This window comes from Sceloporus occidentalis, unplaced genomic scaffold (assembly GCF_023333645.1).
Source record: "Sceloporus occidentalis isolate IW3139 unplaced genomic scaffold, rSceOcc1.0.p SCAF_154, whole genome shotgun sequence".
In the NCBI taxonomy this organism is placed as follows: domain Eukaryota; kingdom Metazoa; phylum Chordata; class Lepidosauria; order Squamata; family Phrynosomatidae; genus Sceloporus; species Sceloporus occidentalis.
The window spans coordinates 1,658,536-1,728,792 of record NW_028317134.1 but is presented as its reverse complement, the minus strand read 5'-3'; the positions used below and the strand labels follow the sequence as shown (position 1 = coordinate 1,728,792).

The 70,257-nt window shown below is 39.4% G+C and overlaps 1 protein-coding gene across 1 annotated transcript; it reads left to right on the top strand.

Annotated features, from left to right (window-relative positions):
* The first annotated feature begins 32,439 nt into the window (after positions 1 to 32,439).
* On the top strand, positions 32,440 to 60,879 carry LOC149280560 (ATP-dependent translocase ABCB1-like). The gene is made up of 28 exons (XM_089500410.1): positions 32,440 to 32,504; positions 35,310 to 35,399; positions 40,223 to 40,301; positions 42,044 to 42,188; positions 43,433 to 43,481; positions 44,726 to 44,917; positions 46,795 to 46,966; positions 47,150 to 47,274; positions 49,446 to 49,617; positions 49,975 to 50,088; positions 50,777 to 50,887; positions 52,354 to 52,479; positions 52,614 to 52,817; positions 53,247 to 53,417; positions 53,893 to 54,054; positions 54,267 to 54,437; positions 54,878 to 55,024; positions 55,414 to 55,515; positions 55,751 to 55,828; positions 55,974 to 56,057; positions 56,807 to 57,010; positions 57,313 to 57,413; positions 57,792 to 57,932; positions 58,450 to 58,606; positions 59,116 to 59,313; positions 59,536 to 59,742; positions 60,336 to 60,482; positions 60,679 to 60,879. The coding sequence occupies exons 1-28, from the start codon at positions 32,440 to 32,442 to the stop codon at positions 60,877 to 60,879; spliced, it is 3,915 nt and encodes a 1,304-aa protein (XP_089356536.1).
* Positions 60,880 to 70,257: the final 9,378 nt, after the last annotated feature.

The window sequence follows — 70,257 nt, the reverse complement described above, 5'->3', positions numbered from 1 at the left end:
ATTATCGGTGTACCATGAAGTGGCATACAGTCATCGTGTGAATTCACTGTGAGAATTGCTTTTCAGAAATCTACAGGTGTGTTTCACTGATTTAAGCAATCTTGTCAATGGGGACTACATTTGTTACTTATGCATTTCATGTATGCATAAAATTTGCACCGATTTCAATATGTTCTAAACTCAGAGGCACATTAGCACTCTTTCCCCACACAGTGAGCAGATCATACCGCAAGAGACCTGATAAACCTTAGCATATGGTTAATCTCAGCACATGCTCTCTGGGTACCCACACACGGTTCTCAACACCAGGATGGCTAAGTGGTAACATACGAGCAAGCAGAATCCTGGCCATCGGAATTACATGTGAAGTCTATTATCTTCTATATTCAGGTCTGTACAGCTACACTGATAATGGCACATGAAACAAGTTCAATGTGAATGTGTGTTAATGGGAATCATTTCGGGAGCCATCATTTCAGGATAATGCAGATTTACTGTCTACAATACAAAGGAGTTTGAATAATTCAGGTTGAACCATAATCATAGAACAATAAGGGAATTAAAATAAATAACTGCAGTTATATATCTACCCGGCTTTTAAAACACACAGCTATCAGTAGTAATTATTTTTTTAAAGAAAAAAGATGATTCATGTATCATCAAGCCCCCTCATCACTTGGAAAAGCTTTCTGAGCAATCCATTCCTACAGAACAAATACAAGCTATGATGCTGTGGAATTCTATACACATAAAAGCCACGATGCTGTTGAATTATATATATATAGATACAAGCTATGACGATGTTGAATTATATACAGATACAAGCTATGACGATGTTGAATTATATACAGATACAAGCTATGACGATGTTGAATTATATACAGATACCAGCTATGACGATGTTGAATTATATACAGATACCAGCAGGCCCGGACTGGGACAAAAAATAGGCCCGGGCATTTAAGCCTGAGCAGCCCATATTTATTTATTTATTTATTGTTAAAGCCCACCCTTCATGTACCATCTTTGCATTTAATCATTCACACAAATCATTAACACATTCATTAATGCAGTCTCACAAATCATTCAAGCAATTCATCCACACATGAATTCATTAATTGTCATACGCATCACACAATTCATCCACACATTTATTCATTCATTCTCATACGCATTCACACTACCCCCTCTCATCATCTTATCTGCCCCTTCTCACTATGTTCCCCCTTTTCACTATGTAACCCCCTTCCCCACTTCTCAATATTTACCGCCTCTATCTATCCCCTCTCCCCCTTTCTCACTACCTAACCCCCCTCTGCCCCTTCTCACTGCAGCCCCTTCCTTCACCCTATTTACCTTGTTGCCAGAGCAAGCAGCAACTGCGACCGTGCCTGTGGCAGGGCAGGATTGACTTAGGGGCTGATGGAGCTGCAGCTCCAGGCTCCTACCTTAAAATAGGCCCAGTCAGGACCGGACTGACTGGGCCTATATGGCCGCATTAAGGCAGAGCCCCTTAAGCCCGCCGCAACTGCAACCGGGTCCGCCACTCTAAGGCAGAGCCGGCCTTAGGTGTTCTGGCGCCCTGTGCGGACTACTCCTCTGGTGCCCCCCCATCCCCAAAAAAGAAAGGAATAAAAACTTGTAACAAAACTCCCCTTTCTCACTATCTATCCCCCTGTATCACTATCTACCACCTCTGCCTCTTCTCACTGTTATCATTATATACTGAGGCAGACATTGACGGTGGTACAGCATAATACTTATCACTATATACTGAGGCAGAAATTGACGGTGGTACAGCATAACACCTACCACTATATACTGAGGCAGACAATGACGGTGGTACAGCATAACACCTATCACTATATACTGAGGCACACATTGACAGTGGTACAGCGTAATCCCTATCACTATACATTGAGCCAGACATTGACAATAGTGCAGCATAACCCCAATCACTATATACTACGCCAAACATTGTTGTGGTGTAGGCCTACCACTTCATAGTCTGGCTTAGTAGTAGGGATGCACCGAAACGAATTCTGGACTGAAACCGAAAATGCAGCATTTACCTGTCCGAAACCGAATATGACCTCCCCACACCATAAAAAAAACCCTTTTATTTAAAGTAAGTAACACACCAAAATAGGACAAAACAATTAAAAAACAATATTATATGTATATATATATGATTGTTAACAGCAATCACATTCCTATCATGCCCAGGCATACCCAGATTCCAGGATGTACTCGCAGACTTGGCATGATAGGAGTATAATTGCCCTATCTACCCCTTCTCACTCCCTTCTGCCCCATCTACCCCTTCTCACTCCCTTCTCCCCTATCTACCCCCTTTCCCCCGTCTCACGCCCTTCTCCCTATCTACCCCCTCCTAACTATCTACCCTCTCCCTCTTTGAAGTTCACTTACCTTTCAGGAGTCCTGTGGTGAGGGTGCAAAGCCTCTGCCTCCCAGCTCTGCCACTGTATGGAACAGTATAGAGTGATGGGAGTTATGATGTACTTTTAGAGCATAATTAGATCATGAAAAAGACATTGGAAATGGTACAGCATAACACCCATCACTCTCACACACTTACCAATCCACACATATATACCAATCCACACATATATACCAATCCACACATATATACCAATCCACACATATATACTAATCCACTCTCACTGAATATTTTCCTACCTTTCCTCTTTTCTCCTTACAGCTCCTTTTCCTCCTCTTCGCTCCTCTTCTTCAGTTCTTCTGTCTTCTCTGTCTTCTTCCGGTTCAGAGGGCACGGACAGCGGTGGGCGCGGCTTCAGTGTTGTGCGCCGGGATCCAACAACAAACCCCGGCGCACAGCAGCTGTTGCCGCGCGGATCACAAGGGAGCGGTATCGGAGGTCTTTAGCAGACCTCCGGCTCCCTTGAGTGATTTTAAGCCGGGTTGAACCCGGCTTAAAATCACTCAAGGGAACCGGAGGTCTGTTAAAGACCTCCGATACCGCTCCCTTGCGAGCCTGCTCCTCCAGCGGCGGACATTACTGTCCGTCTCTGGAGGGGTGCCGGGTGCCGCAAGTTGACACCCCCTGATGAGCGGCACCCGGTGCGGACCCCCCCCTAGAGTGTGACGCCCTGTGCGGTCGCACACTCCAAAGGCCGGTCCTGCTCTAAGGGGCCGGGAAGCCCCCACCAGGGCAGGCCTTAGGGGTTTGCGGCCGCACAGGGTTTAAATTAAAACATCGGGGTTTTTTTCAACTTTATTTAACATCCTCCATGTTAAATAAAGTTAAAAAAACTTTATTTAACATGGAGGATGTTAAATAAAGTTAAAAAAACCCCGATGTTTTAATTTAAACCCTGTGCGGCCGCAGACCCGTAAGGCCGGCCTTGGTGGGGACTTCCCGGCCCCTTAGAGTGGTGGACCCGGTCGCAGTTGCGGCGGGCTTAAGGGGCAGGTGCCCCTTATGCCCTGCGTTAATGCGGCCGTAGGTAGGGTAGGGGCCTGGAGCTGCAGCTCCATCAGCCCCTAAGTCAATGCGGCCCTGCCGTGGCCCGGCCCACCGGGCAAACGCCCGGTGTGCCCGATGGCCAGTCCGGGCCTGGATACCAGCTATGACGATGTTGAATTATATACAGATACAAGCTATGACGATGTTGAATTATATACAGATACCAGCTATGACGATGTTGAATTATATACAGGTACAAGCTATGATGATGTTGAATTATATACAGATACCAGCTATGACGATGTTGAATTATATACAGGTACAAGCTATGATGATGTTGAATTATATACAGATACCAGCTATGACGATGTTGAATTATATACAGGTACAAGCTATGATGATGTTGAATTATATACAGATACCAGCTAAGATGCTGCTCAGGTGTTTTTAGAACAAATAGGAAATTAATAAGCAAAATTATTTTTACACGACCATTTACTTACAAATGCAGAACATCTTGAGGCAATGAGTCCTAGAGAATGGCCGAGCACAGAATAGTGCAAGTTAATGTCAAAGGTTTTTTTTATCTTGTAATATAAAATACTTTTTGAATTCCTCAGATCCTTGATATCCCGTTTCACTCTAACCTGTACAGTGTTGTCTGCTTTGTTAATCATTCATCATAACGGCTCTTTGTCTTTTCACTGGTGGGATATATATTCACGCTTTTTACACCCGTCTTCAATGGTACCCATTTGGGATATCCAAGAAGTCTGGCCTGTTTAAAGCCCTCGAGGACTGACATGCAAATCAACTACATTTCATATTCACAATGTAATGTAGAGTTGTGCAGACCCATAAAGGGTTAATACACACGTATGATTTGTAGACCTGATTTAAGAAATACAGTCCATCTTATTGCTGGTATATTCCCTTTATTGCTACCAAGTATGTAGTTGCTGGCCAGCTTGGTTGGTAGTACTGAATTTCCAGATAAGAACTACTACTCCAAAAAATGATTCATGAATATTCACCTGTTGCTTTTCCATCATGTTCATTTGATTTACTGTTACTAATAACTTCTCCAAACTCATCCGCTCTACTTAAATCCACAGTTGGCAGTAAATACGGGAAGGATTTATCTGGCTGCTCCGTATTATGCTGCTGTGAAAACTTGTACTCCGTTTTCTGGGAAAATAACTTAAGAGATCACATGTCTGAATTGGACCTGCCACTGACAGAAACTTCATGCCAATACACACGACAAACTATATTTATTGTGCTATTGTTTTAAATCATTTCAGCATATCTATGAATGGAACTTACGGGACATAGCTAGATTCATTTAGCTGAGATGGAAAAAAAAACATTCTGCCCATCTAGTCCGCCATTTTTTCCTTATGTAAAGACCGTAATCATTCCTTGGTCTTGTCTTGGATTTAGGACGGCTTTAAGGCTATCTCGCGCATGTTTAAATTCCATCGTTGTATTAATCTCTACCACTTCTGCTGGGAATTTTATCATGTTATAAAATGTAGCCTGGAAAGACAATGGGATTGTGCTCATTTCACCCAGAACATTAGATGTAGAACTGGATGAAATGGTGTTTACTTGGCCCAGCTCCTTGAATAAGCTGGACTTTCCCTGTGTATCCTTATGTTGTGGAAAAGTCCGGCTCAGCTCTCATGTGGCTTGTTTAGCATTAATAAGATGCCTTCTCATAAATCTCTGGAGTTGGCACTTAGATAGACGGTCCATTAAACTTGATTCAAGTTAACAAGGGTTAACTTGCTGACTTTAACCCCTTAATGACAAAGCCCATACATGTACAGGCTCAAAATGCATTGTTTTCAATGGGTTTAGGGACCGCCCATTGTCCTTAAGGGCTTAATAGACTAACTTTTCTTAGTGAGGCTAGGACCACTTTAACATGAGAGATGTTGTCTTTAAGTGAGATTTCTGTGGTTCTGGGGGCAACACATGTTTTATAACGGGTGCCATTATGTTATGTTTTTTACCGCTCTCTGTCAGTTAACAAGACATCTCATTATAATTTATTTTAAAACCTCCAAACAGTTTAATAAAAACTCTTAAAAAGAGCATAAAGGCTGTTTAAATACTGTATCAATCAATGTAGAATTCAAGGTGACAGTAACAAACCATGTAAAAATGATGTCAAAATGCAATAAAATATAGCCAATTAAAACCCTGATGTCATTGGCAAACATTGGAAGTCCCGAGTTCTGAATTCATAAATACAGTTAAGTGTTAAAATATCTTTAAAACTGGTTGTTTCTTTGAAATTCTAACAACAAACTATAAAATATATAAGTTGCTCCTGCTCTTAGTGAAAGGTCCAACTGATTTGTTCTATGTGTAACCCATGACATTTTGTTGCATGGAGGCGTGAATGAATGAATAAGATATTTGAGTGGGTGCCTATGAATACCGCACTGATGATGTGGCTTAGACCTGTTTAGGTTTAGCACATTAACCTCTTTGTACCGACTTTCATCCATTTCACAGTGAATTAGTTTATTATTATTGATCTATCATTAGATGTTTACATTACTATATATTAATTGCACAAATATCTTATTTAGATTAGATTTGAATTATGAAGGGGAAACCAGTGAGCAGATTTAAGTTTATTGTTATAATGTATATACAGTTGAGTACCAACAATTTACCTTGTGCTTTACACAGTTTGGAGTACGGCCAACTCATTTGTCCTTCAGTCAATTTTAAAAACAGTTCAACAGTTTACAAAAAATGATCGAAATTATATGATTAACTCTGCCTTTCCCATATGATTTTTATGCTTTTTGCGGCTGGAATTAAAAATAATAATAAAATCTTCCATGTGTTACTAGCTCTCGCTAGCCACTAATCACTTTCTCCTGCTCCTCCTTTAGCCGGAGCAATCAGAGAACACAACTGCTTGAGACAAACACTTTTAAGAGCCTCGTTCAAATCCAATAATAAAAAATGAGCAGAAGTTGCAAAGGGAATGGCTTCCTAAAATCGCCATTTTATTGGTTGATTATGGAACATAAAACGCGCTTTTGAATGATATTTTAGAAGGGAGGGGGTGATCTAGCTTTGCTCCGTCAACCGCATTGCAGCATCGGAGAGAGTTTGAAAGGAGGGAATTTTCCCCCTCGTCATGCAGTACAAAGGAGGTGAAACGTTAGAACAAAAGGTCATAGTCTAAAACTAGAGGGTCAGAGGTTTGGATGCAATGTGAGGAAGTTTCCCTTTACTGAGAGGGTGGGAGACAAATGGAAGATCTTTTGAATAAGCGCCAGATCAAGGTGCGAAATGCATAAAGCCTTTTATTGTTTGCCACCCACTTTTTTGTTTGGAATTACATGCTGTATCCACTGCTGAATGACAATGAAAATAATGAGCCTTGCAAGAGTGCCCATCTCATCTTTTTTCGATAAATGCCAGAAGTGGTTATAGGCTAAAACAATAAGGGAATTTAAACATACATGGGATAGACATAACGCTATCCTAAATCTAAACAAGGTCATGGACTGAAAATGGGCAGGCTACATGGGTCAAATGATTCTTATCTGCCGGCGAAGTTTGTGTTTCCATGTTTAGGGACATCGCTTTAGCACAACCAATTGGTGGCGCATGTGATATTATTAGTGGGTGTTTGCATATAACATAAATATGAAAAACATACACACTTTGACATAGATTAGAGTAAATCTGTGCTATTAGCGGGGAAGTAATTACTAAAGAGGAATGATGCGCATTAGCCATTTATCCGTTAATAAAGGCTCTCCCATCTATTGGCAATTATTGAATGATTTCAAGAGCCACCATGAGCATATACTGAAAGAAGACATCATATCATTGAGGGATTTAGGATATTTCCTGAACATATAATTTACTAAATTATTTATGTTTTTTGTTCACTTAAAAATAGGGTTCTTAAATCCACCATTTTTTTTGGGGGGGGGGGACATTTATGTAAAAGTGCTGCCCTGCAGTTTGTATGATATATAAACTCACAGAAGAGGATCAGTTACTCATAATACAAAGCATGTACATGTGTACACGTGGTGGTCAGCAACACGCAAAATGTTAATGTGTCCCTTAAGAACTGGCCAATATGGCAACTCAAGTGCTAATTTGCATTAGTTATCACTAGCCTGCTTGTTAACTGTTGGAGATGCTTGCCATATCTGAATTATTGAATGCCATATCTGCATTGAATAAACCTTTCCAGCGCTGTAAGAAAACACTGAGCCACTGGCAACCTGTGTTCAAGAAGATCTCCCCTTGGATTTAAATGGCTGTGTTTCTGAACTTGTGGTGGCGCTTGTTAAAAATCAGTATGTGCAGTAATATTATGGAGCACCAAGACACCATGTAAGAAACGTGCATGAATGGTAACATATGGTTAAAATATAAACAACTAATAGGACCTGTGTTATGCTTCAGAACCTTTATGTTACATGCTTTTCTATGTAATTACTATACAGTACAATATAACCACATGCTAATTATTATTAATTAACTCCCTGTTACCGGGAATACATTATGCCAGCAACAAACTCCTAATAACACGTATACAAAGAATAGTAAGTGTGCCTAAAGAGCCACTGGATTCCGAGCAGAGTTACTAATCCTTCCAGAGGCTCTTTTACCTGGGGCACATTTCTATATGCAATTGGAATTAATATACACAACTCACAGCGCTAACAGATGAACACACAATTCGCAGACATTAACAAAACACAACTCATGACATAAACAGGCACTGACAGAAGAATGCAACACAATGGAACTTGCATAACTCTCAGCACTCTCATAACTCATATTGCTCACATGCCAGCCTAAAGTCTTCTCCCAGCTGCTGGCGTCTCCTGAGGTGTGTGGCTGCGCTTCATCGTGGCACACAGTTAGCACAGGGGCTGCAGACAGCTGGCTTTGGAAGATGGTGGCGCTGCATCTAAGGAATCAATTACCTTCAGCGACCAAAGCGAGCTCTGTGCAGCCTTTACGCCGATTGTGTGTCATGATGAAGACACTTTCTTCTACTGTCAGGCATGGTTGTTGGGCAGCCACCCATCAGCTAAATGTCCTTGCATGGTTTAAAAGGCTGGAAGTGGTATATTTATCACCACTGCTTTAACTTCTCTAAGCTGTGATTCAAGCAGCAGACGAGAAGAATGTTTGCTGCAGAGTCAGTGGAGCTGTCCAGGTGCTGACCAGTATTGTCATTAGAAATTTAACTCCTTTCCGCTCTACATACAACCACTAGAACATAATATTACTATTTGCTATATTGCATCTGCAGAGAGCTCTCCCCGATGACAGCCTGTAGTGATCATGGGTAATGCTGCATTTTTGAACACATATATATTTGGAGTTTTGTTGTTTTTTTAATTTAAACTATGCCCACATGCACAAGTATTTTTATATGCTTCAGCGCCACCTAGTGGCGACTAAAATTGATGCAGGGACAATTAGAATGCAGAAGCTACATGCATTTATTCTCCATACATCTTTGACAACAACTGCTAATCTCCAGACACTTAGTAGACTACTAGTATTTAGAGTTAACAAGATAAAGCCACATTAGAGCTTTAAGGTGTGACATGTGTTAAATGTGCTTTTGATATGAAGCCAGATAAAGTAGTGAGAAAAAAAAGAGAAGAAAGAGAGGGAGAGAGAGAAGAAAAATAATTATACAGAGGAAACAAAAAGTGCACGTCAATCTAATTTTGGCACATACGCTAGTTTAAAAACATAGTTTCCTGATAAAGGAGAACTATTATTAAAGACATATATATCAGAGAACTTCATAGTTTTTTTTGTGCGTGGAAATCTGTGACCCTTCAGAGCGGAGGTAGATTTATATCGTCATCTTTCATTGCACATAGGAGTAATGAACCTATATAGGAACCTCCATAGGGTTTTACCTCTATCAAAGAACCTTAATGAAAATGGAGTATGCAGGGTAGAAATAATTTCAGTGCCTAGTAACATGCATTAACCATAGTTTTTAAAATATGGTTAGAATACTTTTTTAAATGGGGATATTCATATTCAGCATAAGTAAACCCATGTAATAAAACTGCCTAAAGCCTTCAATGTATTTTGGCCTAGGCCGTGGGAGGCAGGTCCACTATTTTGTCGGAAGTTGCCGGATTATGTCCGTGTAGCTGCGGACGAAGAAAGAAGATTAAGGATTGAAGATAGAAGCAAGAAGAGAAGGGAGAAGATAGAAGAAGAAGATGAAGGTGCAGAAGAAGATGATGAAAAAGATGCAGAAGCTGAAGTGGTTGGCAGAGAAGGTAGGGAAACATATAGAGAGCGTGAGAGAGAGTGAACGAGAATGAGAGTGCATGTGAGCACCAGGCAACAAATTTTGTTCCCGAATTTAAAAAAGCCCCCAAATGGGCCAAAAAGAAATAAAAAAAATTAGTCTGAATAGTTTTTGGCCCATTTGCACATGTCTATGAGCTCATGTAGCTCAAATTGCTGAAGAATATGATGCTGGTTCTGAAAGAAAGGTGTCAGAACACACAGTGCATCGCAGTTTGCTGTGTATGGGGCAGTGTAGAGCAGACCAGTCCAGGTGCCAATGCTGACCCCTGTCCACTGCCGAAAGCGCCTACAATGGGCACATGAGCATAAGATATGAACCACGGAGCAATGGAAGAAGGTGGCTGGTCTGATGTATCATGTTTTACTTTACATCACGTGGATGGCCGGGTGCGTCACTTTCCTGGAGAACACATGGCACCAAGATGGACAGGCCTCACAGGCCTTTACAGGGGAAATGGGCGGGGAGTGGGACCTGTCAAGACCCTGCTCCCGCGACCTGCAGGATTTGGGTGTTGACCCAGAGAACTGGTGCTTCACCCGGAGATCTCCGGATCAAACCCGGGGAATTCCCAGGTATGCTTACAGGACCTGCTGCTAACATCCTGGTGCCGGATACCACAGCACACCTTCAGAGAACTAGTGGAGTCCATGCCTCGAGGGGCCAGGCTGTTTTGTTGGCAAAAAGGGACCTACACAATATTAGGCAGGTGGTCATGAGGTTATGGCTGATCGGTGTATGTTGCTTATATCATTGTATCCACCATTACACAGGTTTATTTAGTGTACTAAACGGCCTGCAGGGGGCGCCCAATTAATAAAAAATATGTAGTGCATAGGATAAGTGTTGCCGTTTTATAATATTGTTTTCTTTATGGATTGACTTTATGTTTGAAATCATTATACAAACCATGTCAAGTAATGTGAGTAAATTTTCTGAATAAAACTCAGGATTGTATATTCATTTAAAAAATAGGATTTTCTTTTTTTTACTTAATTTTGTTTTATTAGCATTTTTCAAAGATAATACAATGAGGTAGGGTCACGGAAAGCAAAGGGAGGGAAGTCTGACACAGCAGAATGTCAATGTGTTAGACAATTCCATTTCAAGAAAAGGTACGCCATTGAAAACATCCTAATCGCAGAAAACACAATAAAATAAAATGGACATGTATGTGAGGGGAGAGAGAAGATCCCAGAGAAGATCATCCAGACATGGATTATTATTATTTCATGAGGCATTGCAACCAATAGAACCAGGTCCCGTGGAACAAGTAAGTTAGCAGAATCGCAGATTGGCCAGCAAATAGACCAGTCGCCCTCAGCAGGAAGTAAGCCGCATTCAGGCCACTGTAACCAAATGGCCACGGTAGAGCAGGAAATGATAGCTCGCGGGATTGGGCTGGAGTCCAGAAGTATAAAGAGAGTATTAGTGTGCAAAAACTAATAAAAAACACTTTTGGGAAATGAGAGGAATTGTATTCTGCTTGCCTTTGTGTGTGGGTATATGGTCGAGGACAGCATCTGGGAGGAGGGACTCACCGGGTCTTCTGAGCGCCAGAGCTCCGGCAGGCTCCAGTCTCGGATCTGGTCTGGCAGCCCAAGATCCGTGAGGAAAGCTGGCATCTCGTTATAGAATCTGAGTGTCTTTGGCGAGTATCCCACATGGGCTGCCAAAGCGAAAATATGTCCCCATCTATATGATATGCCCTGTCTCTGGAGTTCCAACATTAAGGGATGTAGTGCCCTTTGCGCTTCTAGGGTCAGATCAGAAAGGTCTTGGTAAAAGAAGACGGTCTGTCCTCTGTGTGTCCAACTTCCCTAGCTTTCTTCATGATTGCTTCTTTCAGCTGGAAGTCTACAATGCGGCAGATGATATCTCTTACGGGTCTATTGGGGGAACCACTTGCCCTATGACGCAGTGCCCTATGTACTCTTTCCATCTGCCTCCTGTTCCTGTCCCGCATCTGTGCCCCATCCTCTATCGCTGGCGTTCGAAAATACTCCTGTATGGAGGATGAACTCAACCTCACTTCACCCCCTGGAGTTGGGGGGTCAGTGGTGGTTCGCCTATTTCTTTCCATGGTGTGCAATGGAGATAGATTGCAACTTTCAATTTGGGGAAGGGGAGGGAGCACATGAACAAAAAATACCACGAAACTGTGAAAGTGTTATCTTATCTCTTTACAGGTCAAAGTATATCAAAGCACCGTTTGGTGGCTGTTAGTGGCAACTTCAACTTCTCTTAGCTTAGTTAACCAAGTGTTTTAGTGAGATGTGCCCTAGTTGTATATTGACCAACAGAGATATAGAGATAGATACAATTGCATGTGTTTTTTTATGGTGAGTCATCCAACAGTTTAACCCCTTCAATCCCAGGGGGTTTTGGTACCTCAAATCCCGGAGCAATTTTGCAATTTTTTGTATTTTTTTGTATTTTATATATATATATATATTTTAAAATGGTTATTGTTCCTCTTAGGGACCTCTTGAACATGTTAATAATGCCAGTGATGTCACAACGACATCTCTTAGCTCACTTTATTGTTTTTTTTTAATTATTATTAATTGTATTATTTTACAGATTTGTAAAAAAAAAAAATTTAAAATCACTAATCTTTTTTTTTTCCTCCTGTCCTCCGATGACCTTCTGGGTGACGTCAGCAGTGACGCGACCCGGAAGGGAATCGCGCGATCGGCGTTTAAAAGTGTAACAGTTTTCCGGCTTTCATGCTGGCTTCTGCTGTCAGGGGGGAGTCCAAGGATGTGTCCCTGCTGCTGCAAGAAGGGCAGGATGTACCAGTACGTCCATAGGGGATTCTTGGGATGTATTTTTTGGATGTACCGGTACGTCCATAGGGGACTGAAGGGGTCAAGGAAGATATTAAAGATGTTTTTCTCCATACTCCTTGGTGGGCTTGCTTCAAACATTATGTTTGTGAGTGGTATTGATCTCTATGATTTTGACACTTTAGCTGTACAATATTGCACTATTATTTTTTATTTTTCCCATGTATATGCGCCCCATGTTGTGTCGATTGTCGTTTAGGCCACACTGTCAGACATCCAGGCTCTGTCTTTCTCCAAGCTATCTGGCTATGTTTGGGCAGCAAGTATGAGAGTGAAGAAGCCTCCTCTTTGCTTCAGTCCTGACCCAGTCCTGGGTTTTCTGATTAGGACCAGGCATTTCACCTTTATCTCCAGAGAGAGAGAGAGAGAGAGAGAAAAAGAAAAAAAGGGGGGGGGAATAAGCGCTCCCAGACCCCCACGAAGCAGCACAGCGCCCCACCCAGCAAGCGACCACTCATGACTCCAAAAGAGCCCGAACATCGGGGCTGGCAATGTATTCCATCCAATAAAACCACGTCTTCCTGTACCTCTCATTCTGGTCATCAGAGGACATGGCTAGTTCCTCCAGAGACCTAATCTGCTCCACTTTCAAGATCCACTACCTAAAAGAAGGGGGCAAAGGGTCCCTCCAGTGGAGCGGTATCAAGGCTTTCGCGGCATTCAGAAGATGAGGCACTATCGATTTCTTATAACTAGTGACCGACTGGTCAGTATGATGTAAAAGGAACAAAGCAGGTGAGAATGGAATGTGACGGTCCGTGAACCGGGGCAGGAGTGAATGGATTTGACGCCAAAATGGGACTATCCCCGGGCACTCCCACCAGAGATGTAAAAGGGAACCGACCCCCGAGCCGCATCTCCAACACGTATCAGGCAAATCAGGGAAGGCAGCATGAAGTATATCAGGAGACCTATACCAACGGGTCAAAAGCTTTGGAAACATTTCTATATAATTTTGTTTTGTCATTTTAAACATCAATTGTCATTTTAAATATCAAGAGGAGTGTTTTGGGGCTGCTGCAATACTTTGGGAACTTAACCAAATTTTATTACCATTTTCACTTATTCACGTGGGATTGTTTTCTTGGGTTTTTTGTATTAGTGTGGCTGAAATGCCCTGATCATCCATGGTTAAGTACTCCCTATGTGAGAATTCTCTGGTGCTTGCGGAGAAAGGGCACGTGCCAGAAGACCTGCATGTTTATTATGACTTAATGTCTCTATATGCAAAATTATGTACATGTGCTGTAGCAGTTCACTTCTGATCATGGGGCACATTGAACAAATTTAAATCCCCTTTCTTGTTTCTTCAACCAGAAGTTCATACATCCATGTCCATTATGAATTGCCGGAGAGTTCCCTAACATCACTTTATATTATGAAAAGCAAACCCCAGTGAGCTTCAGCTCCAAAAATTGCTTATATGGCTCTGACATGCCGAGTTGATGAACTATGCATTATGCAGGGCCAGCTTAGAAATGATTCATAACAAATATAGCTTAATTGGCAAGACTTTCAAGAAATATCACGACTCGTATTTTATACATTATATATGGCTAACCTGGTCCTCTTTGCAAGAGAAACAGACCAGCATTCTAAAGAATGTCAAGGAAAAAAGGAGTAGGTGAAACTTTACCTTGACAAGGCTCATTTGGTGATTTGTACACAGGGTTACCCAGCATCACCATCAGCCACCTGAACATTGGCCTGGTATCCCTCTTTAGTATCTCCAGAACTTTTGTGAGCATCTGTTCCTCATACTAATTGCCTAATTGCCCTAATCGGCTTCTGGAGAAATTACAGATCAAACACAGTGTAATTTTATTCCTATTTTATTACTATACTTATCAACTACAATCTACTTCAAGAAAGAAAGGAGTAGTTGGAACTTCTCCTTTACATTAGGCTTATTTGGTGATTTCTACACCGGCTCCCTAAACATCACCAGCCACCTCAGACTCTGCAGCCTCCATAACCTCTATAGCCTCCATAGCCTCCATAGCCTTCAAAGCCTCCATAGCCTCCTCACCCTCCTCAGCCATCTCATCCTCTTCAGCGACCACAATCTCCTCGACCAACACATTCTCCTCAGCCTCTTCAGCCACCACAGTCTCCTCGACCAACACATTCTCCTCAGCCTTTTCAGCCACCACAGTCTCCTTCACCAAGTCAGCCTCCTCAGCCTCATGGACGTTGTCCTGATGCTTCGTTCCCTTTTAATTATCTCCAGCACCTGATGTTTTGTGAGCTTCTTGATACTTAGCCATGATGTTCTCAATTGCTCTTATCCGCTCCTGGAGATCTGCCACTTGGCTACTCAGAGCTGCTATTTTGTTTCTGAAATAATGAACAGTCATAATTACCATTAACAATGCCATACAATCCTATAGACATACAGTATATGGACAATCTTTCCACCCCACAGGGTCTTCCATCTATGAAAATATTTCCAAGGAAAACTATGTATTAAACAAACAATCACATATTTTATGTTTTTAAAGATGAAGCCCAAACCCTCTCTTTGTTATAAATAGTGTCCAGCTTGGCTAATAGGAGGGCAATCATTGTTTCCACCATGAACCCAACAGCAAGAGGGAAAAGAAGTGTCAATACAAGACCTGCTCACTTCCGGCGAGTGTGCATCGAGTTTGCATCCTGATCACTCATATAAATGGAAAAGGCCGTGCTATAAAGTGGAAGGCAGTTTTGTAGCTTCCCATTTGTGGTAGCCTCAAAAGTATTCAATGACACCTTATTTACTTAATTGTGAGTTTGATGTTAGCAGGATTTATAGATACTTAGAATTAATGTTTTACAAACCTTATTTCTGCGAGATCTTCCTCTAACTGCTGGCGTTCTGCCTGTAAAAATGGCAATTTACCTTACAGATTAATACAAAATATTGTATTCACTTCCCCAAATTTTATAGTGAAATATATTACCCAGATTTACAGTATATAACAGTGTTTAATTGGCATATGTTTATATGAATACACCCTATATGTAGGTCACTGAGAGCAGCCATTGTATCTACCTAACACAGGATTTGACCAATTATTCCTCCCCGTGAAGTTCCTCCTCCATTTTGGAAGAAGCCACAGAAGGAAGAACAGCCTTTCCATAACTAAATGCAGCATTAGGAACATCATTCCTCGTAAAACCCTTCCCAGAAATAATTTATTTGTGTAAAATGTTACCACATTCATAATTTCTGCAACGGAACAATTATAATGTGACAGAAAAGAAGGAGCTGATGTGTTCATGTTTAAAAGGGACAACGACTCTCTTTGGGCTCTTCTTTGGACCCCAAAGCCTGTCCTTTGTTTTTTTAATCCTGACGGCCATCTAGAGGCCGAGTGTTTGGGTGTATCACAGTGATGAGCAGCCCGAAAGTCACAATAATGTTACCCAACATGTACTTCTGTAAACAAAATGCATTCTTTTTATTCTTACTCAGTTATGTAAAAATCTCTCAATAGTTCACCATCACTTACCCCATATCTGTGACCACAAATGGTTTATTTGCAGATGGGCAGACTGGATGCTGTCATTTTCTCAGTTTCTTTTTGTCTATTTTTCAAATACTCTACAGAGCATAGGGAGTCCTGGGGGATCGATGCTAAAGGTAAATTTCAGCATTTGTGCATTCTCCAGTCATTCTTATATATACATTGAAATATTTAATTTGGATACAGATTTATCTTCTCAATCTAACGTAAAGCGGGTCTCTGCTGACCACTTATTTGCATCTTTAGAAGAACATCTAATAACTGATCTATTAACTCAAGTACATGTGTCATCGATGCCACCAGCATTACCCATGTAATGTTCATGCACCATTTAACATTTTCTCTGGGATCTTCAGATAAACTCTGCAAGATTCAGTCTCTACTTCTTCATTCTTATTCATAAATTCTATATTTCATAGTGTAGCTGAAATTCAATTTACATTTGTATTACGACCAGGGCAAAACATAATTTTGCCGCCCCCTGGCTCCACCCTCCCAAGCCCCTCCCATTTTGCCACACACACTTATACCCCACCTCTTTTAACCCCTTAAGGACCGGGCTCATTTTTCGTTTTGTACCCTGTGGGACCGAGGCTGTTTTAATACTTTTGTGGTGCTTGTGTTCAGCTGTAATTTTCTCCTCACCCATTTAGTGTACCCACATAAGTTATATATTGTTTTTTTTCAGGACAAGATGGGCTTTCTTCAGATACCATTATTTTGATCGTATCATCTTATTTACTATAAAAAAAATAAAAAAAACATGGTGAAAAATTGAAAAAAAACACATTTTATGACTTTTATTTGAAAAATCTTTTACTCACCTAAAAAAGCAAGTAAAAAAACTAGCTAAATAGATTCTACTACTTGTCCTGAGTTTAGAAATACCCAATGTTTTTATGTTTTTTTGCTGTTTTTTGTAAGTTATAGGGCAATAAGTACAAGCAGTGTTTTATGATTTCCAAATCTTTTTTAACAAATCTGGTCATTCTGCCTCCATCTCCTCTTTGGAACATCTTTGAAGCCGGTTAACTCAATTTAACCCATTCAAACCATATATTTTTGAAAACTAGACACCCCAGGGTATTCCAAATGCTGTTATTTTAACCCTTTCCATGCACCAATTATACAACTACACTTTGTCAAACTTTGTAATAGTAATTTTTTTTCACACAAATTGTACTTTAGTTATAGATATACAGGTCCCGGTATATGCCACTGTCAAACAACACCCCAATGTGTGTTCAGGAACATCTCCTGAGTGCAGTGATACCCGACATGCATGGGTTTGTCGGGTTGTTTGAGATTTAAAATGCCACATTTGGGAAGTGCGCTTTTTTGTCCATTTTGGAAAGTCTGTACCTATGCCCTATCTTTGAGCTCAGCCACTCCAATTTTTTTTTATATTAGACACCCCTTGGGTATTTGAAGTGCTTTTATTTTAACTCTTTGTTGAGATTTTTGAGAAATTTTAGCACTTGCTCAAAATAATAAACTATTTTTTATTTATTTATTTTTAATACTTTTTTTTTTTATATTTTTTTTACACATTTTGCTGGATGGTTAATCTAGTGACATCACTGCATAATTATTTTTAAATGTTAGCACTTTTAATTTTTTCCATATTTTTTTTTTCCATTTTTTTTTTTTTTTAATATTTTACTAATCACATTGTGATTAGAAAGCTGGGCTCCATTGACTTGCATGGTTGAATGCAGTACCTGTATTCAACCTGCAAGTGGAGCCAGAGTTCTCTAGACCATCTAGCGAACTTTAAAAACTTGTTTGTTCCTTTTACAGGGTGGCCGCCATCTTGTTGATGGCGAAGAACACCGGCAGCTGCGGCTGTGACCGCTCTCCGGAGCGGTCACAGCCCACCCAGAGGTAAGTGTTTGGTGTCGCTGGATGCCTCCTGATCGCCTCCTAAACGCTTTTAAAACGGGCGTCCGCCGCCATACAATGTATGGCGGTTGTTGACGCCTCGGGGAGGGGCCAGACATGGCCCCCGATGCCGATCTCGGCGTTACTGAATGCCTCGACATCGAGGCATTACAGTAACGCCGTTTTAGCGAAGAAAGTGATCGTTGATCACTTTCTAAGCTTATTTTACTTTTTGACGGTTCAGGACCGTCAAAGGTCATTTAGTGACCTTCATGTCATGACGGTCCTGAACCGGCAAAGGTCGCGAAGGGGTTAATGCTTGTTATGCTGGGCCTCCCCCAACCAAGTCTCAGCAGACAGCAGCTCAGCATGACCCTCCCCCTCCCTCCTCCCACCAACGTCTATGCGCAGAGCAGGAGCGTAATTACAACAGGCGCTCCCATAATGTCCTCCTAACTGGCTGACTCGCTCTCACTCCTCCCCATATAATGTCTCTATATGCAAAATTATGTACATGTGGTTTAGCAGTTCACTTCTGATCATGGGGAACATTGAACAAATTTAAATTCCCTTTCTTGTTTCTTCAACCAGAAATTCATACATCCATGTCCATTATGAATTGCCGGAGAGTTCCCTAACATCACTTTATATTATGAAAGGCGTACCCCAAAAATTGCTTATATGGCTCTGTACAATGCATACTTAAATAAGTGACATTCGTTGTTGATGAACTATGCATTATGCAGGGCAAGCTTAGCCCTTCCTGCAGAGAATATAGACAAGGACAGCCCTTTATAAGGTAAAAAAAAAAAACACTTCCAAATTCAACTTTAGTGAACAAACCACTGCTTAATAGCTTAAGGGGAAATATACATATTTAAAGACATCAGATGCACACCAGCATATACACGGACATTTATCTACTGCATATATATATATATATATATACACGCGATTTCATGGGCATCATGTTCACAGTAATCATGAGCCATCACCTCTTCAAGGACATTATTCAACTGCGCTGGTTGCACGTCCTTAATGCCAACCCTGCAATGTAGAATCTGAGATTTTACACGCTTTGTAAAAGTGAAGAACAGGCGGTTTTAATATAATATTGTATCTTGCAGATAACTGGTCTGACAGTACATAACAACATTTATAAATACAGAGGCACAGAAAATATTTGATGAGCAAACAGTTCCATTGCGTGCGGTCAGTAGTAAACTCAAACGGCACTGCGTGTTTCATTCAGCTCTGAAGCAAAGAAATACTCAGCTGAGCGGCCGATCCCTTTTTGTGTGTTTTCCAGGGCTTGAACGCCTTATCATTTATTACACCTCTTCTCCACAGCCTTATAAGTCACCTTTTCAAATCCATGTGCCAGACCTTATACAGTCATACAAGGTTTGGAGTGACTGCTATATTTATTTATTTATATATTTTTCTGCAAATAAATGAATAGATATGAATAAATATGGCTGTATTACATAGAAAAATATAATTAAGAACCATTCTTCACTGGTGAAAATGGACAGTGCCCGATCCACTCGGGGCACTGGACAGAATAACCGGCAGCTTGGTTGGCAGAATCCATCAACGAGATCAATGCTACTGTTTTTGCACAAATAATAGTTTGATTTTTAAAAGACGATTTTATTTTGTTTTATTTTGTTCATTTATGTTATACGATAGAGACCTCTACTCCTTTTAGAGAGTAATTGGGTTAGTTATTATTCTCTCCATATCTTCTGATCCCCCAGAAGATATTTTGACCTATGACCCATCAAGAGACTATGCTACCCACACTCTTCTATAGCAAGATGCTTATCTGATAAGGTGGCTCTGAACCGCTTGACTGCAAGTTTTACAACTTAAATACAATGACACGAAGAGCACTTCCTCTGGATTCCAAGAAATATCCTGAGTGTTCCCTTACAGTCAACAGTGTTTATTTTGGTCACAGAAGTAATTTCACATTGACACTCATCCACCAATGAGCCCAAAGCTTGACCCTCACCAGTAATTACCTAAACTTACCGAGAAAAAAGGGGAGGACCGAGATTGACTGTAATGTAAATATATATGTAAATGTCCCGTCCATCAGCCTAGGAGGCAAACCTAGACCAATGGCTCAGTACCATCGCAACCAAATCTTACTTTAGCTCACATCCCAACAGTCCATAAGCTTCTGTGGGATATTGTTTGTTTTGTATATTGTGTCAATGTTAATGTTCCTGTTAATTTTCATCCATGTAATAAAGTAATATACCCTTCCCCAACGGACTCAATGCACTCCATACAGTTATTTCAAATACACAATCACCAAAAAGAGAGAGCCCTTAAAAAGAGCACAAAAGGGAGTACTTTGATGTAGCGGTGGACTAAGCAACATATGGCCATATAGTGTGACAGAGTCCCCAGTAATTGTGTTTAGATGGTGTTTTCAGGGTGTACGCTCATTTCGTGCTTTTTTTTTTTGCTGGGTGTAAGTGCTACCCAAATTCTTGTTATTGTACAGTCTAGATATAACTGTGCCTATTTGTGAAACAGCAAGTAAAATACACAAAATAAGATTTTTTTCCCCCCAGACTTATTTTCCATACATTCGTGTCATCGGTAATATTTCCTGCTTAACACCACTTAAGTTTTAGAGAGAAAAAAAGTTCCTTATGAAGATCGTTCTAGTAGAAATACTACAATATTTATATTTCGTTTAATATTTATACAGCATTTATTATTGTATGCTTTACTATTGAATATGTATTTTTGTGGTGACAAGTCTACTTTATTTATTGAAAATCCTTTATTTTATGTTTGCATAGTTCAGTTTATTCACTGTCAGCTGTAGAAATGCCTTCTTTGTGTTACAGTTATCTGCTTTCCCATAAATGCTGCAATCATACTCTAAAGTGCCCTGCTAGAAATTCTGATTAATAAAAGCCCTTTTAGTTTTATGTTTCCAATAATACTGGGAATGTGAAAATGTTTACAACATTAAAGGGATGAGAAAATGATCTGCAAATAGTCCGGTAAAGTCTGTGATGATTATGAAGGTCATTACTGTTGTTCAGAGTGACGTGCTTGCAGTTTTTTGGAGATCAGAAACCTTGGTGCTATTTGAAACCACTATCATAGCATAGTTTGCCTTCTATAAGGGCGGATGTAATCATAATCCATCTTCTACATGAATGTATCTGCCCCTATATCCCCCCATGAGAGAGACGCTTGGTTTGGATCTAGGGTGGCAGATCCAGAGGTGGCAGTTCCCCTGCCTCAAAACTAGGTTGAAGATCACCTATTACCATTCATTTTATGGATACTAGAATATAATTCCATATCACAGTGAGGATGATGGTCGTAGTGCTTCCATGGGTCATATCACGGCACTTCACAGTGAGGAAGATGGTCGTAGAGGGGAGCGGTTGGGGTGCTTCCATGGGTCTGGTGAAGGGAAGTGCTTGGGGTAAATATTCCTATATTCAGTAAATATGTTGTATTCAGTATTTGTAATGTCACTGTACCTAGAGGTCTGTAAACTGACTGGTGTCCAATTCGCGGCTCGGCTCATTAAAACGAACACCATCTGAGACAAACTTTGCGAGCTTCCACACTGATGACCTCAAGGACCAAAGTAGAAGAGGATGAGGTGGAATGAGCTCCTGCTCAAACGCCTCCACTCTTGGTAAGCATATTCAGCCAGCTATATCTGTTCTTTGTACAAATATTCTTACAGTAAAAAAAGTGACTTGATCTCCAGGTTAGAATGAAAGTATTTACTGCAGCCATATAATCTGTTACCTCACCCAACAGAGAGAACTGGAGATCACCTTGGTGTTGTTACCTTTGTTAAGGTGAGAGAGTTTCTAGCTGTTATTAATGATTAACCAGAAGAGGCCGCTCTGCTTAGGTATTTTGTCAAATTACTTTTTTTTTGCTGAGAACAAATCAATCACATGACCAGATTCATGTAATTATTCTAACAATAAAGCAATTCTGGTTATGTAGATAGGAGTGAGAACTATATTACAAAAACACAAAGACATGCTGAGTTCAACCGTGTTCATAAAAGTAGCTCGGGTCAAGCCAGTTTTCCATGTTTATAATCACATCTAGTCAACAAAAAATTAATTTTTAAATCTCTTTGAATGACTCAACTATGAGATTTGCAACCCTATTGCAAACAAAAAATATTTTATTTTAATATTTAATGCATATTGGAGTCCATGTTGTTAAACAAGATCATGCTGTGTATAAGGGTAAAGCATAAGAGTGTTCCCTGGTATTGAAAAAATAATTAACCCCTTAATGACTTGTATTGTTTTCAATGGGTTTAGGGACCGCCCATTGTCTTTAAGGGGTTAAACATTTAGACGAGACACTGTGTCCCAGTCTGTCTCAGTGCCCTCCAGTTCCCCCTCGGGTTTGAGTGGCCATGGGACTTTCTGATGATTAAACCTGGGAACGCTTCGGGTGAAGCACTGCTCCTCAGGTTCTCCGGGTTAACACCCCAATCCTCCGGTTGGCGGGAGCGGGGTCTTGACACGGCCTGCTCATTTCCCCTTTAAATGGAGGTGTTTCTCGAGATGTCAGCAGGACTGCCCAATGACATCAGCGAGAACACCCCATGAGCGGTGTCAGTGGGCAGTCCTGGAAGGCGCCAGGTAGCCAGAGCTAAGAAGTTCCCAGGTATGCTGATGATCCTTCAAGACTGAAGACTCTAACGGTGCACAAGCAGGATAATAAGGACAAGCCATTGCCAGGGAGCCAGAGTTCAGGATAATCAATATCAGAGCCAGAGTTAGGCTAGGTTTCCACTTGTTTTTTTTTTTGCTAAAAACGCCCATAAAAACGCCAATTCAGCCACACAGCGTTTTTTTGGTGAAAAAACGCTGCGGCCAGATGTTAGCTGTTCTTCAATAGGAAATCGCACAATGCCATATCCACTTGGCGTTTTTCTGTTTGGCGTTTTTTCAGTCCTCTTTGGCGTTTTTCTGCTTTTTTGGGCTCTGTGGCAGTTTTTCAGAATCGCAGCATGTTGACACTCTGGCGTTTTTTGCAAGGAAATCTTGGCGTTTTTCTCCAATAGAAGTCTATAGGAGAGAAAAAACGCCATGAAAAAGCCATGTGGGTTTTTTGCCTTGGCGGTTTTTATGGCGTTTTTTCCCACAGTTACAATGCAGAGGATGGACCCGGTATCTGTGTGTCCTACGAGAAATAGGCTGGAAACAAACAGTTTCACACAAAACAAAGTTCATATTGAATTTTACACCATTTGGAACAAACATGCCATTACAAACAAACCAACTGGACCCTGCGTGCCAAAAGCAACAGCAAACAATTTGCACCATCATTTGGGGCCAATCTTCCTAGAGGAGCAGACATTCGGAATAAAGCATGCCTTACAAACCACAGAAAAGAGACAAAAGGGTCCGCCGGGGCGTAGAACTCTACCAAGGAAATGACATCAGGAGGGGGCAGATACTTGCCGTTTATCCTAATCACTTTTAGCTGGGTGAAAATTCCAACGTGTAAAGGCTGGAAAAACTGCCTAAGGTAAAAAAAGCAATTTCCACAGAAAGGCTAAAACGCCAGAAAAAACTCCAGAAAAAAACACCAAAACGCAGGTAAATGCAGTGGCAGTTTTCCTGGCGTTTTTCTTGGCGTTTTTCATCAAGAAAAAAACGCAGGACAAAAACCCAAGTGGAAACCTAGCCTTAGGGTAGTTGAGGTATCAGAGTTGAGGTCAGGGAGCCAGAAAACAGAATAGTCAAAGTCAAGCTGGGCCAAACTCAGGAAAAATAAACGTGCTAGGACTGGACTGGTTTGATATTGACTGATGCGTTTTTTGACAACCCCCCTGGCTCCTGAAGACTTCTCTGGTCATTCAATCATTATTAAATTATGAAGTTATAAGTTATGATACAGTCAGAATTAATCATGTGTTGTCTGCAAAAGCAAATTGTAGGTAACAAAGGGCTGGGAAAGTAAATAGCTGATTACATATAAGATATAATATCATCAGCCAGCAACCATATATGGTTTACAAGTGAATGAGCTCATTCAAAAAAATCATACTGTAACCTAAAAAGGAAACATTTGTTACATGATCCTTTCATGGACTTGAAATGACATAAAATACCCATTCCTCACTGAATTGCTAGCTCAATCTGTAGGGCTTTGTTTAGTGGCAGGGCTATCCACACACAAGGGGGGACTAGCCCCAGTTAGACTTCAGCGGGCGAGAGATGGGTAAGTAGTAGGCACCCTAGAGGAATAGGTGGAAAACTATCACATGATACAGTAAAAGTAAGAAAAAACTACAAGGAAATTATTTTTCCCCATTATTTCACATTTATGCCAAAACAAATAGTGACAGTTAGATCATTTGAGCCCCTAAAACACTTAAAGTTATCTAATAGATACTGTTGTACAGTACACAAAGCCAATGCAGGTTAAGGTACACAACATGTTTCATATGACAGGGGTTACGAAGGGGTTAAATTCCATATTCATGCAAATGTAACACAGTGTAGATCACAAATACGCATAATAACAAGAACGGGTCCCTTTATTAGAGGATCCTAATAACATTATTACATTATGTGCATTTTGGGGATGAATTATTTTACAGTGGATGTTATTTTTGCATTGGATATTTATTGGTTGTATAGTTCATGGATGCCCCACGAATTCCACAGTGGAGCTGTTACCTTGAATTTAAGCGGGGGAGGTGAGCTGGTATTTTGGCTGCCATCTCTTGAACTCCTAGGTGGTTTCCCTCTTTGGGGGGGATCAAAAAGATCAAGTACCCCTGGCTGGGGAGGAAAGAGAGGATTCACTTCACTCTTAAAGGAGTTGACTCCAGAAGAAGACTGGGGACTTGATAGTTCAATGTACTTTTTCTTGAGGAGTGCAGCACAAAGAACACAAGATCAAAGCTGTAAATGGGTTGATTCATTTTCAACCCTATGCTATGCTCAAAGCACATAACAAAAGTTATGGTGGGTAAAGGTGATGGAAAACCCTTCCACTTAAAAATAAGGGGGTAGCCGAAGCATTATTAAGCACTAAACTACACCCGCTAGACAAGCCAGATGGCTTGTTTGTCCCTCAGAAATGTTGTGAAGAGCCCTGCCGCCTAAATAGCGCAGGGCGACATGTAGTTGTGGGGATAGGAGGTTTTGGGTTCACACAGAGGTCAGCTATTGAGTATATAGCAAGGGTCAAAAGTTAAGGCAGTTGTTTTAATAAAAAAAAAAAATAGCCTGAGTTATATAACTTAGAAGCTGCTGGAGTTGCGCACGCCGCTTAGTGGTTTGCCGCCTTTGCCTCGAGGACGCTTTTGAAGCGCCTCGCGCCGTGCAAAAGGCGCAAATTTAAACTATAAATAGAAGGGGTGGTAGCGCTAGCGTTCATGCCACAAGGCGAACTGCTAAGCTGTTGGTACTTACCTGTCAAGGCTAGTATTCTCGGCTGTGCAGGAGAGCCGCGGGCGGAAGATGGAACTGCTTCTTGAGAAACAAAAAATTTTTTTTGCAATATTTTATTTATCTGTCGTGTGCTTTTGTTGGGGTTAAAGTTGTCCCTTATTGGGATGGACTGGTGAAATGGTGTCGGCCTTCTGGCTTTTAGGGCGGATGGCTTTGTATATATATTTATTGGGTTAATTTATTTGGTGGTGAGACTCTGGGTTTGGGCCAAGAGTTTCTTTAAAGTATGTAATGTTTGTTAAACTAAATAAAAGTACACGGCCTGTTTATTCCACATTGAGAGTGTTTGTCTTTATTTCAAATAAATACGAAAGGTTACATCATTTGGTTTAGACAAAGCTCAGGAAAGATGGGCAGTAGCCAGATCATGGCTTATGGACAGAGGAATGATAAAGCGACATGCCATGTCCTTATAAGCATGTATTAGACATGTCCATATTGCTTTCTATATTTAACTCTAGATTGCAATGAGTTACCACATCCTTAACATGAGTCACACACAACTTGGCTGCTTCCCATTTCCTTGCATATGTGGCAAGACTAATAATTGACTATTGGCATTAATCCGTTTATATATATATATATAAATATATATATATATATATATATATATAATACTTGGTTATATAATTACATCATACAACTGTTTCATAAATAAGGTGCAATAATTGGGAAGGAGTTTTTGGATCAAGACACTCACGCAATATTTATTGACTTTTCAACCCTTAACATTTCATCACACCCTATTCATTTTAATGTTTTTACAGATTTTATCTAAAAAGCTTAAAAAAGCCTAGGAGTGTATTCTGCCACTCATTTTGTGTAATGCAGCATGTCTCAGCTACAGTGGGCAGTACAGTCGCTGGCAGTGTCCTCTGCACTCTACACCCTGTGGGATCATCACATTCAGATCCTGATCAGATCTTGATTAGTAGATTGGGCTAAGATAACACTGTGAGAAGTTGAACACATGCTAAATATGCAGTTGTCTGAAAATGCAAACTAGAACAGTTTTAAAACAGATAACAATATTGTTGGAAGCTCCTTTTTTAATGTGATTTCAGTGGTTAAACACGAATGATGGGAGTTCCTCTTTAAATGATCAACTTATCTCATGTCGCAGTTTTGTAAAAAAAAAAAATGTCTATTTTCTGTGTCCCACATTGTGTTATGAGAATCTCACCAGCCCAACAGTGATATGTTGTGACTACTTCAAACCTATTTCAGAATAGATGTATTGTTTTATAGTAACACGCATGCACATCCCTTCTGTGCGAGCCTGCCAGAATAAACTTTTAGAGGGGAAAGCAATTGTATAACAAACACCAGGATACTGGACGACCACCAAGCTGATCTAATCTAGTCTTTAGTCGAGGTTGATACCTTTTATTTTAGCAGTTAGTGTAATTACTTTGGAGATATATAGATTAACCAATTGCTAAGAATTGTTAAATATCAGTGAATAAGGGAAGCCGATGGCTGGATATGTACGGCTATTTTTATGCTCACGTACCATGCGTCAGGGCATACCCAGCCAGCGGCCAAACACACACCAGTACTTTTGCCCAGTGACCATGATTAGGGATTATAATAAGATATTGTTTTTTCCTGAAACTTTCCAAACAGGATGTGTCTCTCCAGCCATATCTAGCAGTTATCTTAAAGATTCTAGAACAAGTCAGGTGACAATGTGAATAAATGACATCCCGTAGTATGTAACTTCTCTACAACTTTACTGCATATGTCAAAGTACACCACAGTTGACCTATGTCTTAGTGCCAAGAAAATGGGCTTACTAAATGCTGTTTATGACAAGTGCATATTGTTAACACTATATATGGATTTATCCTGCCATTAAATTAGCCTAATGCATGATATAATTACTCATGTGCTCAGCTTTGTGCTCATTTGCTCTCATTGATCAGTAAACATGTTTTTCAGATGTTATTTGAATAAATACTTATATTGTGAAAAAATCGCATTAAGGTATTATGCCCCACCAACATCCTAGATGTTATGATCTTGTCCTAGCTACATGCCGTGTACACAATTATTATTGGGAAGGAGTCAGGAAGGGAATATCCTCATGGCTTGCTTTGATTTAAATATGTTAGAGACATTACTGGAAGCCTTCATTCCTCTTTTTGTGTATTTTACTTGCAATTCCATGCATAGCCTCTGTGATGTCTAAAACAAAGGCTCTTATGCACCATTTCTGGATCCTTTCTGTGTTCCTATCATGGATGAATGTGTATATAGTTATATAGGCTGAAAAAAGACATGTGTCCATCAAGTTCAGCCTTTCCTATATCTGTTAATTTGTTGCTGTTGATCCAAAAGAAGGCAAAAAACCCCGGTTTCGCTCTTTCCAATTTTGCACTAACCAGGGAAAAAATTCCTTCTTGACCCCAAAATGGCAGTCAAATTTCTCCTTGGATCAATAAGCCGTTTCCCCATAATTAAAGATTATATCCCTAAGTATTATGTTTTTCCAAGTATTTATCCAGTTGCAGTTTAAACATCTGTACAGACTCTGATAAAACTACCTCTCCAGCCAGAGAATTCCACATCCTTATTGTCCTTACTGTAAAAAACCCTTTCCTCTGCTTTAGTCTAAATCTCCTTTCTTCCAGTCTGAACGCATGACCACGTGTCCTATGCATAGTCCTGTTTATGAACAGATTTCCACACAATGGTTTGTATTGGCCCCGTATATATTTATATAATGCTATCATATCCCCTCTGAGGATAGGGATAGTAATAGGACCGGATCGGGCACCCTGGGCATGCTGTTTTCTAAATGGGTTTCTAACCCCAATATAGCTTAGCTGGCCCTCTGGGCTAAAACTTCTGAGTCTTCTGGGGGTAGGGGGGTGATAGAGGCTCCTTTGCTTTGAAGCATGTGATAGCTAATTTCAGCCTGACAACGCTTTGCCCAATTCAGATGAAGCATAACTACATTACAAAAATTAGAGACAAACTATAATATGGAAACACAGGGTTATTTGTTGATAGGGGCCATACTCTGTAACACTTAAAAGCAGTTAGGAAAATGTTGTCATCTGTTCCTCCGGTAACCTGGATTCTCGCTCCACTCCATACTTCAGATTCTGGAATACAACAAAGTAATACCGCACACCCCGCCTGACGCTTCTGCTTATACAAAACGCTCGTGTTTATACAAAACGTTAACTGAGTACGTTAAAAAAATAATGCTTAGCAGATCTGTCATTCTTTTGAGGCAGAAATTATTTATGGGAAGGCTTTGGACATTCATCCGTTAGGAAAGGTATTTCTAAAGCTGCATTTAGATGTTAAATTGGACGGCACCCAAAAACCAGACCTGCCATTTTCCCGAAATAATATATTTTACATTCAGAAACATACAATTTGACGGCATGTTTTAATGTAAATATATTCAGAGCAAGTACACTGCAATAATAATAATATTGAAAATAATAATAATAATAATATAGAAGAACAAGCTATAAGTAGTTTTAATAAATTCATTTAGTACTATTAAATTTGAGACAAAGTCACATCCCCTTTATCTTCATAGTTAACGTATTATTAATACATTTATAAACATGAACAATATGAAAATAATGAATATGATTATTACAGACTATAAAGCACATAAAGAACAAGGACATTGTCAAACTTCTAACACCTGATATTATGATGTCGTGGTTGTGTAACAAATTCTGAAAGTGTATTGAACCATTACAACAAAGTCTACAGCCCCAAACAACCTCAACATACCTCAATGCATAGTTGCATAACAAAGTAGAAAGTTATTTAATATGCATTTTTTACCTTTTAAAAAAAATCCCTTACTTTCTAAAAGCGCTGCAGCGTAATCACCCGTCCGCTCTTTGCAATTTCGGCCAGTTTCAAAATCAATGGGAGTGTCAAATAGACAAATGGGCCAAAAACAATAAATTACGTCCCCTCCCTATTCGGTTCAGATGAAAATTGGGGGCCATTTTTAATTCGAGCCAACGGAAAGTGCTGCCATTTTTTTGAGGCAAAGCTTAAAATTATTTATGGGAAGGCTTTGGACATTCATCCGGAAAAGAGTGGAGTGACCTTTCTTTTAACTAATAACCCCTTTGCCCGCAACAATGTTGCACCCCACTGTCCACTGAGGAAGCATTTGACATGCCCAAATTATGGCCTGAGCCAGTCCATGGAAAACCAATATAAGGTGCAGGAAAGGATCCAACCATCTACGAAAATCCACTTAATTGCCTCCTTACTCTAGACATCCTGGTGGCCATATGTAGGGTTGGTATAAGGCACATGGAAAAGCGTCAGGTAGTGGCCCATATGAATCAGGCCAGCCCATCTGCCCTCTATGTCAGCCATCTCCTGATAATAACCGCCCATCTATAAATAACATTTGGAAATGACTTCAGACACAACGGCAAAGTTGACCTTATTGTATTTTACCTACTGTACATAGCGAGGTGTTCAGTGTAAATATTTGTCGCCTGACAAGTCTGGTCTGACCAGTTATGGTTTCAGATTGCGTGAGAGTAACACAAAAAATTCACTGTGTTGCCTTATAAAGTTTTGTTTCACAATGTGATTTGCATGAGTATATTCATGTTTTGAGTACAATGCACTATTTCTGTATAAAAAGAGGAAATATATGTATTATTCATAAATTTCCCAAACCCATTTTTTTATATATATATTGCATAATCAAAGGGGAGTTGTATCCTTAGGTGTTCGCTAATAAAATAGGAAATGAATTCATTCTAATGAGAGGTTATGTTAATAAGAGGTGTTGTTACAAGACTGATATAGAATTAGTTGGCGCTTATACGAATGGTGTGTAGATGAGCGGCAAAAAGTTTGGAATTATGCATTCATCAGAACATCAAGTTATTCAATAATTATCTATCAGCAGAAATGTATTATGGTGGATTTCTCTCTGTTCTCCTTGAGATTACAAATGGTCCGTCAGGACTGTCCACTATTTGGAGCCCTTGGCCACCTTAATGAGGAACAATGAATCTACTCAAGGCTATTACACCCGAATTAGAAATAAAAATAGGACCACATGCAGACGATATTATGACCGTCACATAAGAACCAGATAATTCCTTACCAGGTCTTCCTGATACCCTCCAGGACATAACAAAAAAAAAATTAGTACAAGACAAAGGCCTTTCCTCTGGGGTTCCTGGAAGAGACCCAATACCCATTTGATTGGAGAAAAGAAAGCATCACATATCTTGGTTAAATATACGACCTCTCCTTCCAGCAACTTAGTTGAAAACTAATGCTGTTTGCACATGGGAATCTATTAAAAAAACAAAAAGATTAAAACTTGGTCCAACTTTCACCTCTCATGGTTAGGGAGAATAGCAGCTGTTAAAAAGAAGCTGCTGCCGAAATGTAGTTATACATATAGAACATTCCACAACTATAAATAGAACTACTATGAATACATTTATTTACAGTAACAAACCACCAAGAGTTTCGGATAAATGATTTTACTGAGGCCCTGTGGTGGGCTGGGAATCCCGTCTCTACCTCACAACTCCAAAGGGGCAGTGATGGCGCAAAATATTCAGCTACATGTTAAATCGGAGGAGATTGCATGGGTGGATCTGGAGGATTCAATAATGTTCCATAATCGAATTTGTTATTGGCCGTGGTTATCTAGCAAACCACTGCCTCCAGATCTCCCTATGTTACCAAGTACAGAACTTTTAATAAAGATTTGGAAAAAATATGCATCAAAAGTAGAGGGTCTTCGGCAGCTCTCCCCGTAACTCCCGCTCATACATTGGACTTGCGGATTCCTGACACTAATTTACAAGGTTGGCAAAAAGCTGGCATATATATAATCTGGGTATGCTAGCTCCAGGAGGAGTTCTTTAACAGTATGGAGCTCTAGGTGGAAAATATGCCCTTCTGCATAAGAGTTTTATAAATCTGTCCAGCTGCGCTATCTTTTGATGACTTCACTAAATAACATACTGGGGCACCCTAAGCATAAACTCATACCCTTCTTTAGTCAAATAACCATGATAAAAAAAATCAATGTCCTACTGCTATGATCTATTACTTGCCCAAGATATCCCCCAAAAACAACCTTTTATGACCAGGCGGGAAGATGACCTGGAAAGAGCTTGATGAAGGAAGAATGGAATGCTGAAAAAAGAAACCCTACCTCATTCTCTCATTGCTCAAATCCCTTGTAACTCCTCAGGAACATTTTGTGCGGATTGTACCTAGTTTCCTCCCATTCGGCACACATTTTTCCCAACTCCTCCAATCTATGCTGGTGAAATTGAAATCAAGTCAATGATACATATCTGATGGGAATGCCCTGAACTAATCGGGTTTGTTTTCTCGTTCATAGAAAGAAACACAAGGTTATCTTTACCTAAGGTCCCAGAATTGCCTATTTTACATATCTACCCAAGAAGCTTACAGAACATAATTTGACCATTGGAAAATGACACTACTGGGCACTGGTTTCTACAGCAGATTACAAAAAGATATAGTATAGGTGGAGGCAGAATAGGCGTCGGGTAAGATTCCATGCATAATCCCTGTCTATATTCCAGTAGGGTTACTGAAGCTCCTGGCAAAACCAGTCCTGGGCTTACTTCAAGCAGTAAGTTATGGGGACCAAGTGCTCTTTCTTCTCCTTTCCGATCTTTCTCTGTTTCTCTCGTATTTACCTGCAACTTGTGAACTCCTATCTTGCAGCAGTGAGCGAGCTTTTTCATTCATGAATATTGTTTTTTTTCTTTCTATTTGTAACTATTTATTGTATCTAATACAATTCTTAATAGGGAAAAAAAATCATTAATTAGATACCACGTGTTCCACTTTAGGATGGATACTCCCTCTTTGGGATCCAAAACGTTTTCTACCCTTTCCTACCCTGATGGCCCTCTTTTATTTAGGAGTTCAGAAAGTATATGAAAGTGTTCTACAAAACTATAAGCCACGGTAATGCTTATTAATTCACATGAGTAAAAATATTGTTCTATATATAAATTATAAATTATAATTATTTATATATTAATATATAAAAGTCTTCAAAAAGCCCTGCGCCCAAACCACACCTTCTTTCATCACCGCAAAAGCAAAGATTTCCCCGATTGGCCTTTAAGGTGTTAAAAATCAGCAGATTAAAGAAAAAAATATTTATGAGTACGCCAAAAATAATCCTTTTTCCTATTTGTTACATTCTAACATGTAACCTACAAATGCAGTTCACATTGTATTTTGCAGAAATAAAGAACAATTGCACCATTAATAAAGTAAAACTTATCTGAAAAATCTTTCTGCGACATAAGCATTTAAAGGAAATTGGCTCATGGGGATTCTTATATTTATATGTTAAAACAGAACTTTTAATTTTAAAAAATACTGTACTATACTCATCATGATTTTTAGGGGGAGAAGCCTCAATGCTTACACCAGAATTAAAGAATCACTACACAATAAACAAGAGAATGATACATATTTAAAGGGATGCTTGCCACCAACGGCCGGTGTGAGGGGTGAAATGAAAGTGCCCGCATGCTGCCAGCTAATCTATTGCGAGATCAGCTGACTGGGATGCTGGTAAAATAAAAATCCTGATCCCTGCTACCATGCTCAGATCAGGAATTATGATGCCAATGGTGCCTTATGCCCTTTCCCAATAAAAGGAAGGATGATACTCATATGCTGGGGGCACCAGATTGTTTGGCATACTTGTGGGTATATATATTTTCTACCTATTCTCTGTGTGTAAACTGCTTTATGTTGTGTAGTCACCTGCATGAGCTGCGTGTGCAATCTATATACACATCCAACCATATATGTAAGATTAAGTTAAGAAAATGATTTTGTTTCTGCTACTTTTACTATTTGTTTAGGAATTTAAGTTTTTGTTAACTATATATATATATATATAATAGTATTTCCGCCAGAAACATTTCTCATTCACTTTCCCTGCAGTTGCTGGTCACTTCTTGATAGCTGGCACTGCCGTGTGTACCCTGCATGCACATGAAATGCTACATGGGTGCGAAAGGGCATCGTGGGCATGCATTCCCAAAGTGTTTCCCGTCTGGTGGCAGTATGTGTATGTATGTTCTCAGGAAAACTTCCTATAGAAGTCATATTTTATACACATCCTCTCTAGGTCTTATAAGAAATGGAGAAAATGTCATTATTATATGTTACGTTTTTGTTTCCTGTGGGTTGATGTGCTGGGGAGCGACACACAGCGAAGCCGCACCGTAAATGTAGCTCCATGACGTTTCCTGAATCAAATGAAATGATGTTACATCTCCATCTCTGTTATCACTGCAGCTGTACATGGTACTAAGTAGCAGGATTACACTGCTAAGCAGCTGCTATGGGTGTGTCATTGGGACCAGATCCCATGACACTCAGCCAGCCTCCTGCTCTCCGATCTTGGTCACAAGGGACATTTTTCCTTCTATGAAAACTAACGTCACGTCCACATTATCTAACAATTATTATTTAGGATGGTGATAACACTTTTCTTCAAACATAACAATAATCCAAAAAAACAGAGTCTACCACCTCAGCTGGAAGGCAGTTCCTTTTAAGTAAAGTAAAACATCTCTGACTCTCTAGTTTTAGATTATTACCCCCATTTCTCCTTCTTTGACATAAACTGCCCTTAAATGTCCACCATGCTATATATATATATATATATATATATATATTGCGATCCCTTGGCCAGTCCTTATCATTTTCATCCTGCAAACTATTCTCCTCCAAATATCAGTATCCTTCTGGAGATGGGGTCTCTAAAACTGTGCAGAACACTCTAGGCAGGTCCCACCAGAGATCTGTCAGTGGCGTTACTGAGTGATAAATGCACCCACATGCTAATATAGGAGAAGCCTTCATTGTCATTGGTTTACAACACCCACTAGGGCTGTCTGAGTGTGATGAGAGTTGTTACTGAATAATCATGTCTTGCTGTAATGTATAAAATCTATATACATATCTGTAGTGACCCTGAACCACAGAACGGGGCTAGTAGTCAATGGTATCACAGACATTATCCAGGTCATCGGATTCATTTAGTGGCCGCTGCCCCACAGAAGACGTTGAGGGCTATGATGTCATCCACAGGGTATGAGCTCATTCTGCTAGTGCCGTATTCAGTGTCTACTCGCAGAGACAGTAGGCGGATAGGATGTAAGTGGGAGCCGAGCTGCACCGGATGATGTAAGTCAAGTGCAAGGCGGGGCAGCTGCCTTCATTCAAGTCCTTAACTTCATTATTAATATTAACCCCGGGCGCAGGAGCGAGGAGGAGCGGGATCAGCGCTGATCGGGACAGCATCCAGCTCTGCCGAGTCACAGGCGCTGTGTATTCTGTCAATTATTGCCGAGCAGGAGGAGCCAAGTGTATTTTCCCCGGTGTCTGCCGGTCCCCTGTCTCCATTTCTGCCATCAACAGCCCCAAGTGGGGCAAATCGGACGTTACAAACCCCACCGTTAATAAAGATAAACTTGGTCTCCTATCCGTATCAGAAGCAACACTAAAGGTAAGTTAAAGAAACACTCAGGATCTGGACTCTGGATCATCAGACATTTAACTAGATGCCTCCCAAATGCCCCGAGGGTGGGTACCTTTTATTTTAATGCATAGAAAGGAATAATAGAACCTTGATGACCTCATGTGTGTTTAAGTGACTTGGATTAAAATTAGAATATATAATGGTTTGATTTTTTTATTCTATTATTTTATGACTTTTTACATCTCTGTTTTTTTTAATAGACATTTAAAAATGGACAGTGAGAAAGGGAAGAGCGAAGTGAATGGAATTGATGGAGCTGCAGTGGCCATATCAGACCCCAGCACAAAAAAGTGAGTTAATTGTATAAATATTTATTATCTTTATTTTTATGTAAAAATGAAGAGACTGGAATCAGCAGATCTGATTTTGTCATTTTATTAGTACTGGAAGTACGTCCTCTGAATGAGTCTGGTGTAAAGTTGTGGTCTGGCTCATCACAGACAACATCAAAACATTGTTATTTATTCATCACAGATGGGCAGCAGAATAAACCTAATTTCTTAATGATCTCTATGTTTGTTTTTTTTTCTTATTTTTTTAAAAATGAAGGTGTTTCAGCCTTACAACAGTAGGAGACCCCTTATGTTGATCTCCATACAGTCATAGGCTGCCCATGGCAGAGGTAGAGATCAAGTCTCCTGCTCCTGTACCTCGTAGTATACAACACACACGCACTCACATACACTACCGTTCAAAAGTTTAGGGTCACTTAGTTGTTTTCATGGAAAACAAGGCCATTTCTAGCTGTAACACTATAACAAGAGGGTTTTCGACGATAAGCTACACTTTTAGACTTAAAACTTCGATTAGTGAACAGAATATTCCATCCTAGATTGTAGCCAAAAGGTATATATAGACACTAAAATAGACAAAAAGTAAGGTAATTCCCTAATGTTTTGGCAATAAAGCCCTTTTACCACAAGACCACCAGGAAAATATATCTCAGGAATAATATGTGTTTTTTTGTGACCATGTTGCCCGGAAGTATAAATATTAGATGTTTTTATTGACGTTTGCTATAGATTATTTATGCAAACATTTTAAAAAGTACAATATATTAAGAATATTACTTTCACAGATGGATACTGGACTGCGCCCAGGTAATAGGCTCTCCAAAGATACAAAACATGCATTTTTATTGCAGTTTAGAACAAGACGGGCACTTTTATGGAACCTTATTAGCTCAATAAAGATGCTGACTGATTAGAGAGATAATTTTTGTTGACGATGTAATATTCCAATCAGCCCAAACTGTACAAAAAGGTTGCGCTGACCAAGAGTACGTTTGCTTGCATTTTAACCAATAGAACTATTTCCAGGATAGCGCAGGTTATAAAACCACTTAACATGTTAGATCATTTGACTATTTGAGAATGGATTTTCAAATTCTTAATACCTCATTTGGTTCTTACGAGCCTGGACTAGCCGTTGGGCAAACCAGGCAAATGCCAGATGGCACTGCGCACTTATTGCTACTTGTACATTAGATCCAATGAATTCAATTTGCTGTATGCATCACTAAGCAAAATAATTAGTATATATTCCGGGTTATGTATAAAACTGAAAAAAAACAAGAAAAACTTTGTAAAGTGGCGGCTGCGTTGTGCCAAAATTCAGCCTAAAGGCCCACAACCCCTTTTACCAGGGCCAGACCGGCCATCACGAGGTGAGATACCTGATGACGTAGGTTCGGTCCGCGGTTGGATATGCTACATTTTTATGTTCACATGGCTAGCTTGCAGACAGGCATATCCAGTCCCTGAAGCGGCATAACTGGTGGATATGGGGCGTCGATGGCCAGCGACCCACCAGGCCTTTGCCAGATGGCCAGTCCGAGTCTGGCTTCATACTTAGTATGTACAGCCCCACTGCACAAACCAAGAAAGGTGGAGGTTGTGCCGACGCAGACCTCTTCCAGAGAACTCTTTGGTGGTCTACGTGCCACCTGATGTTCCAGTGTTCTGGGGTATGATATCATATCTCAGACCCCTTAATGCACATACCACAATGAATTGCTAGTGGAGAGGTCTGTGTCGGCAATCTCTTTGTGTCGGATATGCCTGGGCTAGTGTGGCCCACGGAGTAAGCCTTGCCCCGGGTCCCCTTATTATCAAAGATGATCATTGGAATGTTCCGGTCAGCTTGAGCATGTTGTTGATTGGTAATGTGATAAGGCCTTTTCGAGGTATACGGGATGTATACGCTCATAGAAGGTAATACATTATTAAGTAACTGGTTCTCTTTGTGATCACACATAAGGTGACAGCCAGGATCATGTATCATGTATACCAACTCCTATTGTCTCTGTCATCACATTCATTGATGTTGCCACCTCACCTGGTGCTATTAAGGGTACGACCAAATAAATCAGGAATATAGGATGAGTATGGGCAGGATTTCACGCAGGAGAGGATGCAATCAAGGCGGCAGGCCAAGGGTACAAAACATCGGGAACGTTTCACTGGTTACTATAGTAATAAGCCACTTTTCCACAACTGTCCCCAAATCACTTTTGTAGCCCCCTACATTAAGTTTACTGTTAACGGGTCAGTGAAAACCCAAATGTGTGTCATTTATGGACAAAATAAGTATTACCGGTACTTGGAGAAAATGGCAGAAAATGTCACTGGTGTGTACACAAAGAAAAGCAATATATTAGAATAAATACAAAACGTCTTACAATAGGTGGCAGAGACTGAAATTGTAAGAAATAGTTTCCATGTTTCAGCCTTTTTTTAAAAACTCGGTACCTCTGGTATTTAAGATTTACCACTGCTAATAATTTTATTATAAAGCCTTACTGGAAAGTTCATTTAGCTGTGATTAGAGGTGAATCAAGATGCAGTATCCGCGTTCATTAAACCTGTCTGATAACCTGTCTGATAAGATCTATATATATATATATATTCCAACATGTCTAACTCTCTGCCCCACTTATCGTTATCGTCTAATTACGGCTGCCGAATACCTGTAATTAGCTGATTTTAATATTACATTAAAATACCGCCTGTTGAAAATCCTTTCTTGCGTGTTTGGTGAATAATATCCAGGTTCATTTGCAATATTATTTAGAGTTTTTTGCATTCAATTCTCATTTTTTGTCCATCTCATGCATTGTGAAATTTGAAAATGCAACTGAGAAATCATCCAAAATGTCAGGCTATCCGCAGCTCAGGCTGACGTTCTCTTCTGTAATCAGCAAACTCCTAACATGAAATCTAGAAAGATTTACTTGAAAAAAATTAAAAATAAAATAAAATATATATATATATATATGATAGATGTATAACTTATATAGCATAGACCTAAATTACTAGACAGTGAGGGTTAGACTAGTATATTAAACAAAAAATAATATAGAATTAAAGGTCCAATGCCGGCGCCCTTTCATCTGTTGTTGACAGGGTTTTTAAAAAAAAAAACCCAGATAAATTTTAAATAAAATACAATAAATACAATCATACGTTATCCTCTCATAAGCAATTAATAATCAAAACAAATCATTGGGTTCCTGCACTTTAAAAACAGAGACACTTTTTGCCAACCATACAAACATGGCAGATAAGACCCATCCGGCCCATCTGGTCTGCCCGGACTCAGACCTTATCAGTCGCTGGTCTCATCTTCGATTCAGATTCATATATCTATGTCGTGCATGTTTAAATTCCCTCACTGCTTACATCATACACATTTTAGCTCTAGAGCTGAAATATAAAAACACTGGGCTGATATGTTCCGTGGCTTCATTAATATACCGCAAACCTCTGAAATTTGTGGGAAAATAAGATCGTCAATATAACATTTAAAAAAAAAATAGTTTTCCTTTTAATCACAAATTAAAGTAAAAAAAAAAAAACCTTTATCCTGAAATGAACCCCGGGAGTTCTTTGAAGAGTTAGGGTTTCGTGCTGTGATCGTATTCACGTCAAAATAACTATAAACAGGAAAATATTAACCCATAAAGCGCTCATCACAAACATTACATTCAGTTACCCACAACTGGTGAAGTCCCTTGCTAAAAACCTTTGCAAAAGCACCACAATGTACGTCTGTTCTGACCTTTCAGAGAACATTTAACAATGAAACTAAACAAGATTATGAGCCAGTGGGTTCTTGAAGTCGCTTTGATCAGAAATATGGTGCTTGAAGTTACATCTGGAGTGTTTGGTTAAATGTTTAGCATGTTTATGTTTTCATCTTAAGGCAGGACCCATCAAATGACTGGTGTAATCATAACCTTTACAAATGCAGAACTAGCAGTTTCCATTCTCCATAAGTAAATTAAATGGAATCCCGGCAAACATGATAAAAATGCGGTATTTCAACTCAGTGGGTTTGCCCATAAAGGTAAAAAAAATGAAATAGGCAAATAAAAATTAATGCATATGAGTAGCTGATGAAGCTGAAATAAATAATTTAGTGTTGGATAATTATGGGTAAAAGAACCAGATCTCTCATCATTTTGGGTGGTCAATCAATATTGTACATGATTTGCACTCTTCATATGCTGATCGATATCCGTTTCTCATTAAGGTGCCTTCTGTAAAAGAGGTACAAGGTTGTTAGGTTGGTGCAATGTTGCTGAAGTTCTGTGCTGGAGCATAGTTTGAAAAGTTTTCCTATCACCATACCTGAGAACTTACCGGGTTGCGCCTGGAGATTTGGGCTGAAGCATCGCTTCTCTGGGTCACTCCTGGGTAAAATCTGGGTGACGGGAGGGGCGTTGGGGCACCGATTATGGTCTGCAGACGTTTTTTCAGTATGTACCTGCATGTCAAATCAGGAGAAAGTTGTTACCTTGAACTGTTTGGGCCCAAATACCTCTTCCCTCCCCTGATGCCCCTCTTTTCAAGGAGCTCAATAATGTTTGTTGGGTATGAGTGCATCGCAGTGTTCTACCGACCTAAAAGTCACAATAATACATAAACAGCAGAAATGTTTCTATATAATAACAAAATACAGTCGTAGCATAAAAATGAACCGGTACTCTTATCTACACAGCTGCCTGACAGTCTGGCTGGCCCAATAATTCAGCAGAATTATTATTTCTGGTAGTTTTTTAAATATCAAAACTTTAGAAAGACCTGTTATTGTTATTTTTCTTCATTTCCAGGAAAAAGAAATTTATTTTTGGTAAAAATAAAGATAAAGAAAAACCGGAAAAGCCAAAAATGGTCAGCCCGTTCACCATGGTAAGTCTCATGTAATGCTCTCCTGATACTGCCTTAGATAGCAGGGCCCTCTTTTACCTAATGTATTGTATCGGTTTGTCTTAGTCTGTCTTGTCGTATACCCTGAATATACGTAATTATATGACGTATTATAAGAAGTTCTGTGTAAATTGCTGGCGCTATATAAGTAAAAGATAATAATAGAAGCTGTTCCATATACTGTTTAATTTGTATGCTTTGAGTCGGGTATGTATAGTGAATGTAATTAAAAGGACATTCTAGCTATCATATGCACTCTAATGACAGCTGTGTGCGGAATGGGGGATTCTGCCCCTTTTCGAAGCCCTTAGCTAAACGCCCTGCAGGAGATGGGTTTGACTTAACACATCTACATGCATGTAATGTACTCACCTCCGGTGCTGGCTAGGAGAACACTGTGTGCAGGGGACCGTTCAGAGTCCTACGTGCATGCGTGAAAAGTCTTCTTATTGATTTCAATGAGAACACTTTTCTGCCATTGATTGATTGCTTCAAGCTGACAATCAGTGGCAATCATAGCTGGACCAGCAGAGGAGGGCAGCAGCTGCAGCAGGGCAGCTCCTTCTTTGTCAGGTAAGATCTTTAATTTTGATTTTGTTCTTTTAGGAAGAATGCATATTTCAGTTCTCATAGAGTTCGATATGCATTCTTCTGGAGTGGAGGTATCAGGGGCATTATAGTATCCCTGATTAAGGAAGCGGCGCAGCTACCCAAAGTTCTGATGGTTAAGGGGCCCCATCACTACCAGGCAGCTGTCACACTAAAGCCCAATGTAGTGCTTAATTGGTCATTAATAATGAACTGACCCCGTGGACCAGCTGATCAGTTACTATATTCTGCTCAACGCAACAAATTATACTGCAGGTTTGCAATAATGTAAATATTTCACAAGACAAAATCGAGGATTTTTAAAAAAATTACTTTTGAAAATGTTCACAATATTAAGTAAGGCTGTGTCTTCCCTTGGGAATTACATTTTTTTAAATGGTTGGCTAATTGGTTAGAAGTGACATCAGAAAACGGGAAATACGTCCTGCTTGACTTTTTCTACAAAACTCTTTAGACAGGAAGTTCCTCGAGTGTCAAAGTCGCGCCCTGGGCAACCTTAGATCCTCTAGTGTATAGTAATTGGAAAAGTAAAGAGTTGTAAGAATAAGCCCTATATGGGCCCATTATTCTCCCCACCAAGAGAGACTCTATCAGGTGCAAATAAATGCTGCAACTAAGGTTGTAACCACATACAGTGTACCTGGAGACATCACTGAGACATAGAATGTAGTCATGTCGTCCAAATTGTCACCTTACATCTCATATTGGGAACCCAATGTTGACTCTTGGTTCAGTAAGAGTGGAGTGATCAGAGGCACCTCATTGCTTGTTAAATAATCACTGTTTCTTGGATTTGCTTCCTTGCTTTCCTTGTGGATGGATTCACACTAATATCTGTTATTTCTCATGTATGTGGGTAGTGGGTTTATTCATACTGCTGCTACTTGCAGAAATGATCATTGGAGTCGGTCCTTCATAGTGCATAGAAATATCAGGGAGGCGAAGTGTTCAATTCTCCAGCATATTCTTGGTTTACCAAACATACTCCCCAAAAGGATGGCAACCCAAATGAATCACCATCGCATGAGTCACATGTGCATTTTTAAGCTGTGAACCAATTATTTAGTGCAAACGAAAAGGTAACCTTTTACTAATATGCTTTTTACTCTTTTTAGTTTAGATATTCCAGCGCAACAGACAAGCTGTTAATGGTTGTTGGATCCATTGCAGCAATAGTGCATGGAGCAGGTCTACCGCTAATGATGCTTGTATTTGGTGATATGACAGACAGCTTTGTCGAAGCCGGGCAAAATGCGGCGAGTAAGTACTTTCAATGACTTCATGCACAATAGCTAATTTAAAGAAAAGTTACTCACACAATATTATACATTCTTTGTATGATATCAGTCAAGCTATTAGAATGAATGTTTCTTTGCTCTTTCTACAAGCTGTTTTAGCAATTTCATGTCTAAAATATAATCAGGAAATGCTTCCAAGAGGAAATCAGGCCTCCATGACCAAGTCTATTAAAGATGCTGTCCCACCTAGGAAAAAGACTTATTGAATTCTAGCTTAAAAGCATTGTTTAAGATGCCTTTTTTCATTTCCATGGCAACAATCCATCAGTGCCTGTTTTTGTGCCGTTGTGTTCGAGGCAATAACTTATGAATAAAACATTATTTTGAGGGATGAAAGAATAAGTTCTGGGAAGGTTTCAACATAGTAAGTGGAACAGCAGCTTTAAAAATGCATGCAATATATAATGTGTTGTGTTATAGCTTCCCAATATACTTGTGAAAAAACACATGGTACACACATGAAAACATGAATGTTACAAAATATCAATTGGGCTGGGTGAATTCCCAGAGTAACTAGGCGGCCATGGCTCCTAAAATTGTACCTCAATGTATTACATTTTATTGTGATCCTTATGAGTATATGCAATCCCTGCGGGTATATCCTTTCCAGGATTTCAAGCTGACTCCTAAAATTGCCTAAATTGTACATAATTTTGTCCAGCGCTATACATTCATGGACAATTGTAGCTCCTTTTACTTAAAAAGTTTCTGATATCAGATGGTTTCTACCAGGCCTGGCCACATATTCAGCCATAGCCAGCCCGGCCCTGGTTTCTAGTTAAAAAGGTGCAAGTGCTCTATACTAGGAAAGGAATCTTGGAATACATAGGTAGATTACAATATATGTGTGAACAATTGGCCTGCCATAACCATTACCTTCCATGCTAGTGAGGTTCTACTGGAGGTACGAGTTTTCTGGCAGAACCCCTCACTGACTTCACTGTCAGGCCAAACGTTCCATTGTAACCACATCAGCAATCACGACCGGTCGCAAATGCTATTTTGGAGGGGGATGGAGGTGTGCTACTGTTACACATTCATTTTTTGCAATGCGGTCTTCGATCATAGGATGGATTTGGGGGATTTTGGGGAGGTAGGTGTAGGGGATGTGTGTGTGTGGAGGGGGTTATTTGATTTTATCTGAGGTACTCTTCAACATCTCTCAATGGAAAATCAAATGTTTCTCTTGTATAACATTATTTGTAGACAATCAATCAATGAATTCTACATTCAACCTACAGGATCAAATGACTACGTAAGTAACAATAAACCTAAATTATAATTAGGATTCTTCTTTCCATTAACCCTAGTCTATGGTATATTTTCTTTATATATATATTTTTAAGAATTCTGTCATTTTAGTGTGTGATTTCTTTTAAAACAATTGAATAAAGAATGAATTTGGTTGGTCTCTTAAGGTTGTAGTTAGTTACATGTTATCAAAAAGTACCATTACAATCATTATTCCCAGTACAGTTGACCCCTTAGCAGAAATATTTTTTTCATCATGTCAAATTTTGCACATTTCCTAATTTTTCAGCTAATTCCTGATTCTCATGTGAAAGGTTAAACATCCCTCCGTAGTTTTTTTATGATTTAACCTTCAGATGGAAGAATAAAATCTGGTCAGCAATATGTAAAAATTATGTGTGTCTGGGAAAACATGGCCGATGTCACCCTACCTGGATACAATCCAAAGGCTGCGAGTTCAGGGAGGGGCAGGATGGCCACTTCCTTTCTAGATATAAACTTCCTTTGATTCTTCGACTTAAATGCCTTATCGTTTTTTTTATGCGTTTTGTTGGAGATTTCTTAAAACTCATCTCACTGTTTTAGCGCTATGGGTTATGGGAAAGAGCTCAATGGGGCTGACCCACCATAATTCATAGTGATATCAGGTTGAAACCCTCCTCCAAGCCACCTGGTAAATAAACCGCATTGGATTTCCATACTTAGAAATTAAGCATAAAGTGAACTTGTTCTGAATTAAACTGAAAAGAAAGATTACATATTTTCTTTTTATAATCTGACAGAAGAACCCAAAGTGTAGAATGGTAATGCAGGGAGTAAAGGTTCCACTCACTGCTTCATTGTCTGTTTGATATTCTTAAAAAGTATGGCCCGCAATGATTTCTCGTGCCTTTCCCTTTTTTACAGCTTTTTATCGAACGCGAAACAAAGTCCAACGATTTCCCCAACCCTAGGTTATCCATTAACAATAAAATATTGCTGCAATTAATTTCTACCTGAGGCTGTGCACATAGATGCACCGAGCAAACCAAGTAATATTGTCATTAAAAATAATATATGAAAAATGCTATATGTGGAATAGAGAGTGCTTGGAGTTAGAGAAAGAAAGGGCTTGTGGGATGAATTAATACAACAGTGGATCTGAATCTGATGTGTGAAAATTCACTAAGGGACGACCTAAGGGACTACTTCAGGGAAAACAAAATACTATTAAAACTAAAATATATTTCTTCTGTTAAAATCCATCAGATATGCCTATTATTATACTGGCTTGGGATTCGGAGTGCTGGTGACTGCTTATATACAAATCTCATTCTGGACTCTTGCGGCTGGCAGACAGATTCGAAAAATTAGAAGGAACTTTTTCCATGCTGTTCTGCGTCAAGAAATCAGCTGGTTTGATGTCAACGATGCAGGAGAACTGAACACGAGACTCACAGAGTAGGTTCACGTTTTGTAAGAACTGTATTCCTGGTAGTGATGCTGAGTTTACAATTTACACTGGAATTGAAAATAATCATAAATACGTATATTATGTATTTTGTTGACACTGATATTTTTGTATTTGTTTGAGCTCAGTATGTAACTTTAGGATTGTACCAGTTACTTGGTATATGGAAACTCAAAAATGTATCAAGCACATTAACCCCTTCGCCACTAATGACGTAGTGGGTTACAAATGCCCCCACGTCTCGCTGTTGCTGGCCCCTCCCTGACCCGGTGCTGTCAGTCTACAGCAGATCCCCTGCACTACCATGCATGTGATCACTTCTGCAGCCAATCACATGCACTGATACAGTCAGATGTAAGCACTGCCTTTGTCACTGTTTTATGCTTCTTTCTGTGATCAGGACAAGTTAAAGAATATATATATATTTGTTTTTTCTCCATTTAGATGTGAATATTTTTGAATCCCATTTTTTTAAAATTGTATTCATAATATCTTACATATATAAATAAGGTTTTTAAAAAAGCCAGAATAAAAAAAACTATAAATGTCCGTGGGTATACTAAGTGAGAAATAGGGAAAGAACTTGAAAATTGCTCTGGTCCTGTAGCGTAAAATAGCCCTGGTCCTTAAGGCGTTAATAATAAGGCACGTTATCTGCCCCCTTAGCGTATATTGCCCTCAGTCACCCAGCTGCATTTGTACAATTGAGTGGGGAATCCTACAAGGCAGGCAGAGACTCAAGAGCCTGAGACAGACACACACCCCGTCGCAGGAAGACCTCTGTCCACATGCCAGACAGGAAGCTTATGTGGAGCAAACCATTTGACGTGATGGGACGGGGTGGTGGAATCCATTGTCCTCAGTTTTAGCTAGCTTTCTATGCAGATTATCTCCCTCTAATCACACCATGACACAGGGGGCAGCCAGGTCAATTAATTGGGAATGTTTGTACCCTGGGGGTCTGACTCGTTTGCCTTGCGATATAGACGGCCCGTTTTTAAGTCACGAAGTTAGGGTGAGATAAAATATTTACAGTCACCTGTTTCTCTAAGCATTATTATACGACAGCCCAGATGACTTTATGCTGTAGGAAGTGTTGACTTGGTTCTTCTTCACGTGTGGTTAAATTGTTTGTGGTAAAACTTTGATCTCATCTTAACCTGCTCTGTGGCGAATGAGCACACAAACACTATTGGGAACGGAAAACATGTTACATGTACAGTAATACCAACGAGAGATACACGGGCCGACTCGGATCAGAATACCATACAGACACAGGGACTGAAAGCATTGGCCTCTAGACATTAGACGGCTCTGGGCAGTTGGAGTCAATGAGAATTTTTTCTGGATTTCACTGACAAAAATCTGTAGATCTGTTATAGTTTATGATCATTCACCGTATATTAAGTTTTAATTTTGTTTTTTGAACTGTCCCCTGTAACATAGATGTCCCGTGCTACAAGTAGATTTAAATCTGTGACGGGGTCCATCTCAGGCTGATGTATTTTTAACATGAGGCTGGAGTTTTAACATTATATGGGGTTTTTCTTTATGTTGTCGGTAATATTGCATGAATAGGCAGTCCGAGGGACACATCATCACCCATTTTTTGGCGTCAACCCCTAGTCTGTGTATCACCTTGCCGTGTAAGTCTACAAGTGGCTGGACATTCCATTGTACCAGTATTGTAACAGGGGACCTCCAAGAATAATCACTAGAAGATGATGGATACCATGACAGATGAAGAAACCTCCATCAAAATGTATATTTATGGCGCGTAAATTACGGTATAACGATGATAATTCAGTTGCAAAGTTTTGGTAGCTTAGAAAACTAGTAATGGGTTAAATCTGTGTTTTCTTTATAGTGATGTCGCCAAGGTTAATGAAGGAATTGGAGACAAAATTTCAATGTTGCTTCAGTCTTTGTCCACATTCTTAACCGGATTTGTTATTGGGTTTGTCAAAGGCTGGAAGCTGACCCTCGTTATTTTAGCCATTAGTCCAGTGATGGGACTTTCAGCTGCCATTTGGTCAAAGGTAAGACCATTAAGGTATATTTAAGACTTTCGTTTTTGCATAGAGAAGGAACAAAAGTTTTATGATGTCAGAGTGAATAAGTGGAATTTATAAATCCTCTAATTACCAATTGTATAATGTGTTAAACAAAAAGGCTTGATACGAGCAGAACATTGTTTGAAATATGTCACTGATAATCTACAGATTTTGTCTGCGTTCACCAACAAAGAGCTGACAGCCTATGCCAAAGCTGGTGCTGTTGCTGAAGAGGTGCTTGCCGCCATTAGGACCGTGATGGCCTTTGGCGGACAAAACAAGGAAATACAGAGGTGAGAAGAGCTTATGTGGGGTCAGACTTCCCATTTACAATAACATCTTCTTATGTCTTTCTATTTTAGCAAATGGGAAAGTTGTATTCGCAGTTGAACAGTTATTATAATGTTTCCCCTCTGTTCTGAGACAGCTCTGCTCACTAAACAGTGAGTCATGGGTGGGTTTTGGTTGTGTGAAAAAGCTATTTTCACACCATTAAGTGGGCATTTAATAGGGCTGTCCTGGTAAGTGCTGATTGCACAAGGAGTCACATTTTGCCTTCATAATGTTTTGTTATAATAAGATGAACCTTTCACTTTTTTGATTGAACTTACTTCATAGATATGGCACACATTGGAAATTGCCACCGTAGAGCCAGGTCCTTGAAGACTCGACTTTTTGGTGGGGGAGGTGTTGTTTGCCATCTGGCTTCTACATTGAAGATTTAGGTGGTCCCCCCTTTTGGGGTTTTTTTTCCCTAGAAGATCTGGGCAGTTTGACTCCAGAAAATGAAGGCCGGCCCTACAATGACCCCGGTCTTTGGACTGAGAAATACATGAAAAAAGAGGAACTCCTTATCTCAGCTATACTCGCTCTTTATAAACAATCGTCTGTGAGAGATTTTGTTGTACATAGTTAAAGGGACACTCTAGTGTTCCAGGGTGCCCTCCTGAACAATTAATGCATATGAAAGTACTTTACAAGGACTTTTATATGCATTCATTTAGCCAAAAAAGAAAAATATACTTGCCTTTGGGAGAAGCTGCAGCTCACAGTGCCCTCCCTGGATATACCGTATTTGCTCGATTATAAGACGAGGTTTTTTTCAGAGCAAATGCTCTGAAAAATACCCCTCGTCTTCTAATCGGGGTCGTCTTCTAATCAGACCTCAAATAGAGTCTGATTAGGAGACTAAGATCCAGATCCCCCGCACCGCTGCAGGGGACCTGGATCCTCCTGTCTCACCCCCCCCCCCCATCATACACACTTACCGGTGCTTCCTGCTGTATTGCCGGGGCAGCGGGTTGACGTCTACGCGATCCGCGTAGACAACGTCCGCTGCAGCCGGAAGGAGGTGTGGCTAGCAGCGGGGGTTGTCTGCGTCCGTCGCGTAAACCTTCCCCGACTGTCAGAGATCTCTGATCTCTGACAGCCGGGGAAAGTATACGCGACGGACGCATACAAACCCCCGCTGCCAACTCCACCTCCTTCCGGCTGCAGCAGAAGGCGACGTCAACCCGCTGCCCCGGCTGGAAGCACCGGTAAGAGAGGGCTGAGAGGGGAGAGAGGGGAGAGAGGAGAGAGGAGAGGGGAGGGGAGGGGGGGGGAGAGAGTGTGTGTGTGTGTTAGTTAAATGGGGGCATAGGGCATTTCTGGAGTGGCGTTAAGGGGGCATTTAATAGAGCACTCTGCCTCCTGAAATGCCTTATACCTCCCTATATGCCACTCTGCCCCATAATATGCCTTTTAACCCCCTAAATGCCAGAGTGGCATATAGGGGTATAAGGCATTTCTGGAGGCAGAGTGTTCTATACAATGCCTTTTAACTCCCTTAATGCCACTCTGCCTCCTGAAATGCCTTATGCCTCCCTATATGCCACTCTGCCCCATAATATGCATTTTAACCCCCTAAATGCCAGAATGGGATATAGGGGTATAAGGCATTTCTGGAGGCAGAGTGGCATATAGGGGGTCAAAAGGCATACCATGGGGCACAGTGGCATATAGAGGGTTAAAAGGCATATCATGGGCCACAGTGCCATATTGGTGTGGCAAGCCTGGGGGCAGATGTGCGTAACTGGGGGACAGGCTGGAAAATACAAGAAATAAAAACAAAAAAAATATTTTTCTCAATCATAGCTTTTATTAAAAAAAATAGTTTACATGAATTAACATTTACTGGTAAAACTTTTTTCCTTTAGGGTCGTCTTATATTCAGGCTTTTTCTTTTTTCCTAAGTTAATATTCAGATTTTGGGGGGTCGTCTTATAATCAGGGTCGTCTTATAATCGAGCAAATACGGTACATTTAGTGCCACCGATTGACTGTTTGAATCAGAATGCCCCTTGTACTTGCAAGTTGGACACCATGATAATGTTAAACGACATTTCAATTATCATATGCATGTGCATATGCATCACTTTTTTCTGTTTTATTAGAACACTTATGTTTTTTTTATTTCTCATAGGTATGAAAAAAACTTAGAGGATGCCAAAAAAATAGGCATAAAAAAGGCAGTAACCGCCAACATTTCAATAGGATTTGCTTTCTTAATGATATATGCCTCCTACGCATTGGCGTTTTGGTATGGTACAACTCTGGTTATAGATGAAGGGTACAGCATCGGCGGTGTCCTCACGGTAAATGAGAGTTTCCCTTATCTATTTGTATATAACCTTGTAATTATTAAGATGTATTCTGTTATTTATTTATGCTACGCAAAGACAGGCAATGTTTCCATCTTACCAAATTCACAAGGCACAAACTGCAGACATTAGTGCCAGCCAATGAGATTTTACTGCAATAATTTATTTATGAAAAGATAAAAATAACCGTATCTTGATTTTAAAAACATCCGAAAATTAGCTCAAACCGCATTGCATCAGATGCCCCTCTCCCCAACTATCAAATCCAGCCTAGCCCTCAACATCACAAGTTTGGGTGTTTGAACATATCAATTGTGGTTGAATATGTTTTTTTATTCATTATTTCTCAAGGTATTTTTTGCCGTCATTCTTGGTGCATTTAGTATTGGACAAACGTCACCCAATATTGAGGCCTTTTCCAATGCCAGGGGAGCAGCCTATGCAATATTTAATATTATTGATAACGTAAGTATACCTATTTACAGTAACTAATGTTCTAAAATGCGTCTGAATCTGCTTCATTGTTGTAAATAATCCTGTTTTAAGAGTTACAAAGACTTAGGACCACACATGTTGAATATCATCATTTATGGAACATTTGATAATCATATAAGTGACAAATACATTGTTCTGTTCATCTAATCATTCAACAATAGGCTGTCACATTCAGGATTGAGCCCTGGCAGTAGCCATCCATGCCATGGCCTGCTAAGCTAAAGGGTCAGAGCCAAGTGGCTGCGCAGAGTGTTTCACACTGAAACTCATAGTACAGCGAATGTAGACCGAGGGAAGTTATATAGTGAAAGGAACAGGCATAAAAAATAAAAGACTATACATTCAAATTGTGTATTTGCTTTTTAAACATATCTGGAAAATTGATAAATAGGGTTTCATCAACAGTCTCCTAGTTTATTCATTTCTTTGCATGTGGTTATCACAATGGCAAAGAATATACATAGACTACTGAAAGTTCAAGATGGCCGCTCAACACTGAGTATTAATTTGTAAAGGTTTGCTTTCATTAGTGCTTCCAATTGTTTGCATAAGAGTCTGCAGTCAACACAATGTGTTCATTTATTTAAATCCAGTGTTCTTTTAAGTAAGACATTCAGTATCGATTGTTGCAGTTTACCTCTTTTGTTTAATACTTCAGGTGCCCAAAATTGACAGCTTTTCCACCGAAGGCTTTAAACCTGACAAAATTAAAGGAGACATTGAGTTTAAGAATGTGAAGTTTACTTACCCGTCCAGACCAGATATTCAGGTTAGTCAATCTGCTAATGGTATTCATCCTACAAATATGATTTGCTCACTTGTATTTTTTATTTTAACTTGTCTGATGCCGTTTAGGGGCACTGACAAGCAGTTTGACAACAGATTACACAGACAAGCTATTTGGGGCCAAATATGTCACTGATAAGCTGTTTGGGGGCGAAGATGGCACTGGTAAGCTGTTTGGGGGCAAAGGTGGTACTAACAAGCTGTTTGGAGATAAAGATGACACTGGTAGGCTGTTTGCAAAACTGGCACTGTGGTATATGTTGCTTTGTGAAGTTAGAGGACCCCCGACACAATTTATGGACAGGGGCCCTGTGGTTTCTAGTTACGCCCCTGGACAGGTGAAGACACGCTTAATTTAACACGTTCTTTGTGATCATATGTTTGCAGGTGTGAAGCTAGCACTTTATACTGTTCTTTTAGATACCTAGCAGTTTCTGTGAGAAAATGCATAGGCCAAGTGGCTCTGAACCGCTATTGTTATTTCAGTGTTTCAGTTGTTAAAGGTACTTATAAAGCAAGGAGTAACATTACAAATTGGAACAAGCATCAGTGAAACATTGGCTCCAGTTTGCCCTGATCCTCATTTTCTGTCCCATGGCATTATGTAACTGTTGGCTCTGGGCTAGTTTATATACAGATGTCGATATTAGCCTTTATACTTTGTGATAAAATTATTGAAAGAATACAATTATTCCAGCGGTTTCATTTTTCGTATATCTATTGTAATAATGATCATATGAGCTTCCTGGTTGTAATTAATTCACTGGAATATTCTGAAATAGGACATTACATATTCATGGATGAATGTACATCAGAGAACACACAAAGTGTATAAATAACATAATAATGCCTGGTATCTAATCTCACATCATTAAATAATATATGGCTTTTTGTGACATTCTGTGTAAATATAGACATTCCAAAGGTCACATTGTGTGTTTATAGCAACCTCCCTAACTCATATCGTCACTACTTATACCTCCCATTCTCTCAGTAGGGCAGAGGACAGCTTGAGTCTCGTGCCCAGATGTACAATTGTGTTACCTTAAGAGTTTTTAAAAAATCTCATCCTTTCGATGATATAAGATTTAGGTGGGAGCAGAGGGTAAATAGGGTGGCCATACCCTAACCAATGCCTGCAAGGTCTTTTAACTCAACATTAAACATAATTAGAACCCCTTGCTGTAAATAAGATGTTTAGTAATGTAAAGGCTTTCCCATGGCACATGGCACATCTTGCCCTTATAGAAACCCTAGTTAAGAAAGCTGTAAAGTAAAGTAGTATCGCGCATTATCTTTATGGCATAAGTAAGTCATTTTACCCCTCAAAAGTTTTTTAAGTAAATGTTGATGACAATTTGGTGGAGATAAAATGCATTTTATTTGTTCTGGGTTAAGATTGACCACTGCTGAGGGTAACAATTGCTTATTTAATTTGTTACATTGAAGGTTTTAAAAGGACTGAACTTGAAGATTCCCAGCGGCGAAACCGTGGCTTTAGTTGGCAGCAGCGGCTGTGGAAAGAGTACCACGGTGCAGCTAATCCAGAGGTTCTACGATCCCGAAGAAGGCTCAGTAAGGAAATCTTCTTTGGTGGCTTTTTCACAACCCCTACAGTGTCTTAAAGGCATAGTCACTAAAATGGGGCAGGGGGTTATATAGATATAAATCCAAATAAATACAGAGTGACTTATTTGGATATGTTTTAGATATACATCGACGGACAAGACATCCGGACCTTAAACACTAGGTACTTAAGAGAGATCATTGGCGTGGTGAGCCAGGAGCCAGTGCTGTTTGATACTACAATCGCAGAAAATATCCGCTTTGGTCGTGAGAATGTCACAATGGAAGAAGTTGAGAAAGCAACCATAGATGCCAATGCATATAATTTTATTATGAATTTACCTGAGGTAGGTTCAAACTTTAGTTAGAATACTGCTTTGTCCCCTACATACCAAAAAAACAAAACAATATGATTTATAGGGTATTTTGCACTACTATGTATTTAGTGTTATTATTCATGTTTCTAAGGTAAAAAGTCTAAGTAAATACATATACTGGCTTCATATATGTATTTAAAATGCAATAATTATTAGTGAAATAAGTATTTAGTCTGTATTGTCAACATTTTTTTTGTATTAAAATGGTGATTTTTTTGTAAGTCAACAAATGTAGAACTGTAATTGCAGTGTAAACGAGTAAGAGGAATCATAATGAATTGTGTTGTGTTTTGTACTTTTAGCATTAGTAGAATAAATCCATATTGTGCTGCATTAAGCTAAACGTCAAGTCATTTTGTCGGATGTGGACGAAGACATTAATAATTGGCTGTATTGCAGAAATTCGATACACTTGTGGGAGAGAGGGGGACGCAGTTGAGCGGAGGTCAGAAGCAGAGAATCGCCATCGCTAGAGCTCTTGTCCGCAATCCCAAAATCCTCCTTCTAGATGAAGCCACGTCTGCTCTAGATACAGAAAGTGAAGCGGTTGTCCAGGCTGCTCTTGATAAGGTATTATAAACATTATGTGCACTGAAGTTTTAAGTGTTTTGTTATCCTAGACTTGAGAACATGTATCCAAGACCTAAATGGTTGAATTATGTAACCCCAATGTAAAGAATATGAATTATCCTTTCTATTGTTATGTTGAATCCAGGCCACTAAATAGATCCTGGGCCGTCACACTTTACTTATTATAGCACCCTGACCTGTCTACCGGGCCAACATGAAGTCTACTTGCATAGGGCGGAACACATGTAATACAATCTGCATGAACCTCGACTCCTCTTAATGTTGTTGTCCATGAGCCAGCGGATGTTAAGCTTGCAGGCCTTCTATGGAGCGCCATTAGTTTTGTCAGACTGGGTGTTTCGTCCAGTTGACAGCTTCCAATAAATGATACAGCTGGTGCTTGCCGTGAGTAGACTGCGTCTTTACAGGTCTCCGAGTATAAGTGTGTCCTTTTTGATGTTTCATATGTTTACAGGCTAGAGAAGGTCGTACCACCGTTGTAGTTGCTCACCGCTTGTCCACAATCCGAAATGCAGACACCATCGCTGGCTTTGATAATGGAGTCATCACTGAACAAGGCAGTCACAATGAGCTGATGAAAAAGGAAGGCGTTTATTACAAGCTGGTTACAATGCAGGTAATTTTTATAAACACAGGAAAGGTGTATTCCCAAACATTCACGGAAAAGGCATGTTATTTTTTAGAACAGTAACTGTAATTTGTATGTACCTTTTTTTTTAAAAAAAAAAAAGCACTTTTTGGTTTCAAGTTTTTGTGTCATATTATAAAATCTTGTTTATCTTTGCTATAACGTAATGATATTGTCACTTTTGTTTTTATTTTTCCAAGACGATCGACACAAATGAAGGTGAAGAAGGTGAAATGCATGAAGTGGATGAAAAGAAATCACCAACTCTGAATCATTCAAAATCAATGCTTTTAAGAAAGAGATCAAGCATAAGAACCTCAAGGAAAACAACCGAGAAACAAGAAAAGGAGGAGGAAAACGACAAGAAAGCTGTGAGTGTTCTGTGTATCCTGTGACATCCGTAAGGCGAAAAAAGGATTGAAGGAATGAATGATTAACCTCTTAAGTGCTGGAGCAGTAAGCAATGTATATGCACCCAAAAGATTAAGCGACATCAAATTGATTCAAGTGCAAAATTATTTCAAAGTACAAAAGCTCACCATTGCAACAGTCAAGTGTTTAGATGAGAATTTTTTTTTTTTTAATTGCATACTTTTGCACAAATAGTTTATTAATGAATGATGAATTAAGCAATAGATGATGATGAATGAATCAATTGCTATATTTTACAAATGTTGGCTTTATTGCACGATAATAAATGTAATTAACATATTCTATTATTTCCCATTAAAAGAGTAATTGTGCAACATGCTGCTGTTTTCATTGATGAAATTCAGAGACATTTTAAATTCTTCCTCTTATGTTTCGATAGGTTGAAGATGTGCCACAGGTTTCATTTTTTAAGGTTTTGAGGCTGAACAAACCAGAATGGCCATACTTTGTTGTTGGAGTGATTTGCTCAATAATCAATGGTGCCACGCAACCTGTGTTTGCCATAATTTTTTCCGAGATCATTGGGGTATGTATAAAATTTGATCTACCATCCATAACCATCCATATCCATAAAGATCCAGTTTATAGGACATTAGAGGACCATGGAAAGATCCATTGGGAACATCCCTCTCTAATCCCTGGCAAAGACCAGAACTCCTCTATTCCACAACATTCGTGCCCCCCCTTTAACCCCTACTTAGTTTCTTTCATTAATATGTGCATTCATTTCATGCCTATAATTTGTTAGTCTTTCCTCCATATAACTGCCCTTAAATACATCCCCCTCCAAATGGTTCATGTTCAGTGGGGAATTTGCCAGGGGTAGTCCTCTCTCTTGCCACTTTCTACATATGATTCTGGGACTGTCGCTGCCTCAGTCTTGCTTGATGAATTCATGGCTGTCTTTCTGTGCAGATATTTGCAGGACCACCAGATGACGTCCGGCAGAAAAGTACCATGTTCTCACTGTTGTTTCTGGCACTTGGTGGCATATCTTTTGTAACCTTTTTCCTGCAGGTAAGCTTCTTGTGGGAACACATGTAAGTGTTGTCCGCTTTTATTGGTGTTTTAAGTGCTTTAAAAGTGTTAGTTAAATAATGATATAGGCAGTAGCATAAAGTACAGAATGTCAGTGTTGCTCATCCCTGTGTTTCCCAAGCTTTGGCACTGTAAGAATTACCCTATGATGTGCATGTACCACTGTTATTAGATTTATTATTACATCTCATGGAATATGTCATTCAACTTTCAGGGTTTCACCTTTGGAAAAGCTGGAGAGATCCTCACAAAAAGACTCCGGCTCATGGCTTTCAAGGCAATGTTGCGACAGGTATGTTAATACTTCAGATCGCTTTTCTGCGCTGATACAATATGTAAAATAGACCATTTTGTGTTTGCAGCTATCAGTATTAAAAACATACAAATGAATATATATTTCCCTGCTCTGCATGATTATTGTGAATATTTTACGTTAGGAAATTGCCTGGTTTGATGATTCCAAGAACAGCACTGGTGCTTTAACCACAAGACTAGCCACAGACGCTTCGCAAGTGCAGGGGGTATGTGTTTTTTCCAAAATTTATACAATATGTTTAAATATAAAATTAGCATTGTCACCTTAATCGATTTAATATATGATCCGTGTTTTGAGATTCCCAAGACCTCATTCCTACTGATAGCTTATCATATATCTATGAACACATTAACACTACATCCAGAACATAGTTAATCACTCATCATTGTGAATTAACGAGAAGAAAAAACATACTAAATCAAAACAAAAAAAATAATAATAACTAGAAAAACTATGAACTTTAAACAACCACAATACGTTAAATGGGTATGATGCTCCAGTCTACATGCTTGTCCCCATTTCTGTCATTCTAGCAGTCACCTCCTGCTCCATTTCTACTAGCTCACCACCCCAATTTTCACAGGGGACTTGAAAACTGGCACTTCTTATCCATTCTCTCCTTCTTTAGAGGAATTACAAAGCTCCAACCCAAGTGATCTCTGAGCATTTTTAAGGCACCATACATTCTCTTTTCGCTATGGCCATGCCAAGTTAGCAAACTTGGAACGATCAGGCCCACATCTTAGCAAATCCAAAATTCCAAAGGATCCGCAAAGACCTTGACATGTTCTTTCAACTTTGCTGATTTTATTTCACTTGATAGGAATTCTTCAACAAAACCGGATAGCAGCAAAAATATTCATAGGGCATTTATTGAGTTAATGGTAGAATCCATACAGAATAAGAGATTCTGGCGAGTTTAGTTGTTGACTCATCCGTTTTTGCTTCAACCAGGCAACAGGTTCCAGGTTGGCGTTGCTTTCTCAGAACATTGCAAACCTGGGTACTGCTGTTATAATATCATTTGTTTATGGGTGGCAGTTGACCCTTCTTATTCTGGCAATTGTGCCAGTCCTTGCCATTTCTGCGCTTATTGAGATGAAAATGTTTGCTGGACATGCCAAAAAAGACAAAGAGGAACTGGAATTGGCTGGGAAAGTAAGTCATTTTTATTTTTAATAATAAATTAAAATAATAATTTTGATCTGTGGTCTGTGATAAATCCCAATAAATATGTTACAATTTAATTTGTAAAAATATAAGGTATTACTACATAAATAGTAGTCCTTGGTCATTCATTGTGACTACCTATTCTTGACCTCTTGTGTTACTCAAAAGTGAAGCCACCATGATATGACGAGAAATCCAGTTTATTCATTCAATGCTGCAATTTTCCAGCAAGGAGCAGGGGAAATAGATGAACATATTTTGATTTTTATGTTTTGTTCCTCTCTCTCAAGATCGCCACTGATGCTGTTGAAAATATCCGCACTGTTGTATCTTTGACACGAGAGAAGAAATTTGAGTCACTTTATGAGCAAAATTTGGAAGGCCCTTACAGGTAATAGAGAAAGAGGAGCTCATTTATAAAATCTTCACATTAGCACCCAAAAATGCAAAAGAGACAGGCACTGACTTTTTCTGAGATCACAATATAGTTCTGTAGCTTGAAATCACTATATCAGTGTTGTAGACTTGCACCATCCATATATTAATTTTATGGGAAATATTTACAGTTATAAAACATACTCAGATACATTTAAAAAGAAGGGGAAAAGAAGATGCTACCAATTGAAATATTTAGCACCAATGATTCAAATAGTGTAAGGATGTAGCATATAGCTCATTGTATACAAAGAGTACGTTTTAGAGAACAAGAATTATCCATTTTATTTACAGTGAATAATTCAGGTTTTTTTTTGTTTTTATCTTATTTTAGTAATTCCATCAAAAAAGCTCATATACATGGATTGACATTTGGCCTTTCTCAGGCCATCATGTTCTTCGCGTATGCTGGATGCTTCCGGTTTGGTGCCTACCTAGTGACAATCAACGCAATGAAATTTGATGATGTGTTCCTGTAAGTATTTATATTTTAGGCCTTTCTGCAAGGAAGGGAAAATGACAAAGTACAGCCTTTTGTGGTATAAGAAAATATCAACTCGCATATAGTAACGTGCAGTTAAAAGTGATCTCTCCATGGATTCTTATTTTGATGTATAGTTGTGCAATAACAGATATCCACATTATGCAAGTAACATATCTACACATTCATGAGCATATCTACACATTCATGAGCATATCTACACATTCATGAGCATATCTACACATTCATGAGCATATCTACATATTCAGTGTCTGTCCAAATTGTTTTACTCATTTTCTATGTAAGTTCCCATACATAGTGTCTTGTGGATTTATAAATAGTGATTATTAACATGCACGCTTGGTGATAAAACTGATTTTTTAAACTGCTCAAGAATCACTTTGTAATGTTTACCTCAAAAGAGTTATAGTCTTTTGCTCTCTGACCATGCAGATACCAAGAAACACAACGTTACTCAATAGGATCTCATAACAATGTATCACTTTTCCAGGGTGTTCTCAGCCATTGTATTTGGTGCTATGGCTTTGGGCCAGACCAGTTCCTTTGCTCCAGACTATGCTAAAGCCAAGATGTCAGCATCTCATATATTCAATCTTCTGGAAAGAGTACCCCTGATTGACAGCTACAGCAGCGAAGGCGAGAAGCCTGTAAGTTAAGACAGGGATAACAATACAGAGACCTTTCCTTGTTGGTGTATTTTCTGTGCATTTACTGTAACTGCTTCATTGATCATAGGAGAGCTTAAATGTATCCCAACACCAGCCGAACATTGCAATATATTACTAAAAATTATAGGCACAAAGACATTATTTTCATACATTATTTTCATTCAAATAAAATGCAGCTGTTTCCAGTTTGTAGTACTCCAGATATAATTGCTTCCGTTATTAATTAAAGAGTATTCAATAAGTGAGCACTTGGGAAATCCAGTTTTAATAATTAGGTTTTGTACTGAAGTCTAATAAACAAAGAGAGCACCTGTATCAATAAATATTAAACAGTCATTACTTCATGTTATCTAGTCTGTATGCTTCTTGTCCTAAATGTGTATTGGCATATAGGAAAAAATACCCATGTCTTTAAAATGTTACATTTTCCTGGCGATTTTATTTTTTGAAAATTACATAAATAAGAGAAAAATATTATTTAATTGCAGGATCAATGTAGTGGATATGTGACATTCAAAGGTGTTCAGTTTAATTATCCAACCCGCCCCGACGTTCAAGTACTACGGGGCCTGGATCTGACCGTTAAAAAGGGAGAGACCCTGGCACTGGTGGGCAGCAGCGGATGCGGGAAAAGTACAACAGTCCAACTTCTGGAGAGGTTCTACGACGCTAGTGAAGGAGAAGTGGTAACATCATTTTTTTCTGCTATTAAGATACGTTCAAATATGTTAGGCTGCATTGCATATAGACAACTGTATAAATATTAATGATTTATGTAGCAGCATCGTATTCCGCAGCACTGTACAATTCCATTGTTGGTGCTTTCTTACAATGGTGTTTTTATCACAATCGTCATAATGTCATTGTTAGCGTTGCTGTCATTATAATTCAAATATCATGGTTTCCAGTGTTTGGATGACCATGGGGTGAAGATGCTAAACATCCAGTGGCTCCGAGCACAGATGGGGATCGTGTCCCAGGAACCCATGCTGTTTGACTGCAGCATTGCTGAGAACATCGCATATGGTGACAACAGCCGGAAGGTGTCACAAGAGGAGATTGAAATGGCAGCCAAAGAAGCCAATATCCACAGTTTCATTGAATCTCTGCCTGATGTAAGTTCACTCCCATCAGTGAAAAGTAAAGTGAATTAAAAATGTAAGATTACATGGGCTAAATAAACATAAATATATCAGTGTGTGGGGTATGGTTCATTTAGACATACTGGATAATCTAGTATTTCCTTTGTACAGAAAATGATATATTATCTTATTGCTGATATATTATTAATAGCCTGCCCCTCGCTTGATTATATATTAAAGTCCCCCAACCTTCTCCACCCTGTATTTGATGTTAGCCCAGGAGCATGCTGGTGGTCTGTTCAAGTCTTGGCTATGCCTGTATGGCTTTTCTCCCATGAGCAATAGACCAAGGCAACAACTGGTAAAGTAAATGAGAAATGATTGGTCTTTCTAAATGTCACCTCTTTAACCTAAGGGAGGAAATAGGTAATTTTAATAGTATTAAGTTGATTTACTATAGAGCAGTAATATGCCGTCGATTGCTTTGAAATGTATATATTGTATTCACCAGTGAGGAAGTGTTATTGTTTAGAACATGTTGTTTCTGCTGCAATAAATATATGTTCATCATTCTGTTTTCTTGTGCCATATGCCCTGCTCACATTGTACATCCCTTACATGTTCAGAAATATAACACACGTGTTGGAGATAAAGGAACCCAACTGTCTGGAGGTCAGAAGCAGAGGATTGCCATAGCACGAGCACTTGTACGGCAGCCTACAATTCTTCTCCTTGACGAAGCTACATCAGCACTGGATACAGAGAGTGAAAAGGTAATAATGCAGTACATATACATATAGTTGTTGTCATTATCACATTTTAAGCAGCTATGTAGTGTTTTTTTTGTTTGGGTTAGTGGTTTATCATTTTCCATTCTCAACATAGTCTCATCCAGCTCTTAATAACCATATACTATCTTCATTTTCTAAGGTTTATTAGTATATTTACACTATTCTCCTACTATTACAGGTTGTACAGGAAGCTTTGGACAAAGCCAGAAAAGGCCGCACGTGCATAGTAATCGCTCACCGATTGTCGACTGTCCAGAATGCAGATAAAATTGCAGTGATCCAGAATGGAAAGATTGTAGAACAAGGGACACACCAACAGCTTGTCCAACAGAAAGGAGTCTACTATACCCTGGTCACCATACAGCTTGGACACACATGAACCCAACACAAAATATTTTAGGATGTGGTGCTAAAGCATGAGACTCAAGAATAAAAGTCACTTATCTTTGCCAATAAGCCAAAAAGTGTTGGTGTGCTTGTTTCTTGTTCCTTATTTGTTCTGTGGACAAGTCCCTTGACCCGATGAGCATTCCTTCTACAAGCAGCAAGGAAGGGATTTCACCTGACATTGTTCAGTTTGTCTGTTCTTACAAATTATTGGTTAAAAACACCAGGAGATGATGAAACTACTGGTCTGTTTCCTTACGACAAAAGGGAAAAAAGCTTTACAGTGTCCTCAGTATTCCTTCTTTATTTCTAAACATAATTGTTTGTCCTTGAAATACTTTACTTGTCTTAACTGTGGTTTTGTATTTTGCTTATCATGTTAACACTGGAATAAAGTTCTGTTGAGCAGCGATTAGAAATGTACCGTATTTCTTATGATTTAACCTAACCTAGGGTTGGCTATATCCTAATCTTACAAGGTAGAGTTTCATTGTTTAAGTCTGTAGCAGCATACATTATTTATTCAAAGTAAATTGATGGGCAATGAAGATTACCATCACTAAAACATCACAAGGGTTCTGTGAGTTAAGGGCCTGTTAGTGTATTGGGGGTGAAAGCGTCATTGTTATTCAAAAATGGATAACAGACACTAGACTTGTTCATTCAGATTCATCCGAATTTCAAATTTACTGAATTTTAGCGAAGTCGGCGATTTGTACAAAGCCACAAAAACGAGGCCAGCCCCCCCACCCCACAAAATGAACAAAAACGGACCAAAAAGCTGAGAATTTTCATCTCTCTTCTACCTTTTGTCTTCCATCTTCTCTCCTTTATCTTCTGTCTTTGTCCATATCTCCGCGGACATAACCTGATGCGAACTTCCACAATGGTGCGCTTCCGGTGACATCCTCTCACTGTAAGCACCGCGATTTTGCCCTAAGGTGAACTTCCGGCAAAATTGCAGCATTTTGGAGGATCTGTTTTTAGACCTCAGATGTCTTTTCTACATACATCAGTCAACCAATAAAGGTATCTTTGCCAAATACTGTTTCTTAAAGACCTGCAGAACCCTTTATTGTACTGGAGGCACAGTGGCTACTTAAGAGTAGGTCTCAAGTAACCAGCACACTATATATTTAATCTAATCTAATATTTAATATAAAAATTCCACTTTCTTATTAATGTATTTTCATAGTAGCTCTTGAAAGTGTGCATTTTGTTATATAATAGTGCCAGCAGAGTCTGTAGCACTATTTGAATAGGGGCAGAGTGAAAATGAACAGTAACATTAAAATGCACAATATGCAAATTGACAATAAAATTAACTCAAGTTAAGCCATACTGGTACAGGAGGAGATAAGGGTCTTGTCCATACAAGCTTACAATCTATTAAGCCCTTAAGGACAATGGGCGGTCCCTGAACCAATTGAAAACGATGCATTTTGAGCCCGTACATGTATGGGCATTGTCATTAATGGGTTAAATCATTGATACTTCTTATGAACTGAATGGTTAGAGACTCCTGTAATATATATATTATCGGTCAACGTATCACTGTCCAAGTAGTCCTATCTTACTGTTTTCCTTCCCCAACCACTGACTAGATTATAAGAGCAAAAGAACATGGTCCTCTTCTCCTTTTGTACCAATTTGTAATTGTGCGTGATTTTAAATTATTTTTCTGACTCTCTTGTAACAACGCTACAGAATCTGCTGGCACTATATCAATAAATGTAACGTTCTAGATTTCGAATCTGTTATGTTTTCCTTGTACCTTATAATGAATGCTAAAAACTGATTTTTGAACCATGGGGTGGTAAACACTTGGAAGGTAATCCAGTTGCCAGTATTCACTTGGTCTAATGCCGATTTGATTGACTCCTGTAAGGAGTGTTGTAGTTACTCTTTAGTAACAATTATTGTTATGCGTTCGAAGGTTGTAAAGACATTATCAGTAATTGAAAGGGATAGTTGATGCTTGGTGAAGTTGGGTGCAAAGTCCTTCCACTTCCTCTGCGGTATCAAAGTTCACTATATCAAGCAGAAGACAAGACAAGCACTCTTCAGTTCTGGTTCTTGGTGCACTAGTGTCACTTATTCTTAGAACAGAGCAGTTGAACGTATGGAGTGCACACACACGTTTAGCTTTTATGTCATATGAATAAATGTTGGTGACACTAGTGACCGCAGAGTGTATGCCATCCCTTTTTTTTGTCATATCAACAAATGGTATGGTCCAATCAGCAGGATATTTAATTATTTACCAGGTGGCAAGTATTGATAGAATCCAAGTGTTGTAACATGAACAATGAAGGTTTGCTTTAGTTAGAGTAGTACAAATGACTAACTGTCCAGCAAAAAGCCGAACATGGATTTAACTTACAGGGCTTCTAACTTTGTTTAACTATTACACAAGAGAACTTATAGCTTACTTCTTCCACAACAGTACGGCCAAATAATAAGCATTGGATTGGATGTTTATGGAGATCCATCACCAGCAAGATCCAATTAGTTCAGCTTGATCCAGTATATGTTTGCATGTTATTTTTATCTCCACCTATCTCCATATTTGCACACTGTCAATGTTTATGCTGGAAACAAATGTATAGAGAAAATATATTTGATCTATACATTCAGTGTTGAGTTTACATGTGATCCCCAGTTGATCTATACCTGCAAAGCTGGGTTTGTGTGTTATTGACATGTGTTGTTTATTTGATCTATACCTGAACTACAGAGAGGAAGGAAAAGAGAGGTGCGGGTTAGTGAACGAGGGGACAAAAGGACTCTGGGGAAAAGTATGGGAGAGAGGACCTTTCAAAGTCACAGTAGAGTCAGAAGGAGGGAAGACTGCACTGACTCTCACAGTCTTCCCCTAATCTGCAGTCAGTGTGGCAAATATTTTTTTGGTGTGGGAGTGATTGCATGTTAGGGAGTGTGCAGCGGGTGCAAAGGATATAATTGCCTAGGGTCCAGTTTTTTTCAATATTTAAAGAATTTTTTTTTGTTACACAGGTTGCATTGTTAGCTGTTTTTTTCCAATATTTAATGTATTTAAGGTACATTGTTCTTACCAGTGTTTCCAGTTGTATTGTACTTGTTTGCACTTGCACATAAATAATCTCTAAATAAAACTAGTTGTTTGTTACAAGATTTTTTGTCGAGGTGGGGCGCCAGAGAAGTAGTCCGCACAGGGCGCCTGAACACCTTAGGCCGGCCTTGGATGTTTGTATATTGAAATCATACCAACTTCATTTCACAAGCAGTCTCACAAAACACACGCTGGATGTCAGAGCCAACTGAACAGTAAACAGGGAGATTACAGGGGAAAACTTAACTTAATTTGGATTTAGTTCAGCAAGCGAGTATTTGGGACAGACAGCTGTCTGCCGCAGAGTATTCCTTACACCTCGTTCGCTGGCTTAACAGCTCCGCATTGTGGGGTGGGCCCATGTCCAGGAGGGCCCCAGCACCAGCTTCTCCAACCCACCCTTTTGGACAGGTATACTGCTAGGCCGGCGCCACAGGCTGCGATTAATCAGGCCCAGCATGGACACTAAATTAGATCTCAGCACTCAGAGATAGGCAGCATCTAAGGCCCTCGAGGGGGCAAAAGACCTGCCCTGACCTACCCCCTTCTGAGCCAACAGTGCATGTGTGCAAATAAGTATGCTAGTGTGTGTAAGTTAGAATGTCAGACTGTGTAAGTATGTTATTGTATGTATGTTAGTAGACATGTGTAAGTATGCTTTTGTATGTGTGTTAGTATGCTAGGGTGTGTGTGTGTTACTGTATTTATTATTATTTAACAGTTTACGCAGCACTTAATACAATACATACATTCAAGGGATATGACAAGACGAGAATTGACAGACTAAGACAAACCGATACATTTGGTGGAGAGAGCCCGGCTCGCAAGCTTATTTCTATGTAAGTTAATGTGTTTGTGTAAGTTTGTTACTGTATGTGTAGGTATGTTTGTGTGTGTGTGTGTGTGTGTGTGTGTGTTAGTATGTATAAGTGTGTAGGAGGACTGTACATCTAGCAAGGGGGGTCCTGGACTGTCCTCTGAAGACATCATAGCCCTGTATTAGAAATCAAGACCGAGAAAAAGTGTCCATTTCATTAACATCTGATAAGTTTGTTGATATACAAGGTGAAAGCTGCTATGCGGTGTTAAAAATAAAAATATTTGTGGCACAGGAAACACTGAAATAATGAATTCTAAAAATGTTATTGTGTGATCAGCAGGAAGCTCGGGTTTTATCGTAATTGAAGCAGACACCTTTATCCTGAACCACAGGCGACAGGATCAAGAAAGTTAGGAATTCACTCACAGACCATATCCTGCTGAAAAACGCTGGCTGGTAATTAGTAACAATTAGCGATACTACCGGTATATGAAATTAAGGAATATTTCAGATCTTATAGGCAAATGTTTTACATACGTGTAGTAGGATAAATATACCTGAAAATAATAACCATCACGAAACCAATCTGCAGTACAATATTTTCAAATACAAATGACATTTAGTCATCAAGGACCCTTCCACGTTCCCACCTCTGAGAGTCTGCTCGGGCCACCCCTGACCCTTTCATAGCTTCTTTCTCTCTTACCTTTCTTGTGATAGATAGATAGATTAGATAGAATACATTCCACTAACCAAATAGTTAAATCTGGGTTTTTGGTCTTGATAACAAATCAGCTGTTATAGTAAACAGAAAAATATGATTTTATCCATGTATGTTTGAGAAAATGTTAAAATAATTGCAAAAGAGCAAAAACACATACAAATCTTTGATGAAGTGTTATTGCTGGAATAAGTTAATACAATTTATTGGGCTTTAATGAATAAGGTTTCATGATTCTGAATCAGACCTAGTAAGCTAAAGTCACAACTGTTGATTCAAGCATAGACATCTGACATAGTAGGTACAGTATCCACTGCCCAGTGGTAGCAGTTCAGTGTGGGAACATGTGACACCTAGTGGTAGAGTAATGTCATTACAGAATAAAATTGAAAACTTGCCAGTGATGTTTCCATGACAACAGCCCTCAAGTTTATGAAATGAAATGCTAAATATCATGTGACTTGCAGAAAGCCTCTGGCCGTCACAGTAATTGTCATACTCAATTCAGACAATACAAAAATATTTTGTCACACATGAGAAATTCACAAATAAAAAAAACAAACTAAAACATAACTTAAGCCTGACCCAGGGCAGTACTCCCAACCACCATCCATACTGGGTGGCGCTTCACGTCTTTAGGGCACACATCAGCTTTTAATGCATTCTATGGTGACTCAGAACAGTCTTTATAGTGTAAATGGAGCAGATGGGGAGTTCAGACAGATCTCACTTGGAACCGACCCGTTGGACAGAAGCCACTGCTAGCGCTTTCGTTAGTGGCCCTTAATTTTCAAGTAAAAACAGCATAGGGTGCAGCTGCTCACGGCCCCTTTTGCCAGCCCTGTCCTGGCTTCCAGAGGGATGAAGAAATATCTTTCAGCCAAAACTAGCAACAAAAGTTAAGATTTACTTGCAGAATAAGCATGTTACAAAAACTAAAAATACGTTTAATGTTTATTGCATTTATTGGGGAAACATTTCGGTTTTATAAAATTCAGACATCATTTGTCAACTACATGATGTATTACACATGATGTCATTACAAATACTTTTTTAGTATTGGATTAAAAAAGGGTAGTAAAATTCTGTTAATAAGATACAACTCCTCCCCCTGCCAAAAAAGAACAAAGAAGACAAAAGTATTTTAATTTTATTTTATTTTTTAATCTACACACTTGGTTGAAAGCTAATTAAAAACAAGTCAGATGTGCTATCAAGCCCTTTAGAGTTAAAACAAACAAACAAAAAAATCACTGTAAAATATGATGAAACAAGTTTTATCAAAAAAAAAAATATTTAAGAAATTGATCCATTGTGCCTGTTATTACATATTCGCGTGTTCGGGTGTTTCGCTCGTCCAAGTGGCCGAATGAAAATGTTGCACAGTAATTTTTATACGGCTAAAAAGGCAAAAATCCAAATTTTGCATGATGCTCCACAAATGTACCTTTAAAATAGAATCTCAGACAAATAATGTTTAAAAGGTGAATGCACACAAGTCGCAGTCAGCGGATTGTAGTGCACGGCGCTCAAGGTATACAACCAAAGGGTTAATACTTCCACTGTTTAATAACAGCAAAACCAAAAAAGAAAACCCTGCAGTGCTATCGTTCCTGTCCCTTGAAAGTTAAGCGCATATAAAAAAAAAAAAAAAAAAAAAAAAGGTATACAGCTACCTATTCACAAAGACAAAATTAATTATAATAAGTGCTTTATAATCTATGGAAGAGAGAGGGGTGCATTTACTAAAATGATAATTTTGCTGCATTAACTATGGATCGTGAAGGGTCAAAGTGGTCCGACTCAGCCGCTTGCATTGCCAGATGCTGTGAGATTCATTAAATGCGCGGATTTTCAAAGTGAGACTTTCCAGGATGAGGATGTGAGGGACCCTTGAGGGTCTCCTCCAAATAGTTGGCCCTTGATGCCACCCCGTACAGTGCAATGTCTGCATATAACACAATGCATATCCGTTCTTCAACAGTGGAACTCAAGCACAATGACCAGGGTGGTCAGCCTCCCAAAACTACTGGGCATTGAAGGTCAGAGCTTGCCAGCCCCTTTGTTAGCCCGAGGTATACACTCGGATACCACTTAGTGATACGCAAAGCCGTACAACATTTCAGAAAACCTACAAGGCTTAAGCCAACTCTAAGAGGGATGGAAACATCTGTCAAGGAGAGGGTTAATGAAGCAGCAAGAACACAAATACCCTTTAGGAGTACCAAGTCAGACATATCAAACTTTACATGCGGATCTAACCTGGAAATGTTCACCCGAGCGGCGATGTACAGCACGTCCAACTTACATTCCTAATAATATTAAAAAGGCAAATGTGATGACATTAAACACGCTATTATTTGCAAATTTAAATGTTATATTGAATATTTAAATGCACCCTGCAAAAATGCTTATGGTAATTGATTGGTCTGTAACCGGTATCTGAAGGGATATGCCAAAAAAAAATATTTGGATATATGATAACAGAATATAAGTTAAAATGCAAGTATCATTTATATATGAATGCGTTAAACCCTGAGACATCATGTTAGGCCATGAGCGGCCAACCTACAGGTAGAGAACAGTTGTATAGCGCTAAGGATCTTGTGTATTCACATTCTACTTCAACTTTGGCTATAATAATGTAATAAAAGGCAAGTAGATAGAAAATTCTGAAACCAACCTAGTAGCCTAAGGTCACAGCTGCGGAGCCAGACTAACATCACTGCAGGTACACGAGCCACTATGCAGTGTTAGTGGTCCAGTGTGTGGGCACCTAGTGGCGGATTTGTGCAATTACATCTATTATACTAAAAATCTGAATAAAGTGCTTTGAATCACATTCATATTGTAAAGGCACAGAGTAAAACTTAAAGCAGTCCAGTGATGTTTCCATGACAACAGCCCTCCAAAGTGGTTTTTACATAAGCAGGTGTTTCTGTGACTTGCAGAATCCATCAGGCCTTCACAAAATGCAGTCATTACAACGTATATCCAACAACTTACTCTAATGCTTTTCGCTGCACATGTAATACATATGTAGCATTAAATTATGTTCTTGCCAACACGAAACTTGCTAGAAATGGACAAGGTTCCTTCTAGATCATGTAAGTGATAAGGAGAAACCTTTCAAAGATCACAAAACAAAGCAATACAATAAATGCTACAGAAAAAGCTCACCGGGGTAATGTGGTATAGACTTCAGACTGGCATTGAGGTTCAAACAGATGCCAAGTTCATTTTTCATATTTTCACAATTAAAAGAAACAAAACAAAAAAACAAAACCAAAAGCATTGCCATGGTGCCGATCACTCGTGGTTTAAACATGGTCTACATGGACTTATAATTCCTCGAAATTTCTTCTAAAGAATTGCATGCCTTTGAGGACCTTTCCTCTAATTTCCAACATTGCAATATCAAGTTACAATTCCCATAAAACACACATTTATCTCTACACTAATAAACGTACAGGCTTACAGGACACAGAGCGCGGACTGGTGAGAGTTTGCATTGATTTTGCATATACTGCATAGAGAGCGGTATTTTGGTTTGCATGGCCGCGGCGAGATAAAGCTCTACTGCATAGAGAACAGCGAATGTCTGCAGTAACATACAGAGGGTAGTAGAAGTATTATTAAACACAGACACCAGACAAGCCAGAAGGATTGTTTTTTTTCCCTCAGAAATCTCTTGGTGCTGCCACAACCACAATGGATTCTGGGTAAGCGCATGTAAATAAGGTCAACAATTATCACCTTTGCCTCTATATCCACTTTATACATGGATCCCTTGAAAGTAATTGCCCGCTGTACAGGACAGCCTTTAGACAAAACTCAGGAAGAGGTACAGTAGCCAGATCACCGCTCATGGACAGCTGTTTTGTCCTTCATGGGACTTGTCAGCACGAGGTTGTGATACTGGCTTAATAGTTGAGGCTTGGGGTAGCTTGAGAAATACCATTACATGAGTTATGGTGGGAAGGGTGATGGAAAACCCTTCTACCTAAAAGGGTTTTCCCATCACCTTTACCCACCATAACTTTTGTGATTGGTATTTCTCGGGCTACCCCAAGCCTCAAGTATTGAGCACCATGAGATTCCTGAGGGAAAAACAGGCCTTCTGGCTTGTCCGGCGTCTGTAGATGAGTGTTTAGTAATGCTTCTACTACCCCCTTAATTTTAAGTGAAAGGGTTGTCCATCACCTTTACCCACCATAACTTTTGTTGTTGGTAACATACAGAAACAGCAATATGAACGCTGCCTCTGTAATATAGGTCAGAAGAAACACACCTTTAACCTGCTGCATCATACATTATATAAACGTAGAAATATAATGATTATTATTCATCAAATAGAAGCAATAAAGCTGCCAATGTTACTCATTAGCTTAAGATGCTAAATATGTCACATCATGTCGCTGATGGTGCTACTTTTGTGCAGGGCCGCCGCTTCCTAGGATGAGAGGCATTTCTAAAATATTGGTTTAAGATTTTAATGGTAAAAATGTGGCCATTCATATGTCACTAGTAATGTATTGTAGTGACTGTCAAAAAGTATGTATGTTTTTATAATATATAATTTATCTTAATGGTTTTCTAACAGAACAGGAGGGATACGTTTCAGCAAGCTGGGGGGCAGAAGGTTTAAAAGTCCTTATTTCAGAGTAAAATATAATGCTTTGGCGACTTTCCAGACTAATGAAGAATAACCCCTATATAAAATGTATGGAAACAGGGG

Coding starts and splice junctions, on each gene's coding strand:
- LOC149280560 (XM_089500410.1), top strand. CDS start 32,440: ATGGCCCTCTTTTATTTAGGAGTTCAGAAAGTATATGAAAGTGTTCTA. Junction 54,438..54,877: donor AGGAAAACGACAAGAAAGCT/GTGAGTGTTCTG, acceptor ATGTTTCGATAG/GTTGAAGATGTGCCACAGGT. Junction 59,314..59,535: donor ACGCTAGTGAAGGAGAAGTG/GTAACATCATTT, acceptor CATGGTTTCCAG/TGTTTGGATGACCATGGGGT.